The 72,089-nt window shown below is 41.9% G+C and overlaps 1 protein-coding gene across 1 annotated transcript; it reads left to right on the forward strand.

Moving 5' to 3' along the window:
* Positions 1 to 10,864: 10,864 nt before the first annotated feature.
* On the forward strand, positions 10,865 to 58,788 carry LOC140457961 (epiphycan-like). Its single transcript, XM_072551831.1, has 7 exons — positions 10,865 to 11,204; positions 12,449 to 12,664; positions 33,902 to 34,049; positions 47,281 to 47,439; positions 49,535 to 49,737; positions 51,066 to 51,161; positions 57,800 to 58,788. The coding sequence occupies exons 2-7, from the start codon at positions 12,458 to 12,460 to the stop codon at positions 57,965 to 57,967; spliced, it is 981 nt and encodes a 326-aa protein (XP_072407932.1). The 5' UTR covers positions 10,865 to 11,204; positions 12,449 to 12,457; the 3' UTR covers positions 57,968 to 58,788.
* Positions 58,789 to 72,089: the final 13,301 nt, after the last annotated feature.

Raw genomic sequence — 72,089 nt, forward strand, 5'->3', positions numbered from 1 at the left:
TATAGAGTCATAGAGATGTACAGCATGGAAACAAACCCTTTGGTCCAACCCATCCATGCCAACCAGATGTCCCAACCCAATTTAGTCCCACCTGCCAGCACCCGGCCCATATCCCTCTAAACCCTTCCGATTCATATACCCATCCAAACGTCTTTTAAATGTTGCAATTGTACAAGCCTCCACCACTTCCTCTGGCAGCGCATTCCATACACGTCCCACCCTCTGCGTGAAAAAGCTTAAAGATTGGATTAGTGATATAGCTCTGATGGTTTTCAAGTGGGGCAGTTGCATTACTGGTAAGTTAGAATATCACAGTTGTAGTGAGGGAGAACATCTTGGAGGGCTCATCTGTATGGCTATATGGCTAAAGCTCAGGAATAGGAAGCAATACTTTGATGGGATCGTACTACAGGCCTTCCAAGCAGGAACTAGGGAATGTAGATTGTGGGTGGCTGTTTGAGAGTAAATCCTCATCTGGCATATGGGAATCTTTTAAAGGTCAGGTGATTGGAGCTCAGAACCAGAACATACCTGTGAAAATGAAGGATAAGGATGGCAAGATTCAGGAACCTTGGATGACAAGAGAAATTGTGGACTGAGTGAAAAAGGAAAAGGAGGTACACGTAAGGTTTAGGAAACTGAAGACAGGCAGAGCCCTTGAATAATCGAAAGAAAGCAGAAGTGAACTTAAGCAAGGAAGTGGGAGGGATAAAAAGAGCCATGAAATGTTCTTGGCAAACAGGATTCAGGAAAATTCCAAGATGTTGTATACCAATATAAAGAGCAAGAGAGTAGCTATGGAGCAGGTAGTTCCATTCAAAGACAAAGTAGGGAACTTATGCATGGAGTAAGAGGAAGTGGGTAATGTCCTGAATGAATATTTGCACCTGTATTCACAAAGGAGAAGATCATGGTGGATAGTGAGTCGAGGGAGGAGCATGTGATATTCTGTGAATATAAAAATGGAGCTGTTGGGTGTTTTGAAATGCATTAAGACATGTCCCCAGAACCTGATGGGATCTATCCAGAATAAGGAGGGAGGTGAGGGAGGAAATTGCTGAAGCCTTGTACAAAATCTTTGTGTTCTCTTTAATCACTCGAGAGGTCCCAGAGGAGTGGAGAATAACCAATGTTGTTCCTTTGTTTAAGAAAGGCAACAGGAATAACATGGAAATTATAGGCCACTGAGCCTTACATCAGTGGTAGGGTTATTATTGGAAAAGATCTTAGGGACAGGATTTACTTACATTTGGAAAAATATGGACTTATTAGCGATTAGGGCAGCATGGCTTTGTGTGAGAGAAGATCATGTCTTACAAGCTTGACTGAATTTTTTTGAGGAAGTGACAAAGGAGAGTGATGAGGGCAGGGCGGTGGATGTTGTCTATGTGGACTTTAGCAAAGCCTTTGGCCGGGTCCTCTTGGCAACCTGATACAAAAGGCGAAATCACATGAGATTTGCAGTGAGCTGGATACAGAACTGGCTTGATTATGGAAGGCAGACAGTAGGAATAGAAGGGTTTTTTCAGACATGACATCTGTAAAACAAAGAACAGCATGAGGATATTGGAGATTGGAAACAAAATAACAGCAATTGCTGGAGAAACTCAACAGGTAATGCAGCATCTGTAGAGTGAAAACAGGGGAACATTTTGAGTCCAGAGATTCTTCTTCAGCTGGGACATAATTCCCACTGTATTACCAGGAATGCTCACCTCTGAGGCAGAAGGCCAGAGGTTCAATGTCAGGCCAGAGACTCCAGAGGAATAGGAAGAAGAGTTGCACTGGTAGAAGTGTGGTCTTTTGATAAGGATAACAAACATTAATGATCCTATGACAATATTTGAAGAAGGGTTAGCTTGTCTCCTGGTATTAAAACCATTAATTACCCCTCAAGAAAAGTAACTAAAATGGAAAATGTCATGCTTTTCATATTTATTAAACTTCGCTGTGCACAAATTGTTTGTCAGGTTTTCTATTTTACATTGGCTCCACATTCAAAATTTGACAAGAAGACCTTTAGGACATCCTAACATTGTAAGAGGCTATCGTGTGTGTTTTTTAAAAAAAATGTATTCCATTTTTATTTTGTAAATTAAAGTGTCCTGCATTTTGTAATGTTTTACTAATTTATATACTAAATGTTCATAGTTGTGGATTTTTTAAAAAATTATTGTTCGTGACATGATATGAATTATGATTCCTGTTGTCATTTGTACATTCACAATTCAGGACCTGCCTCTGTGATTATTTTTCAATACACTAATTACCTATCTATCTTAATGACAAGTTCCTTGTTTCTTTTGTGTGCAATAAACTCTTGCTTAGCTCGCCAATGTGATAAGTTCATCAGTAAATATTAGAAAGCTGGCTTCTAGGTTAATCCTTCAAGCTTCATTTGTAGCACACATCAAAATTTGTCTACTGTTCGTTAATGGACAGGGAAAGCTGGACACTTTTTGAAAAGCAGCCTAATGGTGCTCCTTCCATTGTCTCATACTATCCCTACATTTAGATGTAAACAGGGTGCATCAGAAAGGTTACAGAGCATTCTTTCAGCTCACTGATGAAGTTTTTATGTTCTTGACACTCTAATAGACTGTTGCAATATAACCCAGATGAAATATGAGAAGAATTTCAGGCATGCTATGTATATCTTGTACTATTTTCTCTTTAGATATAGAGGAAAGCCAGACTGAGTGCCACAGGAATCTGTGCTGGGGTCTCAACTATTTAGAATTTACCTCAATGATTTTGATGAAGAGATCCAATTTTTGACGCTGACTTGATGACTTGTAAATAGATATATGGTAAGTTGGGCAGTTTTTTGCAAAGGAATATACCTATAGATAGATTATGTGGAGCATAAAGTGGGAAAATGAGAACTTGCCCAGTTTGATAGGAAGAATGGAAAAGCACCACTTTATTTAAATGAAGAGAGTTTGGAGAACTCTGCACTCCAAAGAGACTTAAATTACAAAAGGTTAGAATGCAGGTACAGCAAGTGAAGACAAATTGAATGTTGTAATTTATTGCACAAGGATGGAAGATAAAAGTATTGACTATTTTCTACAGTTATAGTGTCATAGATTATATAGCATAGAAACAGATCCTTCGGTCCAACTTGTTTGCACCTAGCAGACATCCCAATCTGACCTAGTCCCATTTGCCAGAATTTGACCTATATCCCTCTAAACCCTTCCTAATCATTTACCTCTCCAGATGACTTTTAAATATCGCAATTGTACCAGCCTCCACCACTTCCTCTGGCAGCTCATTCCATACATGCATCACCCTCTGCATGAAAATGTTACCCCTCAGGACCTTATTAAATATTTCCAACTCATCCTTAAACCTATGCCCTCTAGTACCCATTCCCACCCCTTGGTTATTCACCCTATCCATGCCATTCATGATTTTATAAACCTCTACAAGGTCACCCCTCATCCTCCAATGCTCCAGAGAAAAATATCCAGCCTATTCAGCCTCTCCTTATAGCTCAAACCATACAAACCTGGCAACATCCTTGTAAATCTTCAGCACCTCTCAAGTTTGACAACATCCTTCCAATAGAAGGGCTACCAGAATTGTATGCAGTATTCTAAAAATGGCCTCACCAATGTCCCGTATAGCTTCAACATGACTGGACAGAACATTGGGGACACCCACATCTGGAGTACAATCTACAATTTTGATCTCCTAATTTGAGGAAGGATATTGTCATGAAGGATGATAATATACCTTTATCATTTGAAAAACTGGATTCCAAAGTGGAGGATAAATTGATACATAGTTTTTAGTTCTATGAACGTCTGACCTGTTCATTCTTAAAGGTCAGAAAGCCATTTTGGACATTGAATTCAAAACTTACAAGGAATCATGTTATTTCAGCTAAACAACCACCAAGTCACCTGAGAAATTATTGCTCAGGTAGTTGCTGACTTGGGTCTCATGATCCAAAGAAGGACAGAGAAAAGGGGTCAGAAGCAGAGGTTCATTGCAGTAATGATGCTGTTAGTAGCAATTAGCACCCAAATTTGCAGACAACACAAATCTAAGTGGAAACACAGGTTGTGAGAGGGATACAAACAGCTCGCAGACAGATATTCATCGGTTAAATAGGAAAAAGGTTTGCCATTAGAGTATAATGTGGGAAAATGTGAAATATTTCATTTCAAAAGGACAGAACATTATTTAAATGGAGAAAACCTGAAGAAAGCTGCTATGCAACAGAACTTACAAATTAAACATAGAAAGCTAGCACACCGGTGCAGCAGGTCACCAGGAAGGCTAATGGTTTATTGGCTAGGCGAAAGTGAGGTCTGCAGATCCTGGAGATGGTTACACACTCTCGACTAATGATTTATTGGCCCATGTTTCAAGGGAGATGGAGTCTAATAGTAGTGAAAACTCACTGCAACTGTACAAGGGGCTTGTGAAACCATATCTGGAGCACTGTGAGCAGTTTTGGTCCCCTTATTTAAGGAAATATAGCATTTCTCTGGAGGCAGTTCAGAAAAGGTTAATTCAGATGATTCATGGTATGGAGGGATATTTCATGGGCAAAGGCTAAACTGATTGGGACTCTACTCATTGGAGTTTAGAAGAACGCGAACTGATCTCATTGAAACACGTAAGACTCTTAAGGGACTTGACAAGATAAATGTTGAGAGGATGTTTCCCCTCACGATAGAGTCTAAGATCAGAAGACATGGTCTCAGAATAAAGGAGCACCAATTCAAGACTTGGATGAGGAAGACTTTCTTCTTTCAGGTGGTTTGAGTCTCTGGAACTCCTTTCCACAGAGAGCTGTGGGAGCAGACTCCTTGAGTATATTTAGAATGAGATAGATAGATTCTTGATCAGTTGGTGAATCAAGGATTCCAGGAAAAGGGCAGGAAAGTGATGGGAGGAATATGAGATCGGCAGTGATTCTATTGAATGGAATAGCAGGCTCAAGGAACTAAACAGTCTACTCCTGTTTCTGTTTCTTATGGTCTTATGATCTCCAAGCAGTCAGTAAGAAGAAAACTCCAAAAGCAGAAGGCTATGACAGTGTCAGAGAGGAAGACATCTCAAAAGCCTTTTGAAGGCTTATGTTTAGGGAACCCAAATTAAGTAAAAAATGAGCTGAGTTAGCAGTTCTTTTTAAGTGTCTCAGGGAGCTAAATTAACTGAAGAAAATACCACTGAGTAAATGCATAGAAATTTCCTGAAAGGAAACTGATTACAGCAATGTCAGCAGAGCAAGAAGCTTTAATTTGAAGAAAAGGGTGATTCTTCATTGACATTTTAGTGCATATTAAATTACTGCTGAGATAAAAGGGATGAATCTTTCTGATGTTTGTAATGACATGATTTCATTAGCTTTTGTATAGTGCAATACAGTTTGTGTTTTGACTTTTGTGTAATTCACGTTTGTTACCATCTGTTAAAAATACCCTGACAGCCTCTTACGATTATGTTCAATGGTTGACCTCCATATAAAAGACCACCTAAACCACATTAAAAATCACACAGGTTATCATCCAATAGGCTTATTTGGAAGCACAAGCTTTCGAAGCACTGCTCCTTCATCAGGTGGTTGTTGAGTATAAGGTCGTAAGACATAGAATTTATTGCAAAGGTTTACAGTGTGATGCAACTGAAATTATATATTGAAAAAGACCTGGATCTCATCTTTTAGAATGATCATGTTGGTTTCAGTTCTTTGATATGTAAATCCAAGAATCTTTTCTAGAGCTACATTCTCAAATGAACTTTGACAATAGATGCCATGTCAGCTCAGATAATGTGTGAGGTGTCCTTTGTGAGGCCGTCTGTGCCCCAGCATTCAGACTGATTCTATTTCTAAAAAGGACTTTACAGAATCTTATACGGATTCATAAAATCACTTAAACCACTGAATAAAGAAAAGGGAAAAAAAGGGAAAACTTACAACCCATCGAGGCAATTTAATTTTGGAATATGACTTGTTCAGTGTTACTGTCACGATTAGAGTGGTGCTGGAAAAGCACAGCAGGTCAGGCAGCATCCAAGGAGCAGGAAAATCAACGTTTCGGGCAAAAGCCCTTCATCAGGAATAGAGGCAGGGTGCTTGAAGCGTGGAGAGATAAATGAAAGGGGGATGGGGGTGGGGAGAAAGTAGCATAGAGTACAATAAGTGAATGGGGGTGGGGATGGAGGTGATAGGTCAGAGAGGAGGGTGGAGTGGATAGGTGGAAAGGAAGATAGACAGGTAGGACAGGTCACGAGTTCGGTGCTGAGTTGTAAGGCTGGAGCTGGGGTGAGGTTGGGGAAGGGGAAATGAGGAAACTGATGAAATCCACATTGATGCCATGGGGTTGAAGTGTTCCGAGGTGGAAGATCAGGCGATCATCCTCCAGGCATCGGGCGGTCTGCTTAGAGGCGGCCAGTCTCCCAATGTAAAAGAGACCGTATTGGGAGCAACGGATACAATAAATGATATTGGTGGATATGTAGATGAAATTTTGATGGATGTGGCAGGCTCCTTTGGGGCCTTGGATGGAGGTGAGGGAGGAGGTGTGGGTGCAAGCTTTAGGGAACATCTCTGGGACACCCACTCCAAACAACACCAACACCCTGTGGCCCAACATTTCAACTCCCCCTCCCACTCTGCCGAGGACATGCAGGTCCTGGGACTTCTTCACTGCCGTTCCCTCACCATCTTCCGCCTCGGAACACTTCAACCCCATGGCATCAATGTGGATTTCATCAGTTTCCTCATTTCCCCTTCCCCCACCTCACCCTAGCTCCAGCCTTCCAGCTCAGCACCGCCCTCATGAACTGTCCTACCTGCCTATCATCCTTTCCTCCTATCCACTCCACCCTCCTCTCTGACCTATCACCCCCATTCACTTATTGTACTCTATGTCGATTTTCCTGCTCCTCGGATACTGCCTGACCTGCTGTGCTTTTTTAGCACCACTCTAATCCAGACTCTGGTTTCCAGCATCTGCAGTCATTGTTTTTACCCAGTGTTACTGTCAGCTGAGATTATAACAAGCTACATGACTTAGAAACAGGTTAGAGAGGATTCACTTGACTGGTGGCATAGGGCTTACGAGGAAAGGTCTAACAGGTTGTGCTTGTGTCTGTTGGAGCTTAAAAGAATGAGGTGTTCTTATTGAAGCATATAAACTTCTGAAAAGACTTAACCAAGTGGATACTGAAAGGATGTTTCCCCTTGTGAAAGAGAATAGAACTAAGGGATACAATTTAAAAATAAGGGGTCTCCTATTTAAGACGGAAAAGAGAAGATATTGTTTATTTTGGAAGATTGAGAATCTTTGGAACTGTTTTCTAAAGGGAGTGAATGAAGCAGGGTCATTGAATATTCTTAAGGCAGGGGAAATAGATTCTCAATTAACAAAGTTTATCATGGGTAGTAAGTAAGGAGTTGAGGCCGCAATGGGATGTATCATATTCTGTTGAATGACAGGGTAGGCCCAAGTGACTGAATGGTAAAATCAAGGGTTGCAGATGCCGGAAACCAGAGTCTAGATTAGAGTGGTGCTGGAACCCTGCAGGCACCCTGCCTCTATTCCTGATTAAGGGCTTTTGCCCGAAATGTCGATTTTCCTGCTCCTCGGATGCTGCCTGACCTGCTGTGCTTTTCCAGCACCACTCTAATCTAGGCCCAAGTGACTGAATGGCCTACTCCTGCTCTTAATTTGCATGTCAATATGTACATTCAGATAATTCTAACTAATCATGCCCCAGTGCCTCACTTGGCATCAGAGGTTAGCAACTGTACTGTTGCTGAGATCCATGTCCATAGTGTGAATGCTTGATGTGATCCTGAATAATGCATAAACGAATCTGATAGCATAGGAAAAGGTGATGATGAAATTTCATACCTATGCCAGCTGTCTACTGCTGTAGATTCTCTCAAAACAACAACAGATTTGTTGCCACCTTGATCTGATGGCTTCAAGGCACAGTTTCCATGGTGTGGGAGTGGAATCTCTAACCACCTCCATGGACCAAAAGTGGAAAGTCAGAGTGGCAAAGTAGATATGGGGAGGGAAAACCAAAGCTTAAGGCCTTGGCATCTGAAGGTATGACTAGCAATGGTGAATCAATGAAAACTGGGGCCGGGCAAGAGGTCTGACTTGGAAGAATGTGGAAATTGTGGAGTATTTTTGGCGATTACAGAGATCATCATCATTGGGCAGCACGGTGGCTCAGTGGTTAGCACTGCAGCTTCACAGCACCATGAACCCAGGTTCGATTCCAGCCTTAGGCAACTATCTGTGTGGACTTTGCACATTCTCCCTGTGTCTGCGTGAGTTTCCTCCAGGTGCTCCAGTTTCCTCCCACAGTCCAAAGATGTGCAGGTCAGGTAAATTGGCCATTCTAAATTGCCCATAGTATTAGGTGCATTAGTCAGAGGGGAATGAGTCCATGTGGGTTACTCTTCGGAGGGTCGGTGTGGACTTGTTGGGCCGAAAGGCCTGTTTCCACACTGTAGGGAATCGAATCTAATCTAATCATTAGCAGCTGATTGTGCTCCCAGGTGAAGAGGGAAGAACTGCTCCTCCTTTTTACACAACCTCGCTCTTAACTGGTTACAACAAGGTTAATATGGAAAGAATTCTTTCCTTCATGGATACCTTTTCCCAGTCCAGATGTATTTATGCTTTAAAAGGAGCCAAATTAATGAGGCTTTCTTGAGTTACAAAGAGATTGCATTTATTAACTCGTAAACATTAAAAAAAAATAAAGTGCATCACACCTAGAGAGATTAGAAACATTTAAAAAGAGATACAAATCAATTACTCAGTTCCAAGAAGAGCAGATAGTGCAAATTTCAGCTATTCAGTTGGATGATAATGGTAATGCTGATACTGGTAGAGAAATAGCTGATTTCAAGATTTTTGTTTCGTAAGTTAGCCAACAGACTTTTGACCTGCCTCTTTTTTGATGGTGACTTCAGTGGCTTGCAGCAGTGAGAGAGTTGAGCATTTTTTCACCTACAGTGCAGAGGTGTTTAATTGCTGTCCTCAAGCTGTGACCTTCACAGCACACTAGTCCACACCAACACATCAGTCAGTGACACATAAGGACGAAAGGTTGCAACTGGCTTTTAACCATTTTCTGTGTATTCGTGGAAAAGTAACACCAAAAAAAGGCTTCAGTTGGAACATAATCCACATGAGATGGGTTTCTGCTTTGGAGCATTTGGCCACAGGAGATCGCACTCCAGTTTATTTTGAACTGCATCTCTCCCTTAGGAGTGTTGTTATTCAAAATTGTCTTTGCACTTTTCTTGGTGTGACAGCTTTTGGTTCCTCTCAGGACTGCCAGACAGTCTCTGAGTTTACATCCACAGTCATCTTTTGGCTATATGTCTTCTTTTTTAAAACAAAATTCTGAAATTAATAGTTTCTTTTGCAACTGTATTTCCACAAACCACCCACTGTACCCTTTGGTGTCAATCCTAACAATAACTCCTCTTCATGGTAGACAACCATGCTCAGAATTGTGATTTTATGAACAGTTAACCCTAATGATCTACCTAGACCTTCATTTGGGAGTCCAAATAACACACATACAAAATCTTAGCTGGCATCATTAATCCAGTGACAGCAGCTAAGGAGTAATGATTTAACATTGGACAAATTATAGACCTCTGAAAGTAAACTAATGAAGCTCCTGATTTGACAGTTTAATAATTGCACTATATGTTATATCTTCTCTGTTACCTTGCTGATAGCATTGAGTCATAGAATAAAATCATAGAATCCCATCGAGCCTAGAACTTTACACAGTATTCCAACTCTGATATTATGCAGATTCTCCATTAAATTCCAAATTCATGTTCCGTATCTATTGCCATAAAATCCAATTTTCTATTTTAAATGGTCTTACCTGTTATTGCCTTTATTTTCTGAATGGATAGTCAGATGGATAAGATAGTTCATGCTGATTTCTTGATGAAATTGTTCACTATTGGTTAAAATAATCTCTCTGAAACTCCTGGATATTTACAGCATTGCCTTCTCTTGCATTACTTGGCCTTTTTGCTCTTTACCCCGTCAGCCAGAATATACCATCCTTAGAGTACTTCTGCTTCCCTTGCCTTCAAGCACAAAGAAAGGAAGTTTATTGGCGTTGTCAGCAGGGCTCAGCTAAGTCATTCGGTCATTGTTTCAAGCTCACTTTGTCAAGGGCAGCCTTTGATACCAGTCTCTTGCCTGCTTGGAGCAGCCTGAGATAGAATCCTCTTGCAATAAGTGTTCAGGAGCAGAATATTGGCAGTCCAGTGCATGTCTTGTAAATTTTTGCCCCACTGCGGGCTGTTTTCCTCCCAGAGGCAGGTATTAAAAGAGATGAAAGTAGACAAAGCTGTTACTTTTCCAGGATATCCTCTGAGTGGTGTGTTGGGTAGGGAATGGTGCATGGGGCCAGATTCAAATATGATGGATACCATGGTAAATCTCCCCTGCATCCTCTCTTCCTAATACAGAATCCAGCTGTTATCCAGAATTTTTAAAATCAGAGACCGATTTTCAGCTTAAAGTTAACAGTGAGCTACAACAACATTTGTATGACAAGAACCTTTCTGTCAATGTTTGAATTAATTTGACATAAGGTGGTTAACATCCAGATAATTTTGGAACGTAACAGCTTACATAAGATAATACAACAATAAAATTTGTGTAAATATCTGAATAAAAGTCGCCTTCATAGGATACGGGGTGTCAGATTGAGGTGGTTGCCTTTTAGTTAAACATATCGGAATGAAGATGAGCAGTCATCAGCTAAATCCCATTTGTTCTGGACAGAAGGGTCAAAGTCAATAAAGTTCCCGTTACACAGCTCTTCCAGCTTTACCACAAAAGGACATGCCTGTGTTACACTGCAGATTCTGGGACAGCTTTTTATTTCATGGAACACAATCCATTTGAGAATCTTACGATGCTGTGTGGCTTTTTGTGCCAGGACACTTGCAGACGTAATACAGTAGTATTAAGTTACGCGAGAGTAAACACTTTGTCCCAAACACCACTCAGGAGCAGCAGCAGCAGCAGCAGCAGCCACATACCAGGTCAAGAGCCACCTCATTCAAGGGAAGCTCCTGCATCAGATAAATGAGCCTCCTTCTTGGAGTCCTGAATTCCATCATCACTAATCTACACCTTGTTTCTTTGGACCATTTCAGAGGGTAGCAGCGGAGGGTGAGTATTTGGTCTTTGGATTTTTTTTAAAGCATCTAAAGGCATTCATTCTTTGGCTTTCATCAAGCCAAAATTACAAGCCAAGCAATTAACTGCTCAAGTGTCAGTGTTATTTAACTGTTCTTGGCATCAAATTCTTCATCATCCTGCATGAAGGACAGCAGTAGTGAATCAGTCCAGATAATTCTTTTTGTATGGCAAATGCAAAACTGAAAGTGATGGCATTTGTTCATTATTAACAAAGTTAATGACTTTAATCGTGCTTGACCATTATAAACTAAATTCTATACAAGGACAAAAGGAAGAACAAAGAGCAAACTGTTTGCCCTTTTAAGCTAACAGGGAGAATGCCTGGAGCTTTATTCAGCCATGTAAAATAAGATTGATATGGAGAACTAAACAAAGTAACATTGCTTGCCTGTTTTTGAAACTTTAATTATCTCAACTCTCTTTATTTGCAAAAGGGGTTATGTGAGAGAAATTAATGCTCCTGTAAAAAAACCATGAAGGAAATCACTGATAAGCTTGACCCATTTTATTTACACCAATAAATAGAAACTATTTCTGAATCTGAGGTAACCTCAGGTGTTCATTAAATTAAAAGTTGACTTGACTGCAGTCTTTGAGGTGCTAGTTTGACTCCATTTACAGTCCTTGAGCCACATTGAGTATATTGGCTATTAAGAGTCACAAGGCTTCACTGTAGTTTGTCTGTCTCAATATTTTACCTTTTGGCTTCAGAGTTTATGTGAAGAGGCCTGAAAAGGAAACCTGTGTGAAAGCCATGGGTTGCACAGCAGTCCTCCGCTCCCAAAGGAATTTCATATAGTCATGACTAGAGAAACACCATACACAGACCTGCTTTCATGCAGAAAATTCTGACTGTAAATAGAAATGCAATGAAAAAAAAGCAGCCAGCCTGCACTGGCTGAATATAGTTTGCTATGCATGTGTACAAGAAGGTGTTATTTGAGATGGAAGTAACTTTTTTGAAGAAACAAGCACTTGAATTATATCAGCTTTGTCTGAAGTAGCTTCTTTCCTTCAGTATAATTATATTCTTGCTTTATAAATTGCGCAGAATAAGTACTTCATTGTGAAAAGATTGTAATTAAGCTACAGCAAAATAAAACTGTGATGAAATTTTAGCTGCACAAATTATGAATAGATTTCTTGTAAATTATTGCAATAGAGCATTGCCATTCTCTGAAGTATTAATGGAACGATTTATTTATCTCTTCAAGCATTCAAGAATGAAGACCTTTGCCTCTATAGTACTGTTGGGACTTCTAATGCTGGAAATTGTTCTTGCTGCCCCTACAAAAAATGAAGAGAAAGCAAGGAAATTGAAACAGATACAATTATTACCTAATGATTTTTTAGAAGAACACGGTTATGTGAATCAGGATCCAAGAAATTTCTTTGAGTATGAGGATGGGCTGATTATTGACGAACCACTGGTAATGAATGGTTTTATCTTTTCCAAAGACAAATGATCTGTTACATACTTCTGCTTTTAACTCTGCAAAAATTAAGTTCCTACCATTTTAACTATTTAATATTGAGCTTTGTCACTGTGCTAAATATACCTATCCCATTTTGATACTGGCAATGGCTTCTAGGGAATATTATATAGTTTGCACTATGTCGGTGTTGTTTATTAAATTAGCCTTGGTTCCAGTGGTTAGGTATCTGTAAGGAATTGGTGGTTAAAGTTAATGAATCATTCAGTGTCGGTAGCTAGTTTTGACTGAATATATCACCTTTCCTTTGATAAATGTGTCAAAACAGAATCTTATTAACTTCTGTCTATCTATTGTTGGAGAATTATGATTTTTTTTTCCATTCATGATCATGATGCCATAGAAAAGTAAATACTACAGCATGTGACAGTTCTACTCCTCAACAATCATTTTATTCTATTCAGCTTGTGGAACAAATGTACTTTTGGACAATTATATGATATAATGCATTAGTCTTTAAAAATAATTCTATTAAAATCTAGTTTACTCAGTGTTCTATTTTAGAAACTTTTCCTAATGAACTGAGCAGAGTGGTGAGTCCTGAGCTTGTTGTTCGAACAGTCGCTTCAGTTGAATTTTCCCCAAACCTGATTTCAACAGTTTGGTTCGGGAATGTGACCTTTTTGACCAGCATGATGGGCTCAACACTAATGAACCAAAGATGGCAAAGTTTAATTCACTGCCTACAGACAGCTCAGGAATTACAGACAGTTAGACGTTCCTGCTTCACAGGCTATCAATTAAGCTCACCAGACTGAACGCCTGCAGTTTCAATCAGTAGGTGGAACAAAGCAATAGTTTCCCATTGCCCATGTATCTAAGAAAAAGAATTAGAATGAACCTTCTACTTCTGTAGGTGACTGCATCAGATGTTTGATAAACTTTATAGATTATAGTTGAAAAATATCTTTATGATAAAGTACTTGTTGCTTCCAAGTTGTAAGTTGTTCCAAGTAAAAGAATGTGATATCAAAAGAAGAGTTCATTTGACTGCTTTTGAAATGTAGTTACAAAGTACTGTAAACTGTGTAGCAAACCTGGCCAAGATTACACTCTCATTAGCAAGCACTACAACTTTTGTCTGCATGCAACAATAGTAAGAGATGATACCAACTTGAAGATGAATTTTTTAAAAAGTCCTTACACCCATTATAGCCAAAATGCAAGGAAGTTGCATACATTTAGAACAAAATAAATTGAAATGTTTAAGTATCTCAAGACTCCTCACATAATACATATAACTTGAAGACATTAAAATGCTGTGTGTGACTATTAAACATAAAAAAAAATTGAAATAGGCATTTGATTGAAATCCTGAACCAACAGAGATTAGCATTAAATAAATGTCAGGAAAATTCTCTGGTCATCAAGAAAAACAACTGCCCGCAAATGCAACATGCTATTTCTAGGAACAGCTCAGTTACTCAAGCATATGGGCATATGCTTCTAAAAATCAATAAACCGCTATACCAACGTTCCAACATCTGAGGCTTACCCTGCAACACATTTCATACCAAATGTGGCATTATATTCAATTCATGTTTTGCTAATCAACAAATCCTTCATATATAACAAGATGACCACAAACAAGACTTCTGTAAACAGTCCAAATCCTAAACCCACGCATACCGGGCTAAGAGACATAGCAAAGTCACCAAGGTAACAGGAACTCCTAAACTTTAGAGTATGAACCCAATAAAATGATAACCCACTAAACCTATGTTTTATGTTCAAGAAATTAATTTACAATGATGATCTGCCTTTTGCTAATCTTGTATGTCACCAAACACAATAAATTTCCAGTGCAAAAATATAATAATGTGTGATTACCTGACTGATTGCAAGGTCACTAGAAAATAGTTACATCTATACACTGTCTTTCATGATCTCAGCACGTCACAAAGCACTTTACAGCCAATTAAGTAGAATTGTACAATAATCACAGCACAAGAGGAGGCCATTCAACCCATTTATGTCCCTGCTGAAACTCTGCAGGAGCATAATTTTAAAGTACTTTTCAAATGTAGCTACTTTTGGGATGCAGCAAATATGGAAGCCAATTTTTTAAAAAATGCGATAATGAACAGATAATCTGTTTTGGATGCTGACTGAGGGTTAACTATTGTTCTGGATATCAGAGATAACTCTTATGCTCTTTAAACAGTGCTAAGGGACTTTTGACATTCACCTGAGAGGGCAGATAGAGCATAAGTTAGTGTTTCGTACAAAGATCAACACCACCAACAGGACAGTATGATTTCAGTTTGATGCTGGAGTATCAGTTTTGGTTAATGTACTCCAGCTCCCGAAGTGAAACCTGAAAGCACAACTTTCTTGATGCACAAGCAATATTACTACACCTCTGCCACAACTGACACAATCTTACAAAAGGCATAGAAAAATGCCTCAAAATATCTCCAACATAGCAGCCACCAATCCTAATGAGAACTATTTTTTTCAAAATCAGCAATTATCATTGAAATATTCAACAAATACAACTAACAAATAAAGCAGCCACAAATATGTTCTGGATTTCTCTCTGTTCTACTTTTGGCACACTGCTTCACAGACTAATATCATTTTCTGCCTTTATTATTACAGCAGTTGTTTAATTCTTTATCAGATTAACAAACCCACTTAAACAGATGGAAATTTAACATCAATGCTTTAACCAGTATTAATTCATGTCACAAAACTGAAATGAAACTAATTTAAGACTAAAACAAAAATCCATACAAATGTCTCATTAATTTTACAGGATTTTAAAAATGTTTTATTCTTTATGTAATAACTCACCTTTCAACAAAAGAATGCTGAGACTTTAAAAATGTCTTTTCACAGATTTCCACACCTACAACAGCGTCATTTCTGCCCCTTTGCAACTCCATCCTCCAAGCTCCAGTCTCAAGGTGACCCCTCAACAATGAGCAGAACTAAGCCACTGGAACCCATCAAATGTATCACTTTACTAACTGCTAGATACCCCTCAAAGCTGATGGCAAGCCAATAGAAGATTATTCAAATTGGTTAAAAAATATATCCCAGATTGACTGTATTGTGTAGAGTTGGGAGGCAGTGTGATTTTTATAATAAGGACAGAGTTCACTTATGCTGCCAATTTAAAGGCAATGCTGCAATGCTGATGAGCTATAGAGTGACATCAATCTTGAGTCATGTCTCTGCCTCTGAGTTAGAAGCTCCAGAGTTAATTCCAGCTGAGTACTTGATGTCATGGAAGATGTATTTGAAATGTGACTGAACAGGGTGGTTTCTTGAGTGTAAATCCTTCCAGTACACTAATGGCAGGCAGTAAAAGTAGGAGGGATTCTGGATTAGTGGTGCTGGAAGAGCACAGCAGTTCAGGCAGCATCCAAGTAGCTTCGAAATCGATGTTTCGGGCAAAAGCCCTTCATCAGGAATAAAGGCAGTGAGCCTGAAGCGTGGAGAGATAAGCTAGAGGAGGGTGGGGGTGGGGAGAAAGTAGCATAGATTAGGCCCTGGTCATCTGAACTTGTTACTGAGTGTCAACCCTTGACCTACAGGCTTAAGTGACCTGCTCCAGACATGGAAACAGATAAAAGCACGACTGCCTTATGCAACCAGAAGATTTAAAATTTTATCATTGTATTGAATGGAATTGCTAAAATGAGATTACATTTCAGATACTTATTAACAAAAATTCAGCTTTGTCTCTGTGAAAGCGCCAAACCCTAATCCTAAACCCCACTTCACAGCTCTATATGTTGACTCTTCAGTGTGGTGAACAAATCTTTTAGATGATAAGGCCCCCTTACCTTCCAAGCTGGTTGGAACAAATTCCATGCCACTATTGTCAGGTCTTGGTCAATATTGTACCCCACCCACCACCCTACATCAACTTTGAACTACACTATGTTGTCTTTAATCTAATTGCAATTTGTGAAAAGCCTAACCTTGAATGGAAGCATCATGAATTATTTCCGAACTGCTTGAATGCAAGAGATGAATTGCAATTTTAGAAACTGGTGTCAAATCTTGAATATTACAATTTGATTCTCTAAAAAAAGAGCAATTCTGCCTAAGTTGCAAATCAAAAGCAATTTTATTTTGCTATTAAAGCTATATGGACTTAGGAAGAACAATGCATGCTTTCTCCGTTTGTAGCCTTTTATCAAAGTACTAACCTGAAGCTCTGACAATGGGAGTTTGAACCCTAGTAACAAAATTGCTTATATTTTAGTTTGTTAAGGACTTATGAAGGTTCTGGGTGGAGAATCATTTAAGGGTGACTGAAGCAGCATTCTCTCCCAGAGAAAAGATGAGATTAGAAAAATCATTGTATGAAATAGCAACTAATTAGAATTTTTGATTAATAAAGACAAATTACTTTTTTGACTGTTGTTCAAAATTCAAATTAATCTATGTCGTTACAGAACCTGGGCACTGCAATTTTGTTTTAAAAATTTCAGAATCACACTTTGTCAGAGGAAGGCAGACTCATTCCCAGATGGAAATAAATCAAGAGCACTATGACTCTCCTTTAGAACTGGACTCGACCCATTAACTCTCGAAACTTTAATTCTAGTTTCTCTCTCTTTAGGTGCTGCCAGACCGACTAAGTTTCTCCAGCACTTTCTCCTGTTCAGATATGCAAATGAGCATCCGCATCTAGTGAGGTCAGGAATGCCTGCAGGCATTTAATTTTTATTCTTTCACGGGAATTTGAGTGTTGGAGGCAAGGTCTGGATTACCTGCACATTCTTATCTGCCCTTGTGGAAGTGGTGATGAATCAACTTTAAAAGTAGCACAAGTGACTAGGCCAATCTAACTATTGCTACTTGACATTCAATGGTGTTAGCACTGAATCCCCCACTATCACAACCCTAGAGTTATTATTGACTAGAAACACATCTGGACTCACTACATAAACACAGTGGCCACAAAAGCAAGTCAGAGGCTAGGAGTACTGCAAAGAGTAACTCACTTCCTGACTCCCCAAAGCCTGTTCGCCATCTACAAGGCACAAATCAGGAGTGTGATGGAATACTCCCCACTTGCCTGGATGAGTGCAGCTCCAACAACACTCAAAAAGCTTGATATCATCAAGCACAAAGAAGTCTGCTTGATTGGCACTACATCCACACCCTCCACGACCGGCGTTCAGTAGTAGCAGTTTGTACGATCTATGAGGTGTACGAAGACATTCATCAAAGATTCTCAGACAACACCTTCTAAACAGTCACCATCTTAACATGGGAAATACATAATTGTTCCTTCACTGTTGCTGGGTCAAACTCCCTGAATTCCCTCCCTAATGGCATTGTGGGTCAACCCACAGCAGGTGGATCGCAGCAGTTCAAGAAGGAAGTTCACCACCACCTTCTCCAGGACAACTAGGGATGGGCAATAAATGCTGGCTAGCCAGCGATGTCCACATTCCACAAATGAATTGTAAGAAGTTCAGAGGGCAGTTAAGAATCAACTGTAAGTTGGCCTGAAGTCATCTATAGGTCAGACTGGAGAAGGTTGACAGATATCTTACCTACAAAGAATTTAATGAGGCAAGCAATCTTGCCCTTTCATAGCTTTCATTAATAATAATGGCTTTTCATTTCAGTTTTATTTAGTTAACTAAATTTAGATTCCCCTGCTGCCAGGTGGAATTTTATCTCCTGGCTTTGGATAGGTTCAGGCCTTGCGATAACTAGGCCACTAACATAACCATTTTACTTCCATACCACTCGTTCTGCCATGAGGTATGAAACTTGGTGGAGCTCAATCTCCCACCTCAGAAAGTGGGCAAGTAAGAAGGAATTAAACTGCTTTCAATTAGTGTTTTTCAAACCTTGGGACGCCATCCAAAAGCATTTCACAGCCAGTGTGGTCCTTTTGTGGTGTCGATACTGATGTCATATGGATGACTGCCAATTAAATGTCCTCCTGCCAGGCATACTGCCTTGCCTGTGCTTCAGACATATAAAACTATCTCTGCCTTGTTAGCAAATATCAATGATAACCTGTCAGGGTCAAACTGGTTCAAAATGCCCTGATATAAGCTTGCAGAACATAATCATAAAAAACATACACCATTTAAAACATAATTGTAGTTTGTGAAAGGTGATTATGTTTGGAAATATTTACATCAGAATTTTTAATTAGCCTTTTTAAGGAAAAGATATATAATGTCAGATTTTGCTGAAGAAATAATGATGATTAAATGGCATTAGCTATTATTAATATACAAATCAATTCTTAACTTGTGGAAAAGAAGAACTACCACGTGAATTGCAAATCCCCAAACATAGCTGAAGACCTTTGGTTAACTTCATGAAAACAATTCTTGCTGTTAGTGTCTTTTGATTTAATGAACTTGCTATGTTCATAGATTGATTATCCAAAAACTCATCACAGCAAAGTCTTGTAATTGCAAGTACTCCTTAATAACATGATCATTGTTAATGCAATGTTAATGAACCTCTCTGGCCCAGCAGTACCATGCATTGTTTTTAGAAGTCATGACAGCGTCCAACTTTAAAATAATTTGTTTTCTTACTTTCCTTTCTATCTCTTTTTTCCCCCAAAAGTGAATCATTCATTCACTCCTTCATCTTTCATTACTTGAATATTAGATGCATTCCTCTTTCATCCTCCCTCTGAATCTGTTCCATTTACACCTCTTTTTTTAAAGTAATTTGTCAAGTAAGTACACTGTTTGTCCCACTGCTCCCCAAAATTCAAAATATATGGTGGTCCTTACCATGTTGTTGCAAGATCATGCTTCAAACAACTTTCTTGGTAAAAGATGTTAGAATCTAAATCAAGCATAATAGGTTTAACTAACGGGGTGAAGTTGCAACATGCTCTGCGCTATCCTGTAATATGTTCTATCTGTGTGTTAACAGTTGTGTATTGTGTGCCTCACCATTTGATAGAGTAAGATTTCAAGAATGAAGCATCAACCCAGAACAATTTCTTTTAAAAAGAAATTATGAACATTATATTATGAGTTAACCACTTGGAGGGCAAGCCTTAAATTTACTTTATTAGGAACAAAAAATTACAAAAACAAAAGACATTCTTCAATCCAGGTTGATGCTAGATGAATGAAATCGCTTCCGTTGCAACTGAAAAAATGCCTGCAGCAGGAAAAACTAACACATTAGATAATTTGTAAAACAGGTTCACTCGATGCCAACCTGGTTCAGGGCATCCTGTTTGAGATAGTTTGTCAGGAAAACTTCCAATGTTGTACAGACGTGAAGAAATTATTTCTCTGAGGGTTCTGCAGCTTTGGAACTCTCTGCTTCAGAACGCATTGCAGGCTGGGCAATTGAAATGTTCAAGATGAAGGCAGGTAGATTCTTGTTAGGCAGGGGAATCAAAGATTACCAAGAGTAGGTGGGAATGTGGAATTTGAAACACAAACAGATCGGCCATGAATGATGGAGCATTCGTGGGATCAAATGGTCTACGCCTGCTCCATCCGCATTGGGACTTATTACAAAGATGGACATTTAGCAATCATTTAGATTTCTGTAGCATAACTCTGTACCTCAGGAACTTTAATAAATTGCACGGCAATAATGTATCAATGGATACAAATGTCAAGTAAAGAGATTTTAGCTGAAGCAACCAAACTTGGACAGCAGGTAAGTTTTTAAGAAGTTTCTTTGAGGAAATCAGACAGGTAGTGAGGCAGAGAGGTCTCGAACATAAAGTCTGTTCAGCTGAAACTACAGCAGCAGATGGTGGAGAGATTAAAATCGAGAACATTCAAGACCAAAACAGAAGAGTTTCAAAATTGAGGTATTACTTCACCAGGACACTAAGTGGTCAGCAAGTGCAGTAAACTGCTGATTCACTGTAACCTCTCCTATTAGGTCAGGGTTCAAGTCATCAATACAAAGACACCATCCCCCTAGCCAACCTTTTGCAGCCTTTTCCAGTTTTAAGCTAATATAATCTGATATGTAATGAACTAATTCTTGTTACTCAGGTATGTATCCCTTCTGTTGAAAACTTTATAGTGATTCATCCTTCACCAATTAATAATGGAAAGCCCTGTAGATTAGTATGACAAGACTCTACAAGCAAGGGATGTACCTCCGTAGATCAAAGTCTCTGAGATAATGAATAATTCTGATAGAATGTTCCCTATCTAATGCAAGTTTTAAATTAATTTGTGTGAAGAGGGCATCACTGGTGAGTTACTGCCCATTGCTAATTGCCCTTGAGAAGATGATAGGCAGTGGCCTTTTTGAAACCTTGCAGTCCATCTGGTGGCAGTGTACATCCACAATATTTTGCAAAAAAAGAGTTCAAGGATTTTCATATCAGTCTAAGTCACGATGATGTGTGGTTTGGAGAGAAAATTGCAGAAGGTGCTGCCCCCATGAGCCGCTGCCGATTTGCTTCTACGAGGTAGAGGTCAGGAGTTTGGACAGTGGTTTTGAAGAAAGCTTATGAGCTGTTGCTGATAGTTTGATATACTATCTGGTATATAGTACACATTGTTGCTGCTACACACCAATGGTGGAGAAAATTACTGATTAAGTGTGATTGGGCTGTTTTGTCACAGATGGTGCTGAGTTTCCTGAGCATTGTTGGAGCTCCTCTCATCTAGGCAAAAGGAGAATATTCTTTCACACTCCAAATTTGTGCCTTGTAGATGGTAAATCTGGGGAATCAGGAGATTATCTACTCGCCAGAGAATTCCTAGTCCTTTCCTGTGTGTTTTTTTAACCACAGTATTTAAATGACTGGTCCAGTTCAATTTCTGGTCAATAGTGGTCCCTAGAATGGTGATAACGGAGGATTCAGAGATGACACTGCTTTTTATTGTCAAGGGAGATTCTCTCTAGCTGGAGATGATTTTTGCCTGACAATTGTGTGGCGCAAATGTTACCTGCAACTTAACAGGGCAAGCATGAATGCTGTCCAGGTCTTCCTGTATTTGGAAAAGGACTGTTTCATTATTAGTGTAGTTCTGAACACTGGAATCGTCAGAGAATATCCCCACTTCTGATGATTAGATTCCCTACAGTGTGGAAACAGGCACTTCGGCCCAACAAGTCCACACCGATCCTTCGGAGAGTAACCCACCCAGACCCATTTCCCTCTGACTAATGCACCAAACACTTTTGGCAATTTAGCATGGCCAATTCACCTGACCTGCACATCTTTGGGCTGTGGGAAGAAACCGGAGCACCCGGAGGAATCCCATACAAACACAGGGAGAATGTGCAAACTCCACACAGACAGTTGCCCAAGGCTGGCATTGAACCCGGGACCCTCGTGCTGTGAGGCAGCAGTGCTAACCACTGAGCCACCGGGCTCAGCAGGTATGTAAGGAACAAATTCCCAATCCTTAAAATCTTATGACAGAAGGAATATTAATGATGAAACAGCTGAAATAGTGTTAGAAATTTGTGGAAGCAATCACTATTGGCTAAATGCTGGGGCAGGTGGCAGCCACTACCCCTTCTTTCTACATACTTTCTAGTCAACTTGCTCAGAAATCTCTGGAGCAGATGGAACTTGAACCTGGGTCTCCTGGCTGAAAAGTCGAGACATTACCACTGTGCCACTTAAAAGGGCCTGTTCAGTTAATAGGGTTAGAAGATGAACCACGAATACGTGTTGCCAAGAATACTTGTCTTAAAGACAAGATGTAGAATGTCACATGACAGCAAGTACAACTTGCACTGGCTGTTCAAACAACTAGCCCGGGGTGATGAGTCTGACCCAACAGGATCTAAACTGGATTCATTGATCCTCCATTCAAGACTGATTGAAACAGATTGAGTGGAGCCTAATGCAGTTTCTAATGTTAACCCTTTCAGAACCATTATCTTATACAATGCAGGATTGGGGGTGGACACACTATTTTACTTTCTAATAGATTAAATTTAATTCTTTTCATTGAACTTTCTCAAAATCTATGCTTTTGCAGTTCAGTTCTCTTAGCCTGTCATGGTAAGAAAGCAGCTTCAAACTAGTTATCAGTCTAGTAACCTTCATCTGAACACTTTCTACCTCAATATCACCCATAACATGAGGACAGCCAAAACTGAGCATGGTATTCCAGCAAGGTCTATCCAGGTTCTTATAAAGGGCGAGGATAGCATTTTTTGTTTTTCAGTTGGTTGCCTTGATAACGTGTTTTAAAATTCTCTGTGCTTCTGCCTCATAGCACTCATCAAGAACTTGCATTGAATTATGCACCATGAAACCTGGATCATTCTTTCATTGACGGCCTGAAGTTTATTATATTGCAGTGTGTACATACTGGCCTTCATCCATAATACTACAATCTGCTATATTAAATGGCAACCAACAAATCTCATCCCAGGTCTCTATTATAATTCGATTTGCTTGATGTTTTTCTCTCATTTAACATTTGCACAAATCTTTGCATCCTCCAAACATCCATGTTTTTATCCAGATCATGGGAGGGTGGGGGAAACATGCTTAAGCATGCTTGAGAACCTTCAGCTGCAATCAATCCCCATGTAAAGTATGAATAAACTTCTAAACATGAGATTCAAACTAAAAATCTGTTTATCAATCCCACAAAGCCCTATCTTATTAAGTAGCCTATTGCATGTCATATTGTTCAAAGCATTTTGCAGATGAAGATGTAGATTATCAACCAGTCTATCTATATCCATCAACGTGGAACAGCTTTAAAACGCTCCACTAGATTGAGTGGAGATTCTTTCCTTGGAGTAATATTGCGAGTCCCTTAAGACTTTGTTTCTGTGCAAGCAATTGGAAATCGTAAACCTAATTATTTCCTTCAGGTTTCAGAATGGAAATCAACGTAATGGGTCTGTAATTTCCTTGAGTGACTTACTGTCCTTTTATTTCTGTTGACACTATGCGACTTACTGAAATGCACTTTCAGGGTGCAGGTAGTTGGAAAAAGCGACAGAGACAGGGGCAGAATCTGTATTAGGAGGGCTGATTTTTAGGCTATTGCACAGAATGAGTCAGAGCAGTTAGGTGGCTTCCTGCTGTTAGAGCAAACTCAGGAAGAAGCTCTAACAGCAATGAATTGGAGTTAGGACTCAGAAGAAATTGCAAAAGTGAGAAAGTCACTGGCTCTGCGTTGGGAGTAGCGGTGAAGGGCTCAGAAGATGCCTACTCGCGATAAATCCTCAGTGCAGCTGTGAGAAGGGTAAATGTAAAATCATAGAAGTCTTATAGTGAAGAAGCAGGCCATTTGGCCCATCATATCCACACTGACTCTCCGAAATTCATCCCACCCAGCCCCACCCCAATCCCTGTAATCCTGAATGGCAAATACTCCTCGACTACACATCCCTGAACACTACGGGCAATTTAGCATGGCCAATCCACTTATCCTGCATGTCTTCAGACAGTGGGAGGAAACTGGAGCATCTGAGAAAAACCCATGCAGATACAGGGAGAATGTGTAAACTCTACATAGTTGTCCGAGGTTGGAAGCAAACCGGGTCCTTGGCACTGTGAGGCAGCAGTGCTAACCAGTAAGCCACTCTGCCGCCCTACCCCCCACCCCCCCCAACCCAAAAAGATTTAAGTAATGTATGCTAGCTTCAACTGAGCAAGATAAAAACTGGGAGAAAAAACCCAGAAGCAGCCTTTAGCTTGGTGAAGCTAGCTGTCAGTGAAAGCCTGAAGAGTGCCTATCAGAAAGTAGGGGATTGCTTTCTTGCTTTCATGTCCAGGAGACATGAATCTATGATAGGGAAGTGATCAACCAGAACAGGAACAGTCTATGACAAATAGCTCTTGAAGGGAGTTTCAAGACCTGATCAGCAAAAGTGAAGAATTGTAATCCATTTTGAAGTTCCATGACATTCAATTATGCACTGTGTCTTAATGTCAGTGGGGGGGGTGGGGGGAGGGAGGGTTACTGAAAAATCCATGGAATCTGTCTTGTTACTTATGATGTAGAGGAGCCGATGTTGGACTGGGGTGGGAAAAGTTAAAAATCACACAACACCAGGTTATAGTGCAACAGGTTTATTTGGAAACACTAGCTTTCAGAGCGCTGCACCCTCATCAGGTGGTTGTGGAGGACAAGATCGTAAGACACAGAATTTATAGCAAAAGATTAGTGTGTCATACAGTGATATATTGAACAAACCTGGACTGTTGAGTCTTTCATCTTTTAGATTGCAGGTTTCAGTTCATTAATATTGAAATAGTAATAAGTGTTGAGAAGGTTTTGGCAAGGTGCTCATCCTCATTGATAATGTGTTGCAGGCTGAACATGGCTTAGTTTTGCAACTCACGGGAAGTACTGGACAATGAACAGTACCCTATCTGTTGCAACCCGTGTCTGTCTCCTGAGGGGTCATTACGGTTTCTTGCTGTGGCACATTGGAACTGGCGATCGATGAGTTAAGCATCGTACCCTGTTCTTAGGAGGACATCCTTGAGCACCTTCAGGTGTCCATCATGGTGGTACAATGCTCAATTCATATTAATGAACTGAAACCTACATTCTGAAAGACGAAAGACTTAACAATCCAGGTTTGTTCAATATATCACTGTATGACACTGTAATCCTTTGCGATAAATTCTGTGTCTTATGATTTTATACTCCACAACCACCTGATGAAGGAACAGCGCTCCGAAAGTTAGTGTTTCCAAATAAACCTGTTGGACTATAACTTGGTGTTGCATGTTTTTAAACTTTGTTATTTATTGTTTGTGTGCTTAAGAGTATTTGATCAGAGCATATTCCCCATGTTTATCACTAATATTGGGTGTTATCAATAAGTTAGGAGAAAGTGAGGACTGCAGATGCTGGAGATCAGAGCTTAAAAATGTGTTGCTGGAAAAGTGCAGCAGGTCAGGCAGCATCAAAGGAGTAGGAGAATCAACATTTCAGGCATAAGCCCTTCTTCAGGAATAAGTTGCACACATATTGTAGATCGAATCTAATCTCATGGTTGCATAGTAAATGTTACTGTTGTTTGCTCAAAACTGTTGAAATTTGTGGCTTTTTCTCTTAGCAAAACCCCTGGACGTTACACTTTGCTTTAAAAATAAAAGTTTTCTGGTCTCTAACCAGATGATAGCATCATTTAGTGGTATGGTCCGGTCTGGGGTCATAAAATGATAGCTGGTTTGGTTTGGAATCAGTTCCAGAGAACAGTGGCAGCGGTGCAGAACATCTACAGGATGTATTGCAGCAACTCTTCAAGATTTCTCAGATAGCATCTTCCAAATCCATGACTTTTATCCTCTAGTAGGACAAGGTCAACAGGTACATGGGAACACTCCATCTGCAAGCTCTCATCCAAGTCATACAATATCCTGATTTGGAAATATATTGTCGGTCCTTCAGTGTCACTGGATCGTTTTGGAACTCCCGAACAACATTATGGCTCTACCAACACCCAATAGACTGCAGCTGTTTGGAAGACAGATCATCACCACCTTCTCAAAGATAATTATGGATGGGCAATAAATGCTGGTCAAGTCATCAACAGCCACATCTGATGAACTAAATAAAAAGGACATGGCAAGGTGCCCAAAGAATTCAAAAGAAATGTTTCTATTTCAATATAATAAGAAATGGGATAAGACTAGTGGCAAAATATTCATTATTGGATCAGGTGAAAGCATTGCTGGCAGGACCATTGCCCAACCCTCATTGCCCTAGTTCCATTTCAGAGGGGCAGAGAAAAGTCAACCACATTGCTGTGGGTGTGGAGACACATGTAGGATTGACCAGGGAGGATAGCAGATTTTCATTTATAAGGGGCATTACTGATCAAGGTGGGTTTTCATAACAATCAATGGTGGATTCATAGTAACTGCTACTGAGACTTAATTTTCAATTCCAGATTTATAATTGAATTTAAATTCTACCAGCTGCCATAGTGGGATTTGTACACGTACCCCCAAACAATAGTTCCTGGATTATCACATGACAATAATTTTCTATTCTCTCTATTACCAGTCTAGTGACATTGCCAATATGGCACCATCTATCCCCAAGGTCATTGATATTTTTATACATAATATTGTTTCAAAATTTAAAAGAAGCTATTTAAAAATTTTTTAAAAGTTTAGTATATACTGCTAAAAACAAATAGTACAAAATAAATGTGAGGCATTTTATATGACCTCAAGATATCCCAAAGCAATTTACAATGAATTAAGTGTTTTTAAATTAAAAATTCTAGTGATTGCTATGACTATGATCACACATGAATTTAGAACTCAACTCAGGCTCGAGTTGGTGGATTAAACAGACTAATCTTCAAATACAATGATAATATTAACCATTCAATATTTTCAAACAGATAAATCAATTTTAAAATAATTATTACATTATTAAATTAGTAGTTATTAACTAGTGCAAAATACAAATGAGATCTTAACATAGTGCAAATCTTGAAATGATTCAATAGATTAGGAAAAAAAGGTAAACAAACTGCACTAATTCAGTAGAATTGTAGAATGATGACAGCAAAAATAGAGGCCATTCACTCTGCCCTTTCCATGCCAGATCTCTGCAAGAACAATTCAACTGTGCCACTGTCCCCACCATTTTTCCCGTTACTCGGCAATTTTCTCTTCCTGAAAAAGATGTCCCATTATTTTTTGAAAGCTACATGACTAAACCTGCTTCCTCTTGGACAGTGCATTCCCTAGCCGCTTACTGGGGGAGTAATGTGTCTCTGTTTATTGCTGCCATTTTCTTTAATCAAACACCTTAAATCAGCAATGTCTGGTTCTCAATCTTTCCAGAAATAGGGAGAGTTTCTCCCTATTTATTCTATTCAGACCTCTAAAGACCTTGAACACCTCAATCAAATCTCCTTGCTTCTCTAAGGAGAATAGCTTCAGTTATGCTAACTCCACATAACTGACATTCCTCATCTCTGCAACGATATTCAGGAATTCTTTTATGTAAACTTTCACATCATTCCCAAAGTGTCATGCCCAAAACTGGCTAACCAGAATTCCACATGCATCATTATTGGCTTTCTTAACCTGTTGTGCTACATTAATAATTTGTGCCTCACACCACAGATCAGTTTGCTCCAGCACCCTATCAAAATGAATCACTTCACAATTCTCTACATTTTATCCACCCATTCCATTGGGTGATATCCGAGTGAGAGGTTTCACAAACTGGATTAAATTACAAATAAGTTGTTGAAGAACATTATTTCTTTAATATTAATTAGGAGCAATAGTAGTCTACCCAACTCCTCGGGCCTGCTCCAAGTAAATAAGATAATAGCTGTTCTGATTACTCTACATTCTGGCAACCCTGTGATAACCTTTCATTCCCTTGCTTATCAAGATGGTTGATGAATGTCATTCACTGCTACCAATTCTTTGCCTTTTCTTTGTCCTGAGCCTATTACTAGTAGCCTGGGGATTGGTTAGCTTGGTTGACTAGATGGCTGGTTTGCAACATAGAGTGGCACCAACAGTGTGGGTTAAATTTCTGCATCAACCGAAGTTACCAAGAAGACAGGAGCAAGTCTTGCCTTCTCAATCTTTCCCCTTGTCTGAAACATGGTGACCCACAGATGAAACTTACCATCAGTTATCTCTCTCTAATGCGAGTGTAGCCCTATTGTCCAGTAGGAATGTGGTGATTTTTATTAGTGGTAGAGGATATATCCCTGCAGAGGTCTGTACTTAATTAACTAGCAGGATTATTGCATGATAGCAATAAGTATAACTACATTCATGTATTATTACTCAGGCCTTATCAAAGTGATACAGATACATCTGCTCTCTCTGAAAGCTGAATATAACTGTTTATCTCCATCCACAGACTGTATGAAATCATTAGAGCTAATGTAACATGACCATCAACCCTTTCAGTATCACTCTATTCTACAACTGTCATAGGCATTTTACGTGTAAGCCAGTCTCCTTCCTATCAGAAGGATGTTGTGAAACTTGAAAAGGTTCAGAAAAGATTTACAAGGATGTTCCAAGTTTGAAGGATTTGAGCTATTGAGAAAGGTTGATTATGCTGTTTAGCATGGAGAATTTGGACCGAAGAGTCTGTTTCCACACTGTACATCTCTATGACACTATGACTATGTTACAGCTGTTTTCCCTATGTTAAAGCTGAGGGGTGACCTTATAGAGGTTTATAAAATCATGAGGGGCATGGTTAGGAGACATAGACAAGGTCTTTTTCCCTGCGGTGGGGGTGTCCAGAACTAGAAGCCATAGGTTTAGGGTGAGAGGGGAAAGATATAAAAGGGATCTAAGGGGTAACTTTTTCACGCAGAAAGTGGTGCATGTCTGGAATAAGCTGCCAGAGAAAGTGGTGGAGGCTGGTACAATTATAGCAATTAAAGGATGGGTATATAAATAGGAAGGGTTTTAGAGGGATATGGGCCAAGTGTAGGAAAATGAGACTAGATTAGGATATCTGGTCAGCATAGATGAGTTAGATTGAAGAGTTTGTTTCTGTGCTGTACATCTCTATGACTCTATGTCTCTAAGTCAGAAGTGGCCTGCATAGAAAATTTGTCTTTTGCACTGGCTCTTTTTAGCAATGAATGAAATAGCCAAAATGTAATTCAAAATTAAATACCAACAAAATGTTTTACTGAAAATATTTAACAAAAGCAATGTGCACTTTAGTATGACTGTGATAAATCATAGCTTCAACTGCAATTCATGCTATAATTCATACATCATATCTCAACTAAACTCTGTCTACTTATCCAATTTTTTCCACTAATTAAGAAATGTGAAAGGAATATGATTAGCAGCTTGCTATGATTAGTTAAGTTCCTGTCCAAGCACCTATCAGATCAGATTTCATGTAGGCACTTACAGAGGGATTTTGATGTAGCTGCCATTTTGGTTGGAGGTTATCAGCTCATATAAAATTAACTTAATTAATGCTTTTTTCTGGTAAAACTAGAATAAAATCCTCAAAAGAATCACATTAAAACTGGTCAAAACGTGAAGACTATTACAGCCCAGGAAGATGTCATGCAACACACTGTCCATTGATGTTGGCAGGACCCAAAGCATTTGCTGTAGTTAACACTTACAACCTGTTTCTTGACATGGAATGCATGTTCCTAATATAGGAAATAGAGTAGTGTCATTATTATGCTCACAGTGATCCATCTGCACATTCATAGTTACACCCATTACCAAAGTTCTCTCTAAGCATGAGACTGAGCAGCCATTCAGAGGATATGCGCATGCTGGTCAGTGTTCAAATACATTGACACCGATTCAGGAAGTTGCTGCCTTGCCTGGACCTCAGAGTTCCAAGCAGCAGCATGGAAAATGAAGGGAGGCAGGATGTGTGTGTTTTTAAACATGTATTCCTTACTCTGTTCATTGAAATGTAACAATGAGAGAACGAGTGGCTGGAAAAGTCAATTTTTAACAGCTATCACACTTAAATAGTAGCAAACAAGGCTGGGCAGGGTTTGCTATGTCTTATGTGTGATACCAGAGAGAATGAATAGTTTCAAGAAGTGAGGTTTATGGCAACAGAAAAACTATTAAATTTACGGAGGAGGTAAGTGGACATGTGTTGCACTTTCTGCAATAGTACAGAAAGTCTCATGGAGGTGTTAGGAGCGGAGGATAAGTGGCCCAGGTTGATCTGCAGGGAATGCAGACAAGGGAGAGAGGTGAATTTGTGGTTAGTGGTGGAATCCCACTAGGGGTAGTGGAAATGATAGCTTATGGTCCTACAATGTGGAAGCTGACCATTGAGCCCACACCAATCCTCCAAAGAGCTTCCCACCCAGACCCAGCCCCCTTCCTCTCCATGTAACCCTGTTCTAAGTTCTAAAACCATTCCTCCCAAATGTACTTGCCTTTCCCTGGCCCAGCTTAATAGTTTGCTGTAGGTGAATTTAAAAGCTATGTTCCAACTGCGTACATTCTCACACAGTGTTTCACTTCACTGTGATGTTGTCCAGTAATATAACCTCTTAAACTCAGACTGGAGAATTAAATTGGTTGAAGAATGGCATGGGATTATCAACTTGGCATGTCTGACTAAAGATGGTCACAAATGATTCAAATTTGTCTTTGTACTGATGTGCTGGGTGCTGACCCCACCCCTCATCATTAGAGTTGGGAATATCTGTGGGTCTCCTTAATCCTCCAGTTAGCTGTTTAATTATCCACTAGAAATTGCAAGTGGATGTGGCAGAACTGCAGAGCCTGGATCTGTCTATTAATTGGGGATTGATTATCTCTGTCTTTCACATGCTGATTCTGTTGTTTATAACTGGCAGTTCAGTGTTTTAGGTTCATCAGACTACAACCTCATTTTTCTTTTAAATGTGACCAGTGCTATTGCTGGCGTGCCCTTCTGTGTTCTTCATGATTGAAGTATTTCAAATTTTAAAAGAATTAGTTAGGATAGATTCAGTAAAACTATTTCCTCTTGTAGGAATACCTAGCACAAAAGGACAAAATCTTCAAGTTAGAGATGGGCTATTCACTATTTTTCTCACAAATATCATTAAATACTTGAGTTGCTTCTCAAGGACAATCTGAACTTTCAAAACTGAATCTGATTGAATTTTCTTTGACAAAGATATCCAGAGAAATTGAGTTAAGTTGTGAATGGAGCTCAGATGCAAATCAGCCTTGATTCTAATTGAATGAGGGAGGTTTGATGAGACTAAATGATTTCTATCAGGTGGCAATGTCTTAAGGTTCAATGTGACAGTCTATGAATGATGCATACATATGATTAAATTTAACCTTTATGGAAAGATTTGCACATTAAGAAATATTTTAACGCATGTTCTGAGATTTAACTTTTTTGGCCTCTGTAATGTTCCAAAAATTATGTAAGTGTTGATTCTACAGCACAGCAGAGTAGCTCCAAACCTTGGCTGGGAAATGAATCATTATGAAAATTGCATCTCTGCATTAGTCAGATCTGCTTGATAACCAAATAGTTTTCTCTGTATTCATTGTCTGGTCTCATTCATTATCAAATGGGTATGATCGTCAGAGAGCTGTTGGTCCTCTTGGAGTTACACATGGACAAACTAAGTCAGCAAATTTAGGAAATGAGTTTAGAAAATAAGGTGGGGGCAGCAATTGTTGCAATTCACATGATAGACAAGAAGCACTTCAATGCTCCTGGTTCCAATATATTATTGGGAATTGAAGGGCAGAGACTGTTGCCCATCTAAAAATTCCATTGTCATCTCTGGCATCCATATCCAAATCTCAGGATGGTGCACTCGAGCCAGATGAGTAACCCTTTCACCTAGGAAATTGTCCCTTCTACACATTTTTTGAAAATTAGGTTATGGGAGGTGAGCATCACTAGCTAGACTGGCATATGTTACCCATCTTGAGAAGTGTTGGTGAGCTGCCATTTTTAATCTTCGTAGTTCATGAGGAGATGTAGGTGTACTCACAGTGTTTAGATTAGAGTGGTGCTGGAAAAGCACAGCAGGTCAGGCAGCATCTGAGGAGCAGGAAAATCGACATTTCGGGCAAAAGCCCTTTATCAGGAATAGAGGCAGGGTGCCTGCAGAGTGGAGAGATAAATGAGAGGGGAGTGGGGTTGGGGAGAAAGTAGCATCGAGTACAATAGGTGAATGGGGGTGGGGATGGAGGTGATAGGTCAGAGAGGAGGGTGGAGTGGATAGGTGGAAAGGATGATAGGCAGGTCAGACAGATCATGAGGGCGGTGCTGAGCTGGAAGGCTGGAAGTGGGGTGAGGTGGGGGAAGGGAAAATGAGGAAACTCGTGGAATCCACATTGATACCATGGGGTTGAAGTGTTATTGGTGGACGTGCAGGTGAAACTTTGATGGATGTGGAAGGCTTTGGGGCCTTGGATGGAGATGAGGGAGGACACCAATATCATTTATTGTATCCGTTGCTCCCGATGCGGTCTCCTCTACATTGGGGAGACTGGACGCCTCCTAGCAGAGCGCTTTAGGGAACACCTCCAGGACACCCGCACCAATCAATCCCACAGCCTGTGGCCCAACATTTCGACTCCCCCTTCCACTCTGCCGAGGACATGGAGGTCCTGGACCTCCTTCACCGCCGCTCCCTCACCACCCCATGCCTGGAGGAAGAACACCTCATCTTCCGCCTCGGAACACTTCAACCCCAGGGCATCAATATGGATTTCACCAGTTTCCTCATTTCCCCTTCCCCCACCTCACCCCAGCTCCAGCCTTCCAGCTCAGTACTTCCCTCATGACCTGTCCTACCTGCCTATCTTCCTTTCCACCTATCCACTCCACCCTCCTCTCTGACCTATCACCTTCATCCCCACCTCCATTCACCCATTGTACTCTTTGCTACCGTCCGCCATCCTCCTCTCTGACCTATCACCTCCATCCCCACCCCCATTCACCTATTGTACTCTATGCTACTTTCTCCCCAGCCCCCTCTCATTTATCTCTCCACTCTGCAGGCACCCTGCCTCTATTCCTGATGAAGGGCTTTTGCCCGAAACATCGATTTTCCTGCTCCTCGGATGCTGCCTGACCTGCTGTGCTTTTTCAGCACTACTCTAATCTAGACTCTGGTTTCCAGCATCTGCAGTCCTCGTTTGTACCCACAGTGTTGTTAGGTTATTGCTATTACAATGAGGACCAATAAAGAGAGTTCTAAGTATTTGAACAAGTTGCATTGGAAATGGAAATACAATAGATTTAATTTTTGTTCTGGTCTGCCTATAAACAAAGGTCCACTTTGAAGTGACATTTTTCAAATGCATTTTGTTATATTCACAAATCTAATATTTGCAGTCTACCAAAAGATGTTACTACAACAATTTCTGGAAATGACAATATCTGATGAAAGGGTATAAAAATTCATAGAAAATAAGAAAAAAAAATTGCAGATTTTCCCAAGAATATTGTCCAATCGTTAATGCTTAAATAGAATTTTGACACATTGGCAAGTGTGATAGAAATTGACTTATTTCGTTAGCTGTAAAGCACTTTCTAATGTGCGGCAGCTGTCAGAATTGCTACTCAAATATTTGTCTTTCAAATTTTCAAACTTTTCAAACCAAGAAGGACATCAGCCTTCTGTGCCCTCATGTGGTAGGAGACAGCATACAGACTAACTCAACATTGCCTCAGTTGTAATTACATAAAATATATATAAATATAAAAATCTAGCCTAACATGAAATGTCCTTTATTAAAAAGAAAACTGATGGAACATAACTTTTTGGTCCTAGATCGAGAGCGGCAGTCCAACACCTCCTAGGAGCAGTCAGCTTGTTACCTATGACAGTGACTATGAGGAAGAAGAATTTGTTCCCCATGAACCTTTGGATCCTGGTGCTCCCAGTGTACCGGGTCTCCTTGGCCCTGAGTCGAAAGAAGGTTTGTAGCAGGAGCTATTCAGAATCTAGGTCTGTTTGCACTGAATGGAATTTTGGATGATGGCCACAATTTACATTCTCAGTATTTTACAAATGTGTAAATATATAAAATCATTTCAAACTAGTATAGTTTATAATAATTCTTTTGCTTCTCGAGTCATGATTTTTGAATGATGGTTTTATTTACAAAAAATGACAAGGGCCCTTTTGTAGTTTGCCTTTCATTGTAATTTTGGTGGCACAAATATTTTCTCTGTGTGTTCCACCACAACGCGTAACTTCCTGCTGCCTATGGTTTGACCACAACAGACAAAAAGTATTCAATAGAGTTTAAATTCAATCAAAAATTCTATATCCTGTGTACATTTCTGCCATTGCGTGTCATTGCAAATGAAATTCAAACCTAACATCCACATTGCATTCAGAATTAATCCTTGGAGATTTACATTCCTTGAGCCTGCAATACAAATGTTTTAAAGTGGTGATCAGTATGAAAATCTGTCACAATTATGAAATGAAATCATTGATATTCTCCGGTACTTCCAGATTTCCATTGTTTTGTTTAAACAAATTAAACTTTTATTAATATGACAAAATGTAAAATACAGTAAAATTGTGTTTATGTTACCCAAATTAATAATCCAGTGGCTCTGATTGCCTTGAAGGCTTGGCCAATCTAAAATAGGCACATAGGAAAACGGATCAGAAGGAGGCTATTTGGTCCCTTAACCTCTCCTCATAGGGCAATTCATCCATTCCAGGATTCAGTCTGATGAACCTCTGCTATACTCCCTCAATGGCAAATACATGCATCCTCAGATAAGGAGACTAAAACTGGACACAATTCTTCTGGTTTGATCCCACCAAAGATCAATACAATTGCAGCAAGACTTCTTTACTCATCGTCTCAAGTGCTCTTGCAAAATAGACGAAAATACCACCTGGTAAAAACAATGACTGCAGATGCTGGAAACCAAATTCTGGATTAGTGGTGCTGGAAGAGTGCAGCAGTTCAGGCAGCTTCCAACGAGCAGCGAAATCGACGTTTCAGGCAAAAGCCCTTCATCAGGAATAAAGGCAGTGAGCCTGAAGCGTGGAGAGATAAGCTAGAGGAGGGTGGGGGTGGGGAGAGAATAGCATAGAGTACAATGGGCGAGTGGGGGAGGAGATGAAGGTGATAGGTCAGGGAGGGGAGGGTGGAGTGGATAGGTGGAAAAGGAACTAGGCAGATCAGACCAGTCCGGACAAGTCAAGAGGACAGTGCTGAACTGGAAGTTTGAAACTAGGATGAGGTGGGAGAAGGGGAAATGAGGAAGCTGTTGAAGTCCACATTGATGCCCTGGGGTTGAAGTGTTCCGAGGCGGAAGATGAGGCGTTCTTCCTCCAGGCGTCTGGTGGAGAGGGAGCGGCGGTGAAGGAGGCCCAGGACCTCCATGACCTCGGCAGAGTGGGAGGGGGAGTTGAAATGTTGGGCCACGGGGTGGTTTGGTTGATTGGTGTGGGTGTCTCGGAGATGTTCCCTAAAGCGATCTGTTAGGAGGCGCCCAGTCTCCCCAATGTAGAGGAGACCGCATCGGGAGCAACGGATACAATAAATGATATTAGTGGATGTGCAGGTAAAACTTTGATGGATGTGGAAGGCTCCTTTAGGGCCTTGGATAGAGGTGAGGGAGGAGGTGTGGACACAGGTTTTACAGTTCCTGTGGTGGTAGGGGAAAGTGCCAGAATGGGAGGGTGGGTCGTAGGGGGGTGTGGACCTGACCAGGTAGTCACGGAGGGAACGGTCTTTGCGGAAGGTGGAACGGTGGCTTCATCATTGCTTGCTGCACCTGCATGTTAGCTTTCAGTGGCTCATGAACAAGAACACACAGGTCCCTTTGACTATTAACACTTTCTTACTATTTATGGATTTCTGTTTTCTTAGCAAAGTGGATAACTTCGCAGTTTTCAATATAATATTCTATCTGCCTTGGTTCAGCCTATTCAACTCACAACTCACATTCCTACTTATTTTTGTGTCAGGAAATCTTGAAAATATTAAATGTAGTCTCCACATCCAAATCATTGATATAGGTTATGAATAGCTGGAGCTCCAGCGTTGATCCTTCTGGCACCTCACTCTCACTGGTACCATAAGAAAATCCCATTTAATCGTACAATATTCTGTTTTCTTTCCATTATCCAATTCTCAGTTACCTCCAATGCCATGTGCTCTAATTTTGTGCTCTAACTTCCTGTGTGGAACCTTATTGAAAAACGTCTTAAAATCCAAATACAGCATATCCACTGATTCTTCCTTATTTATTCTGAGTTATATCCCCAAAAAACTCTAACAGCCTTGTCAATTATAATTTGTAAATCCAGGTTAACTCTGCCCAATTCTCCTCATATTTTTTGAAATGTCCAGTTAACACATCCTTTACAATAGATTATTCACCCAACTATTTTCACTTCTCCTTGCTGTCCTAAATAGTGGGTTTGTATTTATTAACTTCCAATCTGCAGGAACTATTTCAGGATCAATAGAATTTTGGGAGATAACCACAACGCATCCATTATGCCTACATCCCCATCTTTCAATTCTCTGGATGGCATGTAGATCATCAGGTCCAGGGGATTTATCTGATTTCAGTTCCAAGAATTTCTGCAAACTTCACTTATACTAATACTAAATGTTTCATTTTGTCATTCCCAGGAAAAATCTACAAGGATGTTGCCAGGGTTGGAGGGATTGAACTGTAGGGAGAAGTTGAATAGGCTGTGGATAATTTCCCTGGAGTGTTGGAGGCTGAGGGATGATCTTAGAGATTTATAAAATCATGAAGGGCATGGATAGGGTGAATAGCAAAAATCCAGAAAGAGGACATAGGTTTACAGTGAGAGAGGAATGATTTAAAAGGGACCTAAGGGATAACCCTTTTACACAAAGGAAGGCATTTTATGGAATGAACTGCCAGAGTAATTGGTGGCCGCTGGTACAATTACAACATTTAAAAGATATCTGGATGGTTATATGAATAGGAAGGGTTAAAGGGATATGGTACAAATGCTGGGAAATGGGACTAGATTAATGTAGGATATCTGGTTGACATAAACGAGTTGGACCACCGGGTCTGTCTCCATGCTGGACAGCTCTATACTCCATTGGTTATTTAGTATTTCTGGGAGATTTTTTGTACCTTCCTTCATAAAGTATTTGTTTATATTCTCTACCATTTCCTAACTCCTCATTATAAACTGCCCTGCTTTGCCTGGAAAGGGTCTTAGAGTCATAGAATCATAGAGATGTACAGCACATAAACAGACCCTTCGGTCCAACTCATCCATGCAGACCAGATATCCCAACCCAATGTAGTCCCACATGCCAGCACCCGGCCCATATCCCTCCAAGCCCTTCCCATATACCCATCCAGATGCCTTTTAAATGTTGCAATTGTACTAGCCTCCACCACTTCCTCTGGCAGCGAATTACATATGCCCTCTGCATGAAAAGGTTGCCCCTTAGGTCTCTTTTATATCTTTCCCCTCTCACCCTAAACCTATGCCCTCTAGTTCTGGACTCCCCACCTTTGGGAAGAGACTTTGTCTATTTATCCTATTCATGCCTGTCATGATTTTATAAACCTCTATAAGGTCAGCACTCAAGCCTCCGACGCTCCAGAGAAAACAGCCCCAGCCTTTTCAACCTCTCCCAATACCTCAAATCCTCCAACCCTGGCAACATCCTTGTATATCTTTCTGAACCCTTTCAAGTTTCACAACATCTTTCAGATAGGAAGGAGACCAGAATTGCACGCAATATTCCAAAAGTGGCCTAACCAATGTCCTGTACAGCCGCAACATGATGTCCCAACTCCTGTACTCAATACTCCAACCAATAAAGGAAAGCATACCAAACGCCTTCTTCACTATACTATCTACCTGCGACTCCACTTTCAAGGAGCTATGAACCTGCACTCCAAGGTCTCTTTGTTCAGCAACACTGCCTAGGACCTTACCATTAAGTCTTGCTAAGATTTGCATTCTCAAAATGCAGCACCTTGCATTTACCTAAATTCAACTCCATCTGCCACTTCTCAGCCCATTGGCCCATCTGGTCAAGATCCCATTGTAATCCGAGGTAACCTTCTTCGCTGTCCACTACACCTCCAAGTTTGGTGTCATCTGCAAACTTACTAACTATACCACTTATGCTCACATCCAAATCATTTATATAAATGATGAAAAGTAGTGAACTCAGCACCGATCCTTGTGGCAGTCCACTGGTCACAGACCTCCAGTCTGAAAATCGACACTCCACCACCACTATTTGTTTTCTACCTTTGAGCCAGTTCTGTATCCAAATCCAAATTCCATGAGGTGTAATCTTGTCTCCCATGGGGAAACTTGTTGAACGCCTTACTGATTTATTTGTATTTGTCTTTGCTAATCTACTCCTTATTACGTACCTTTGGAAACTTCATTTTGTACTGGTTTATTTTTATATAATATTTCATGTTTCTTTATCAGACTTTTGTTTCTCCCCTGCTGAATATGAAGATACTCCCAATCCTCAGACTAAGACTATAAGACCACAAGAATTAGGAACAGGCCATTTGTCCATTGAGCCTGCTCTGCCATTCAATAAAATCATGGCTGACCTGGCACTCTTCATATCTATTTTCCTGACCTTTCCCCATCACCTTGATGCCCCTACTGATCAAGAATCTATCTATCTACCTCATCCTTAAACATACAGAAGAACTTTACACCATAGCTCCCTGTGGCAAGGAGTTCCAAAGACTCAGAACCTTGAGAGAAGAGATTCCTCCTCATCTCAGTCTTACAGTGACACCCCTTTATTCTAAGACTATGCTCTCTAGTCCTAGACTTTCCCACAATGGGAAACATCCTCTCAGCATTTACCCTGTCAAGCCAGAGTCATACAGCCATAGAGTTATACAGCATGCATACAGACCCAACAGTCCAACTCATCCATGCAGACCAAGTTTCCCAAACTAAACTAGTCCCATTTGCATGTTTTTGGCCCATATCCATCTAAACCTTTCCTATGGGCCTGTCCCAATGTCTTTTAAATATTTTAATGGTACCTGCACCTACCACTTCCTCAGGCAGTACCTTCCACATACAAGCCACCCTCTGTGTGAAAAAAGGCCTCTTAAAAATCCTATATATTTCAATGAGAAATATGCTTCTAAACTCCTGTAAGTAGAGTAGACATGCTACATTTTTGTCACTTTATAAGCCTCTTCATTTGATCCAGTATAATCATTAGCTTCTCTTGTTAGCAATAGTTGGATCACCTTTACTGGTGTGTTTTTCTACTCATAGGAATGCAACTTTGTTATAAACTGTGCGGTAATCCTTCCCCTGACTTAAATGACTTCCTGCACCACAATTCAAATTGCTCATCCTGCCTGCAGAAACTATTGTTGTCCATGTAGGCTGCAAGAACCTCAAACCTTTTGGATTTAAGTGATTTGTGCTGTAAATAAAGTACAATAGTGATGTGTATACCACCTGTAGAATGTTTCTACTACTTAATATGTGTTTTCACATTGATTATGTGGATCTCTTGATCACCTGAAATATTCGATCAACTGGTATGCTCCTGGTCCCATAGGTGCCAGTTAATAAAAAGTTTGCTGTATCTACAAAATGCATTGCAGAAATTCATCAAAGATCCTTAGACATCTTGAAAAACCACAACTACTTCCAGCTAGAAGGACAGGAACAGCAGATACATGGGAACACTGCCAACTGCAAATTCGTCTCCAAATTACTCAACATCCTGATTTGGAGAAACATCGCCATTTCTTTAATGTCACTTAGTCAAAATCCTGGAATTCCCTCCTTAAGGGCATTGTGGATCTTCCTACAGCACATTGACTGCAGCAGTTCAAGAAGGAAGCTCACCGCCATTTTTTCAGGGGAATGATCAATAAAATGCTGGCACAGCCAGCGATGTCCATGTCCACGAGTAAATTTTTTAAAAAATTTCCTCCTTCACTCAAAACATTTGACTCCCTTGTTAGTCAAGAATTTATCTACCTCTGCCTTAAAATATTCAATGATCATAGATTTCATCACCTCAGTATTCCTAGCCGCTGAAGTGCTTTTGTAGCTACAGTATTTATATGGAGAGTTCAGCTGAGTTTCTGGTCAACAGTGATCCCTAGGATGTTGAGAATGGGGGATTCAGTGGTGATAAAACCAATGAATGTCAAGGGGTGATTGTCCCTTACTAGGAGATAGTCATTGCTTGGCATTTTCATGACACGAATGTTGCTTGCCACTTGTCAGCCCAAGCCTGGATTTTATCCTGATCTTGAAGCATTTGAACATGGACTGCCTCGGTATCTGAGGCATCGTGAATAGTGCTGAACATTGTACAATCATTGGCGAACATCCCCACTTCTGACCTTATGATGGAGGGGAGCTCATTTATGAAATAGCTGAAGATGGTTGGGCTTAAGACACCATGCTGGGGAACTCCAGAAGAGATGCCCTGCATGTGAGATAACTCCATCAACCATAACCATCTTCCTATGAGGTCTTGAGTTGAGTGGCCTTGGCAGAACCCAAACTGGACACCACTGAGCAGGGCTGCTTAATAGCATTTTTGATGACACTTTCCAATACTTTACTGATGATTGAGAGTAGAATGATTGGGTGGTAATTGGCTGAGATGGATTTCTCCTGCCTTTGGAGTGTATTAAGTTTGTTGAAGACTGGCACATGTGATGCTTGGAACCACTAGAGGAGACTGAGATTGATCATCGATTTGACACTTCTGGTTGAAGATTGCTGCAAATACATCAATCTTATATTTTGCACTTATGTTTTGGGCTCTTCCAATATTGATAGTTTGGAGAAGAGAGGGGAAAGTATAGAATTTCAACTATATTAATTTAGAGTTCAGCAGGATTATCAAAGATGTTGTTCTGTTGAGCTCACAAGCACCAGCATTAACATTGTTAGCACTAGCACATTTTACACATTGAAAATCATTTGTTGTGAATCCAGTGTGAATCCATAGTTGTTACTAAAATAATTCAGTCGCCTCAATTACATTAGATTAAGAAGTGAGATTACATAAACTGGATTTGTATGCCCTCGAACAGAAGTGGTCAAGGGGCCATTTGGTTCAGGATTTTAGGATTTTTAAAGGTGTGTTGAGGGCAGATAAAGAGAAATGCTATTGGCAGTGAAGCTACATAATTGACAAAGTCTTAAAACCAGAGCCAGGCAATTCTGAAGAAACTAAAGGCCTGTTCTAAAAAAGAAACACTGGACTCAAATGTTAATGCTGCTTTCTCTCCACAGACCCTGCCAGACCTGCTGAGTTCCTCCAACAAATTTTATTTTAATTCAAGAGAATCACGCTTCCACAAAAGTAATCAATTCTAGGTCAATTAATAATGTTAAATCTGTTATAAATAGATATTTGCTCTCTAAGGGAATAAAGTACATGGATCCACGGCCAGTAGATATGATTGATTGATTTATTTATTGTCATGTGTACCAAAGTACCATGAAAGGCTTTGTTTAAGACCAGTGAAGGCAGATCATAGTAAGCAAGAATGTACAGATCAAAAAGACTGAGAAAGAGGCACACAGGTTACATTGTACAGAGTGTGCGTTAGGTGAGATCAATGTTAGCAAGATCAGCATTATTTGAGGCTTGAAAGTCCACTCATCAGTCCAATAACAGCCGGAAAGAAGCTGTTCCTGAACCTGTTGGTGTGTGTGTGTGTTCAGGCTTCTGTATCTTCTGCCTGATGAGAGAGGTTGTAAGATATCATTACCAGGATGCGATGGGTCTTTAATGATGTTGGCAACCTTTCCAAGGCAGCAGCCTGTGTAAATGGAGTCCATGAATGGAAGGTTGGCTACTGTGTTAATCTGAGCTGTGCACACTGCCTTCTGTAGTTTCTTATGGTCCTGGGCAGAGCAGTTGCCATACCAGGCCATTATGTACCCAGACAGTATACTTTCAATGGTGCATCTGTAGATGTTGGTGAGGGTCCTGATGGATATGCCAAATTTCCTGAGGTGGCTGAGGAAGAAGAGACATTGTTGTGTCTTCTTGACTGTTGCATCTGCATGGGAAATCTGGACAGTTTGTTGGTTATCATTACTCCAAGGAGCTTGAGGCTCTCCACCCTCTCAACCTCAGTTCTGTTGATGTAGATGAGGGCATGTTCTCATCCTTTCATCCTGAAGTCAATGATCAGTTATTCAGTTTTGCTGATGTTGAGAGAGATGTTGTTCTCATTGCGCCACACAACCAAGCCCTCAATTTCCCTTCTGTATTTTGACTCATCATTGTTAGATATCCATCATACTACAGTGGTGTCATAAGTTTATCAGTAAATTATCCAGTTTACATAATCTCACTTCTTAATTTGAAGTAATTGAGGCGACTGAATTATTATAGTAACAACTATTGATTCACACTGGATTCACAACAAATGATTTTCAATGTGTAAAAGGTGCTAGTGCTAACAATGCTAATGCTGGTGCTTGTGAGCTCAACAGAACAACATCTTTGATAGTCCTATTGAACTATAAATGGCGTTTGATTGTAATTTGGCAACATAGTCATGGGTGACCAGGGAGTACAGTGGGGGGCCGAGGACGCATCCTTGGAGGCCTCCAGTGTTGAGTGCTATTGTGGAGTTAAGATACAGGTCAGGTGTAATCCCATTGAATGACAGTAGATTTGAGAAGCTTCAATAGACAATAGACAATAGATGCAGGAGTAGGCCATTCTGCCCTTCGAGCCTGCACCGCCATTCAATATGATCATGGCTGATCATTCCTAATCAGTATCCTGTTCCAGCCTTATCTCCATACCCCTTGACTCCACTATCTTTAAGAGCTCTATCCAATTCTTTCTTAAATGAATCCAGAGACTGGGCCTCCACTGCCCTCTGGGGCAGAGCATTCCACACAGCCACCACTCTCTGGGTGAAGTAGTTTCTCCTCATCTCTGTCCTAAATGGTCTACCCCGTATTTTTAAGTTGTGTCCTCTGGTTCGGCACTCCCCCATCAACGGAAATATGTTCCCTCCTGCCAGAGTGTCCAGTCCTTTCATAATCCTATACGTTTCAATCAGATCCCCTCTCAGTCTTCTAAATTCAAGGGTATACAAGCCCAGTCGCTTCAGTCTTTCCGTGTAAGGCAATCCTGCCATTCCAGGAATTGACCTCGTAAACCTACGCTGCACTCCCTCAATAGCCAGAATGTCTTTCCTCAAATTTGGAGACCAGAACTGTACACAGTACTCCAGGTGTGGTCTCACCAGGGCCCTGTACAGCTGCAGAAGCACCTCTTTGCTTCTATACTCAATCCCTCTTGTTATGAAGGCCAGCATGCTATTAGCCTTCTTCACGACCTGCTGTACCTGCATGCTTGCCTTCATTGACTGGTGGACAAGAACACCCAGATCTCTCTGAACAGCCCCTTTACTTAATTTGATACCATTGAGGTAGTAATCTGCCATCCTGTTCTTGCCACCAAAGTGGATAACCAGACATTTATCCACATTAAACTGCATCTGCCATGCATCTGCCCACTCACCTAACTTGTCCAGGTCACCCTGTAATCCCCTAACATCCTCATCACATTTCACCCTACCACCTAGCTTTGTGTCATCAGCAAATTTGCTAATGTTATTGCTGATACCATCTTCTATATCATTTACATATATTGTAAAAAGCTGTGGTCCCAGCACGGATCCCTGCGGTACCCCACTGGTCACTGCCTGCCATGCGGAAATGGAGCCGTTAATCACTACCCTTTGTTTCCTATTAGCCAACCAATTCTCTATCCAATCTAGTACTTTGCCCCCAATCCCGTGCGCCCTAATTTTACTCACTAACCTCTTGTGTGGGACTTTATCAAAAGCTTTCTGAAAATCCAGGTACACTACATCCACTGGATCTCCCTCGTCCATCTTCCGAGTTACATCCTCAAAAAATTCAAGAAGATTAGTCAAGCATGATTTCCCCTTCATAAATCCATGCTGACTCTGTCCTATCCTGTTACTATTATCCAGATGTGCCGTAATTTCATCCTTTATAATAGACTCCAGCATCTTTCCCACCACTGAGGTCAGACTAACTGGTCTATAATTTCCTGCTTTCTCCCGCCCACCCTTCTTAAAAAGTGGCACAACATTAGCCGCCCTCCAATCCTCAGGAACCGACCCCGATTCTATTGAACTCTAGAAAATAATCACCAGCGCATCCACGATTTCCCGAGCCACCTCCTTCAGTACCCTGGGATGCAGGCCATCAGGTCCCGGAGACTTATCAACCTTCAGACCTAACAGTCTCTCCAACACCAAATCCTGGCAAATAGAAATTCCCTTAAGTTCAGGTCCTTCAGCCACTGTTACCTCAGGGAGATTGCTTGTGTCTTCCCCAGTGAACACAGATCTGAAGTACCCATTTAATTCCTCTGCCATTTCTTCGTTCCCAGTAATATATTCCCCTGCTTCTGTCTTCAAGGGCCCAATTTTTGTCCTAACCATTTTTTTGCCTTGGACATACCTAAAAAAGCTTTTACTATCCTCCTTTATATTCTTGGCCAGTTTACCTTCGTACCTCATTTTTTCTCTGCGTATTTCCTTCTTACTAATCCTCTGTTGTTCTTTAAAAGCTTCCCAGTCCTCCGTTTTCCCGCTTATCTTCGCTAAGTTATACTTTTTCTCTTTTAACCTTATATGTTTCTTTACTTCCCTCGTCAGCCACGGCCGCCCATGTCTCCTCCTGGGATCTTTCTTCCTTTTAGGAATGAACTGATCCTGCATCTTCTGCATTATACACAGAAATATCCGCCATTGTTCCTCCACGGTCTTCCCTGTTAAGGTATTGAACCACTGAACTTTGGCCAGTTGCTCCCTCATAGCTCCATATTTCCCTTTATTCAACTGAAATATTGTCACTTCAGATTGTACCCACTCCCTCTCAAATTGCAGATTGAAGCTTATTGTATTATGGTCACTACTTCCCAATGGCTCCTTCACTTCAAGGTCACTGACCAATTCTGGTTCGTTACACAATACCAGATCCAGAATCGCCTTATCCCTGGTCAGCTCCAGCACCAGCTGCTCTAAAAATCCATCTCTGAGGCACTCCACAAAGTCTCTTTCTTGAGGCCCGATACCATCCTGATTCTCCCAGTCTACCTGCATGTTAAAATCCCCATAACAACTGTAGTAACATCTTTGCGACAAGCCAATTTCAGCTCCTGATTCAACTTACTTCCAACATCCAGACTACTGTTTGGGGGCCTGTAGATGACTCCCATGAGGGTCTTTTTACCCTTAGTGTTTCGAAGCTCTATCCACACTGACTCTACATCCCCTGACTCTAGGTCCGCCCGCGCAAGGGACTGAATATCCTCCCTTACCAACAAGGCCACCCCACCCCCTCTGCCCGTCAGTCTATCCTTACGATAGCACGTGTAGCCTTGAATATTCATTTCCCAGGCCCTGTCCCCATGAAGCCACGTCTCAGTTATCCCCACAATATCGTATCTGCCAATTTCCAAAAGAGCCTCAAGCTCATCCACCTTGTGTCTAATGCTTCTTGCATTCATATATAGAATTTTTAATTTGTTACTGCTCTCACCCTTCCCCTCAACCCTTATTTCACTCAACTTTACAGCATGATGCCTTTTCCAGTTTTCTGCCTCCTTGATACAGTTGTCTTTCTTGACTTCTCTTGTTCTAACTACCCCTTCAATTTCCTTTTTAAACATCCAGCTTGTCCCCTCCCCCCCGCTACTTAGTTTAAATGTAGCGGTGTTGCAGCAGAAAACCTGCTTGCCAGAATGCCGATCCCTGTTCTATTGAGGTGCAAGCCGTCTCTCTTGTAGAATTTATGGTTACCATAAAATATACCCCAGTGATCCAAGAACTTGAAACCTTGCTTCCTGCACCAGTTCCCCAACCACACGTTCAAGTCCATTATCTCCCGGTTTCTGGCCACACTAGCCCGAGGAACTGGAAGCAAACTGGAGATAACCACCTTGGACGTCCTGCTTTTTAGCCTTCTTCCTAGTTCTGCGAAGTCTCGCTGTAGTATGTTCCTCCTCTTCTTCCCGACATCATTTGTGCCGACGTGTACCACCACCTCGGGCTCTTCACCCTCGTCCTTGAGGATGTCCTGCACTCTGTCCGCGATGTCTTTCACTCTAGCACCAGGAAAGCAACACACCATCCTTAAATCCCGTCTGCTGCCACAAAAACCCCGGTCAGTTCCTCTCACGATGGAGTCCCTTATTACCACGGCTCTATGCGATGTCCGACTCTTCCGCTCTGCTTCTGCGGCAACTTTTGATTGACAAACATGGCCGCCTTGCGAACTGGTAGTGTCATCAGACTCTACTGTTTCCAAAAGCTTCAACTTGTTCCTGACAGGTACTTCTCCCGGCGTCTCTTGCACCTGTCTCCTCTCTGCTTTCCTCATCGTCTGCACTCTTCTGCTCTCTTCTGGCATGATTGGTGTAATAACATCACTGAAGGTCTTGTCCAGAAAGATCTCGTTCTCTCGGATGAGCCTAAGGTCTTCGAGTTCTTTCGTCAGTGCTGCAATATGCTCGGTCAATTGCTGAATGTGCGCACACTTTCCACACATATACGAGCCAGACGCACCAGAGTCGTTGACTTGCCACATCAAACACGTAGCGCACTGAACCAGCTGAGCAGTCATGTCTTCACCCTCTTCAACTGTGGCGTAATCTCTTTACTCAACCTCCTTATCAAGATTCCTGAGCTGAAGCCTCACTCTTCGATCTAAACTTCCTTAGACCCTCTTCCTATGGCAACTCTGTGGACTCTTAATTAAGGTTAGAGGAGGAGGGAGGGAGGGAGACCCTACTTTGTAGGACCTGGGGTTTAGAACACACCCACTCTAATAACAATCACTTACCTACCCGACCAGCTTTGCGCTCCGTCTGAACTTCCGCCCAGCTCCCGCCGCCCACTGCCGAGAAAAGACCGTTGGCGTCGAGGTAAGTTCTTTATATAACAATCACTTACCTACCCGACCAGCTTTGCGCTCCGTCTGAACTTCCGCCCAGCTCCCGCCGCTCTCTGCTGCGAAAAGACCTACTTACTGTTCCTATCAGGGAATACTATTTATTGAACAATATTATTGTTCAAGCGTCAAGAGTATAACTTCAACGGCAATATTTATTTTCTGGTTTTATCTCTCAGGTCTTCCAACCTGCCTTCTCTGTACCTGCCTGAGTGGATCTGTTTACTGTGATGATACAGATATCAAAAACATACCTGCTCTCCCCAAGGATACCACTCACTTTTATGGACGGTTCAACAAGCTCACCAACATAAAGAAAGGAGATTTTGCTGGGCTAAGTATGACAATGTGAACGTTCAGCCTTATTATTATAGAAAGGAAAGACAATGTTAATTTCTTTGTATGGAATATGTGTTCTTGTTCTATTTTGGAAATCTTGCGCGACCATCAGATTGCTTTGCTTGGTTGCAGTATAATGAGAGTAAAAATGTGAATGTAAACAAAGTAAAGTTTTGAGTGCAGGAGTCCATAACATTTGCTATGACTGATGTAAATGGAGTTAAGGTACAGATCAGGTGATAATATCCACAGTCCACAAGGAATCCTGTTAGAGAGAGACAAGTGACTACATAGCTTGGGGAGCATCACTACATATTAAGCATGGGGCAAGAAAGGAGGCAGCCACATGAATAACATGGAAATTGAATGTGGCGATCCTGGTATTGGACTGGGATGGACAAAGTTTAAAATCACACAACACCAGCTTACAGTCTAACAGGTTTATTTGAAAGTACAAGCTTTTGGAGCGCTGCTCCTTCGTCAGGTAGCTAGAAGATTGAAGACACACCATGAATGTTATGCAGCATTACATTTTAGCCATTTGACCAATTGAGCTGGCTGACTACCACAGCTCAGCCATGGTCCAACTGAACTGTGACTACATGTTTTCAAGATATTGAAAGGTACGGTTACAGCATATACAGAGAATCTTCTTTTGTCATTGGAGAAGCTACTTAAGGGGCATAATCTTAAAATTACAGCCATGCATCTCAAGAGAGAAACTAGGAAACACTTCAGTGCACAACAGTTGGTAGAAATACGCAGTTCCTTCCACACAATAAAACAATAGCTTGTGGATCACTTAATAATGTTAAATTGGTTGTTAATAGATTTGGGTGTAGAGTTAATATCCAGATCAGGTGTAATTCCATTAAATAACAGAACTTGAAGGCTTGAAGAGCAATCTGGCCTGAGTGCATGGGTTTCAGGGATTAAATGGCAGGCTTCTGTTGTTATGATCCTAAATGAACATTATGGAGGCAGCATAGTCTTAATATTTGAGCCAGGCCATTCATTGGTTGTAACAACTCAGGAAGCCTTACTGTAAGGGATTTATTGATTATTGTTGAACACTAAAATAGAGCCATTACTTGTGGCATACAAAAGCTAGTCCCAGTCTGAAACAGATGATTCTGCAGATCCATCCCTGAGTCTGCTTTGTAATGCTCTAGGGTGATGAGTTCCACTGGGCAGGCCATTGCCTGTTACCAAGGGAACGCAGACTCAGCGGGAAATTGATATGTAGAGGCCAGTGGAAAAGCTGTTAAAGTTGGGGATAGGGAGAGACAGTGGCAGGGGTTCTCAACTGAAAATGTCAGAACTCAGATTGATACAGTTTTGTGTATCGCTGCTGGAGACAGTGTTACAGAATATTCTTGTCACTTTTCTTAGACCCACAGAATCATCAAAGTTAAGGAGGTATGCAGGGTTGTAATGTGGAACAAGGAAGCAGGGTTGGATGTGGCATGGAAGGAGAAAATTCAGGAAGCAAAGAGAAAGGTCAGGAGCTCTACAACAGGGAGAAAGAGTTACATAAATGTCCATACTTGCATGGTAACTCTGATTGCATATAATATTGCAAATGTGTAATCTATTCCTTATTGGAAGCGCATTATCTTAGGTAAAAACAATGACTGCAGATGCTGGAAACCAAATTCTGGAGTAGAGTGGTGCTGGAAAAGCACAGCAGTTCAGGCAGCATCCAAGGATCAGGAAAATCGATGTTTCGGGCAAAAGCCTTTCATCAGGAATACAGGATGATGAAGGGCTTTTGCCTGAAATGTCGATTTTCCCGCTCCTCGGATGCAGCCTGAACTGCTGTGCTTTTCCAGCACCACTCTACTCCAGCGCATTATCTCAGTATTACGCTGAGTTCAAATTTCACATTACAAATTGCTTACTTCGATCAGGCAACTGTTAGGACCATATGGATATTAACAGGGGGCTATTATGTTTATCATTTGTTTCCAAGTATATTAATTGTGAGTAATGATCATCTTAGATCACTGAAAGTCAATTGATGCAACAAGTAATAGAATTATTATGGTATTATTTGTTCCTAAATATATTAATTGCAAATAATTATCATCCTAGATCACCTAAAGAGGATTGATGTGACAGGTAATAGGATTTCTTCAATTGATGAAGATGCTTTAAGGCAGTTGCCTGAACTGGTTGATCTGATGGTTGCTTCAAATGAACTTGTGCAGCTTCCAGAGCTACCCAAAACTATGGTCAGCATTGATGCCAGTTACAATAAACTGAACAGCAGTGGGATAAAAACTGAAGCATTCAAAGTAAGACCCCTAATTATACAATTTAGTACATGTTTTTTACAAATGTCTTGCATGGTCAACTTTCAAATATGGATGCACGGTCTAATTAGTTTGAGAGTTGATTGAGCTTCTTTAATACAGCAGATCATTGGTCCTTTAATATTGCAGATATGTTTCTTTAAAAATCTTTTTCGTCTATACACACTTCTTTACACGGTGTGGTTATTTTTTCATGTGTTTTTCATACTATTTGTGTTAATTTTCCCATTTATGAGTGTCATTATAAAGTAATTTACCTATTAAACTATGTTGTAGTTATTACCCAATCACAAATACATTTTGGAGTAGCTTTCGAGCAGTTTGTGACAGGTTAGTGCATTCCTTGTTTTGTTTTCCCCATATAGAAAGGAGAAGAAGCAAGCAGAAGTACTAGGGCAATTTTTTCAATCACTTAAGTTTTTGCTTCATGGTAAATATTTGCTCTCAAATCCTCTTCATATAGATATGGTCCTGACCCTGTCTTAATGAGGGTAATTCAGAATCTGGGAAATAGCATAAAGTAAATATATAAATTTAGCTGCCCATAATATAGCTGCCCTGAAGGGGCTCTTAGGGTGAAGCAGTATCTGTAGACCAAGAAACCCCAATTCAAGTCCCACTTGCTCCAGGAATAAGAGCTTTGGATAGGTTGATTAAAAATACCTATATCTATCGTGATCAAACTCAACAGAAATAAAATTTGGATTGTTGTTATTTTAATCAACATGTTATGACACACCTTGAGGGCAGGGGGATAGAACTCAAACCTTCTGGATCAAAGGAAAGGGCACTACAACTAATGTCTATACCCCTAGGTTTGTACATATTTTTAGTTAACTGTTCAGACATGTTATGACACACATCTGCAGCAGAGGAGACTTCAGACTACAGCTTTTTGCATAGTGCTGGTTAAAGGATTATCTTGATTTTGCTTTTGTTATTCTATTCATATAATTTAATGTTACATACCAAAATGCTAGTGGGCTCTTGTCTGCCTAGCTGTAACTTGTACTTTGTGGCTGCAATCCAATTCAGGGCAGTCTAAAGAAAATTCTCCAATTACATTAACCTTCAACTTCATGAATTTTAAAGTAAAATTGCTGTTTGGTGAAAACTCCACTCGGGTAAAAGCTGAAGCTTTCATAATCTTGCATTTAGGAATTGGTTAGATGTTCTTTGCTCCCAGTATCAATCTCAAACATAGATGACAGTCTCTGCAATTTTCCCATCACATTGTTTTCATTGGTAATGTTCAATAATTGGTGATTCTTTGTTTTCTCATTGTTCCTTCTTTTCTTTTGAATTCACAGGACTTGAATAACCTTGAATACCTATATCTAGCTGGCAATTCACTGAATTATGTTCCACTTCCTCTGCCTGAGAGCCTTCGTTCCATTAACCTACAGGTATAACACACACCACTCAAGTTGCATATATATTATGCTAAACCTGATAACCTAATATTGCCATATCATCCAAAAATAACACAGCTAGGGACCAGGTGTCAAATTCAAATATCAGCTTAGGAAATTTAGCAAAACATAGGAAGATGCCAATAGACTAGTAATCAAGAGACCATAGACATGAGTTCAAAGTTCAAATCTCACCATGGCAGCTGGTGAAATATAAATTCAATTAACAAAAGTCTTGAGGAGAAAGCTAGTATCAGTAATGGCAACCATAAAACTATCATCAATTGTCATTACAAAAAAACTGACACACTTATTCCATTCAGGAAAGAAAGCTGCCATCTTTTCCTGGTCTGACCTACATGTGACTCTAGACTCTTATAATATGGTTGACTCTTAACTGTCCTCTAAAATGGCTGGCAAACATTTTCAGTTCAATGGCAATTAGAGAAGGGAAATACATACTGACTTTACCAGTGATGCCCTCATCCCATGAAAGAATAAAGAAAAAAAAGTTATATTGCTCAGTGTGAATCAAGAGAGCAGTCCATAAACAGAGAAAGAAAGAGAGAAAATACTGCTCAGTTAAATACTGTTCCATTTTCCTCGTTTATTTTAAATCTCAGTGCCCAATAATTCTCCTAGCGTACCACATCAATAATAGGATAGATGCCCATCACTTCAAACTTCCATACATATACCGACATATTCCAAAATTCAGAACAATTTGAGTAAAGAAACATTCATCTCAGTCCTAAACAAGTAAACCACAGAAGATCCTAAGGAGTCTTGACAGGATGGATTCTGAGAGGATATTTTCCTTTACTGGAGAGAATCATGTGACAATTTTAAAACAGAAATTAGGTCAATTGTTTTCTCTCAAAAGACTGTTAATCAGTGAAATTCTCTTCCCCAGAGAGCAATGCAGGCTGGACCTTTGAAGTAAAGTCAGATGGGTTTTGACAAACAATGAGTCATGGGTTCTTGAGGGGAGACAGAAAAATGGAATTATGACTATAACCAGATCAACTACAATCTTATTAAATGTCACAGCAGGATTGAAGGGCTGAAAGGCCTTTATCCTGCTTCTAAATCTTACATTCCTATGATCTGCCTCTTATCTTGAGACTCTGTTCCTCTTTTCTAGATTTATCAGTTATGGGAAACAACTTTTCAGTATCTACCCTATGTTATAATCTTAAGAGCAGTCAGTAACTTTTTTTTAAAAATCAAATGCTCAGTTATTAACAGAAAGAGTTACACCACTTGATGTCATATTTCAAACAAACAAACTTTTACAGTATTGGGAAGTAAACACTACTAACTTGATGCTTTATTTCATAAAGCATATGGGTGGCACAATGGCACAGTGGTTAGCACTGCTGCCTCACAGCACCAGAGACCCGGGTTCAATTCCCGCCTCAGGCAACTGACTGTGTGGAGTTTGCACATTCTCCCCGTGTCTGCGTGGGTTTCCTCCGGGTGCTCTGGTTTCCTCCCACAGTCCAAAGATGTGCACGTCAGGTGAATTGACCATGCTAAATTGCCCATAGTGTTAGGTAAAGGGGTAAATATACGGGAATGGGTGGGTTACACTTCGGCGGGTCGGTGTGGACTTGTTAGGCCGAAGGGCCTGTTTCCACACTGTAAGTAATCTAATCTAATAACATTTATTCTATGTGCCCAGAAATCTCAACAGGTTACCTTCCATTCAAATTTTATTTTCACCCAAGAGTTCTCCTATACAGTACAGGATCTTGAGCAATTCTCTACTTTTCCTGAATCCAAACCAAGGTGTGCCATAGCTCTCACTTTGTACACAACCAGTCCAACACCGGCATCTCAAAATCATGACTTTAATTCTCCTCAGTGTTCCTACTATTCTCCAATGACATAAGATTACTTGGGGTCCTTCCATGATGACCCTTTAATCTCCTTAAGTACGACATGATTGTGGAGACCTCAGCTTAAGCACAGGCTTTCATTTACATAGCTTAGTGCTTTATAGCTCCTAGGTAATTTCTCTCTCTGGCTATTCCTGTGGTGTTCTAGTCCTTAACATAAACCGCCTGTTTCAAACATGTTACAAAGCTGAGTAATGGTTTGGTGAGAAAACATACAGATAAACACAAGATGATATGTAAGCTCCCAGTATTCTTACCCCACAGCAATGTGTCATATTTGTAATGTCCCAGATAAAGACTTCAATAACTCACTTCAATTATCAACTGATCCTTTATCTAAAAATTATATGGATACTTTAAGATTGTCCCTTGTTTACTAATTGCTTTTCAACCTTCCTTTGACCTGGGAAATTACATGAACAATTTGGATGACAAATAAAGACATCTGGCCTCCATCAAGAAGCTTAGAGAGGAACCACTTCTAACTTTGATTTTATTGAATAGACACAGGTCACTATTTAAATGGCATTTGCTTCAGTCTGTTTGCCACTCTTTCTTTAGGGGTTTCCATTCAAGTCAGAGGGCATTCCAACAGGAAATCAGAGTTAAATGAATAGGGAATATGGCTGGGGGCAGAGATTAAAGTTTTAGCAATGGGGAACAGGCAGACTTAGGGGAGGGTATGACACAAAAGGATTTAAATGTAAGGTAGAGATATAACAGCACCATGACATTTTGAAGGGGCCTGATAGTGTAGAAATGGAAAGATTTTTCCACTGGTCAAGGACTTTAAAACAAAGGAAAAATGTCTCCTGGATGGTATGTTGCCTCCTGGGTGCCAGAGTCAGGGATGTTTTGGATCGAGACTGCAGGATTCTTAAGGGGGAGGGAGAGCAGCCAGACGTCATGGTATACATCGGTACCAATGACATAGCTAGGAAAAGGGATGAGGACCTGAAAAGTGAATATAGGGAGTTAAGTTGAAAGCTAAAAGGCAGGACAAGCAGACTAGTAATCTCAGGATTGCTACCAGTGCCATGAGCTAACTAGGTTTGAAACAGAGAGCAAGTTCAGATGAACATGTGGCTGCAAGGCTCGTGTAGGACAGAGGGCTTCAGATATGTGGACCATTGGGATAACTTCTGGGAAAGTTAGGACTTGTACAAGAAGGATGGGTTGCACTTGAACTGGAGGGGCACCAATACCCTGGGTGGGAGGTTTGCTAGAGCTCTTTGGGAGGGTTTAAACTAGTTTGGCGGAGGGGGGAGTGGGAACCAGAGCTATGGACCTGAGGATGGAGTAGCTAGTGAACAGCCAGACACAGTGTGCAGTGAGTCTGTGAGGAGGGACAGACAGTTGATAGGGTAAAGTTGCAGTCAGTGTGATGGGTTGAAGTGTGTCGATTTTAACACAAGAAGTATCGAGAATAAGGGTGATGAATTCAGAGCATGGATCAGTACTTGGAACTATGAAGTTGTGGCCATTACAGAGACTTGAATATCACAGGGGCAAGAATGATTGTTGAATGTTCCAATTTTGGATGTTTCAAAAGGAATAGTGGGGAAGATAAAAGAGGTGGGGGAGTGGCATTGCTAATCAGGGATAGTATCACAGCTGCAGTATGGGAGGTTGTCGAGGAGGTTTGTCTACAGAGTCAGTATGAGGGGAAGCCAGAGACCCAGGAAAAGAATAGTCAGTTTATTGGGAGTTATCTACAGACCCCCTCAGTCTGTATTTGGGAGGAAGATTTTGGAAAGGTGCAGAGGTAACAGGAGTGTTGTCATGGGTGACTTTAACTTCCCTAATATTGATTGGAACCTCTTTAGTTCAATTAGTTTGGAAGGAGCAGTTTTTGTCAGGTGTGTCCAGGAAGGATTCTTGATTCAATATGTTGATAGGCCGATTCGAGGGGAGGTCATATTGGATTGGTACTTGGCAATGAACCAGGACATGTGTCAGATCTCTCAGTGGGAGAGCATTTCAGTGATAGTGATCACAACTTCATGACTGTTACTATACTCATGGAGAGGGACAGGAGCTGACAGCATGGGAAAGTATTTAATTGGAGGAGGGGGAATTACAATACTGTCAGGCAGGAATTGAGTTGCATAAATTGGGAACAGATGTTCTCAGGAAAATGCACAACAGAAATGTGGAGATTGTTTAGGTTTGTCCCACTGAGGCAAGGAAGGGATGAGAGGTTGAAAGAACCTTGGGTGACAAGGGATGTAGAGGATGTCTAGTCAAGAGGAAGAAGGAAGCTTACTTAAGGTTGAGCAGGCAAGGATCAGACAGTGCTCTAGACGGTTACAAGGTAGCCAGGAAGGAACTGAAGAATGGACTTAGAAGGGCTGGAAGGGGTATGAAAAAGCTTTGGTGGGTAGAATTAAGGAAAACCCCAAGGAATTCTACACTTATTTGAGGAACAAGAGGATGGTCAGAGTTAGGGGAGGGCCAATCAGGGATAGAGGAGGGAACTTGTGCCTGGAGTCAGAGAAAGCAGAGGAGGTCCTTAATGAATACTTTGCTTCAGCATTGAGAGGGACCTTGACGTTTCTGAGGACAACATGTAACAGGCTGATATGCTTGAACAGGTTGATGTCAAGAAGGAAGATGTGCTGAAAACTTTGAAAAACATAAAGACAGACATGTCCCCTGAGCCAGACACAATATACCCAAGGTTGCAACATGAAGTGAGGGAAGTGATTGCTGCACCTTTGGCAATGATCTTTGCATCCTCACTGTCTGCTGGAGTACTACCAGGTGATTGGGTGGTGGCAAATGTTATTCCCTTGTTCAAGAAAGGGAATAGGGATAACCCTGGGAATTATAGACCAGTCAGAGATAGGATTTATGATTACTTGGAAAACCACAGTTTGATTAGAGATAGTCAGCATGCCTTGTGAGGGGCAGGTCATGCCTCACAAACCTTTTTGAATTCTTTGAGGATGTGAAAAAAACATTGATGAGATTAGAGCTGTGGATGTGGTGTACATAGATTTTAGTAAGGTGCTTGATAAAGTTCTCCATGGTAGGCTCATTCAGAAATTAAGGAGGCATGGGATACAGGGAAATTCTGTTGTCTGGATACAGAATTGGCTGGTCCATGGAAGACAGAGAGTGGTTGTAGATGGAAAGCATTTGGTCTGGATTTCAGTGACCAGTGGTGTTCCATAAGGATCTGTTCTCAGACCTCTGCTCTTTGTGATTTTTATAAATGACTTGGATGAGAAAGTGGAAGGGTGGGTTAGTAAGTTTGTCAATGACACAAAGGTTGGTGGAGCTGTGGATAGTGTGGAGGGCTGTTGTAAGTTGCAATGGGACATTGACAGAATGCAAAATAGAGCTGATAAATGGCAGATGGCGTTCAACTGAGAAAAGTGTGAAGTGATTCATTTTGGAAGGTTGAATTTGAGTGCAGAATACAGGGTTAAAGGCAGGATTTTTGGCAGTGTGGAGGAACAGAGGGATCTTGGGGTCTATGTCTATCAATCCCTCAAAGTTGCCATCCAAGTTAATAGGGTCGTTAAGAAGGCGTATGGTGTGTTGGCTTTCATTTGCAGGGGGATTGAGTTTAAGAGCCACAAGGTTACGCTACAGCTCTATACAGCCGTGGTTAGACCACACTGGAATATTGTATTTACTTCTGGTTGCCTAATTATAGGTAGGATGTGAAAGCTTTAGAGAGGGTGCAGAGGAGATTTACCAGGATGCTGCCTGGAATGAAGTGCATGTCTTATGAAAAAAGGTTGAGGGAGTTAAGGCTATTCCCGTTGGAGTGAAGAAGGCGACTTGAGGTGACAAGACGATGAGAGGCATAGATAGAATGAGTAGTCAGAGAATTAGTCTTCTGGCTTAGGTATAAATGGCTATCACAAGAGGGCCTAATTTTAAGATGATTGGAGGAAGATTTAGGGGAGATGTCAAAGATTGGTTCTTTACACAGAGAGGTGTGGATGCATGTAATGCACTGCCACTTGTAGAAGTATCGTCAGATACATTCGGGACACTTAAGCAACTCTTGGATAGGCATATGGATGATAGTAAAATGAAGGGTATGTAGGTTAGTTTGATCTTAAGAGTAGGATAAATGATTGGTACAACAGTGAAGGCCAAAGGGCCTGCTGTACTGCTTTATGTTCTAAGTCTCAGGATAACAGGACATCGGTTAAGAGTGAGAGAAGGAGAAATTATTTCACTCAAAGGATTGTGAAATTTCCACCCCAGAGAGATCTGAAATCTTCATCATTGAATAAATTTAAAGCTAGAAGAGTCAAGCTTTTGGTCCCTTGGGAGATCAAGGGATATGAGGAGTGAAATAACTCCACAGTGGCTAGTATCCCAGCAGCAAGTCACCCTTTATTTACATGTGCACAGTAATTAACTCTCAGCCAGCTCCTTCAGAGCCAGCTCTCAGAGTGAGCGGAACCTCTGACACTCCTGTTTATATCTGTCAGCCAAGGCTCCCTGTTTGGATCAGATTAACAGCCTCAGTTGGTGAACTCGTATTCTATGAGGTCCACCTGACTGACCTCATTACAACCACTATAGAGCAGATGGAAAATGGAATTGAAGCCCAAGATCAGCAGCTGATCATGTTGAATACAGGGGCCAGAAAATTGCAACTTTTTACATTTTTCACCGTACTCCTGTATTATTTTTACTTGAGTACACGTGACAATAAAACCTTATTCTATTAAACTAAAGTGCCATTTTTTCTCATCTTTTCAGAACAACAATGTTCAGCAGATTAATGACGACACTTTCTGTAACTCAAAGGACATACACTATGTTCGCAAGGCCCTGGAGCTCATTCGACTGGATGGAAATCCCATTAATCTTAGCAAAACACCTAGTGCCTATATCTGTCTCCCACACGTGCCCTATGGCAATTATTAAAGATCTCCATTTCTATTCCCAGTGTACACAAAAGAAATCACAGTGGGCCAAAGCCTTTTACTATTGTGCTTAGGATTTTCAACAGCAAATAATTCCTTTTCAATGAATCTGTTTAAATGCTACATCCATGGTATTTCTCTTGTTCTAATGAGTGATTGAATCATTTCTGTAAAGGAAGAACATATTCAACTATTTGAAATGCTAGGTAATAAAGCAAGAGAAAGGAAAAGTTGTAAATGTTTAATAAGGAAACCTACTTTGAAATCCAATCTGTATTGACTCTGCCAAATAAAATAAATATGATCTGGTTAAAAAAACATTTTGTTATTCGTTAAGCAATATATGTGCTCCATCAATGCATTTTTAACTTACCTTCATGTTATAAGCCTGATGCTATAAAAAGAAAAATTTATTTTGCCTTTTCATTTCTTTGAAGCATTTAACATTATTGTTAGATTTATAATGAACCCCATCTGCCTTGTAAACATTATTCCTAATTGTACTTGCAGCATGAATAAATGTCTCATTAATGTTATTTTTAAAGCCTCTTAATATGAAAAATATTGAATTTTGTTGTATCCTACAGGAAAAAATATAAAACTTAGTTGTAACTACACAATGGTAACACAATAATCATCAGGATGAACCTTTTGGTGTTAAGTAAGGTGGGACAAGCAAGCTGAAACAACAGCAAAACGTATTTGCGGTAATAATTTCTTTGATTTGAATTTTTAAAACCAACCACTGATGTGGAATCTAGCTTATGATGTTAAGTTAATTCATTTATTTATGTAAATTAAAATTTAAAACATTTTGTTTAACTATTAGGTCTCATTTAACTGCTTTCTTGATCTCTAGAATACACTGCAATTTGAGCCAGAGCAGCAAAACTGCAATGGACAAATAGTATTTGAGGCAGGTGGGTGCATGGTTATTGATGTATATTTTGTTCCACAAATCCAGACGACAAAAGTTTCAGTACAATGGTAGATGCTTTATTATCGGATAGCTGGTGAGAAATTCTCAATGTCCCCAGAAGCAGTCGTGTGTCTACTTGTGGTGACACTTCTCCACAATTCTCTGCTTTACACACAAAGACAGTATTTTTTATAGGAAGTAAACAAAAGGTCTATCAGTCACATAGTCAATTGCCGTTACATAGTTTAAAATCAGCAATTATAAACTTACAAAGCCGGTGAATGTGGATGTCCTATGATAACTAGTGGATGGATTGCATGGACTGATTATTGTGCTCTTCATGATCATGTGTTGATGGGAAGAGAGTAAAACAGAAGGGTTATGCCTGTTCTTAATGAGGGATTCACATACCTATGCTAATATGAAGGGGAACCAAGATAATGGAAGCAGGAGACAGTTTAAAAGGGTTGTGGCCAAGGCTATCAGTCATTTCTGGGAAGGACAAATACCTTTGCCTGAGGCTGCAGAGGAATCCACATGTGTGCCTCTAAGATTCAGTCAGCCTCCTCCCTACTGAGATGTTCTGTCTATTCTGTAAGAGGACAGACATACAATTGATACTGCGGTGAGTCTCTTTGGTAGTGGAATGTTTAACCCTTGGGCCCCCAGTATGCCTTGAAAGAGAAGTAAATCATAAAACTGATCCCTTTGTGGTTTTCTAACTTCCTCATTCCCTCCTATTGATCATTCAATGATCAACCAGGTCCACTCAGAGCATATAGCGAAAACATTCAGACAACAGTGGCCATAAGCACCGAAGCATTAGAATGCAGGATATTTCGAAGAGTATTATAATTCTGATATGTACTAGCAGGCCTCCCAGTCCTCCGAGGATGCCCTCCAGTGACCACCCTTCCATGCCATTGCTAAATCCCTTGTCAATTGGGTTGGACAGTCTGGATTTCCTGTGTGATGTGTTTAGAAAGGTCAGTGATGTTAGTGGACTCATCAGGGATATAGGTGCAGCACTCTGCCCCAATAATAGCACAGGTACCACCCTCTTTGGCCAGCAGGAAGTCCAGGGCCAAACGATTCTGGAGGGCCACAGTCCTAACTGCAAGCAATTCTGCGTTAATTTCAGGTAAAACACTAGCCATATCATTCGCAACCCTTTTCTATATGGTCCTAAGCTAAGTTCTTTGGCATGCAAATAGACAGCTGTCAGGGGAGAGAATATTCCCACCCAGGTGAGGAACCCATCGAGGGATCTTTAGGGTCTCGGGGGTGAGGGTAAGTGGCTGTAAATGCGGGGTACAACATACCCCATGTAACATGACCCCCTACGACTGGAGGGAAGCCAGGGTAGGCTTTTAACCAGCAAATAAAGTATGTGCCATTGTAAGCTGTCAAGGTGGAAACTGCGGCCCCCATCCCCGCAGCCTGGGAACAGGGTTATTACAGAAGTGGCCTGAGGTTCTGTTTAAATTCTGAATAGGTTTGACCCAGGGGATGACAAAGGAGCATTCACTCGTTCCCACGAGTACCTTTAGAGGGCTTCCCTTCCCACCTGAAACAAATGGTGAGTCGATGGTGTTGTTGAGAACAACAAGGGAGGGTGGCCATTGCGATTGTAATTAGGGTGATACCAGTCCCTGAATGAGGTCAGGTTATACACTGCCAACTGCCAATCCCATGCATCATCGGTGTTAGCAAGATCACTGGAAAGGTTTCGATGCAGTATCAATTCAGCCACTTCGTGCTTGCAGAAAGGTATGGGCCACAAAGGGATTCCCCCCTCTGCAACCCCCAAGAGGGGTGGCATGTGGGCACATAATCAATAGCGGGTGTCTCTCCCCGTTGCACGGGCTGTCTGATAGGTTGGTGCAAAAAGGTATTATGCTTACGGGTATCAGTTTAAAATCCATCTGTTCTCAAGGCCCCATTTCCCAAAGTCACCAAAATCACAAGTATGGAAAACATCTTTGCCCTCAGTTGGTGTTGGCTTCCATGCTGATTCTTTTGCAGTTGGTTCTTTGTATCCACTGGGGCTGCCCTTGTACTTTCACAGCCGTGTGAGTGGTCAGCAGCACCTGGAATGGACAGAAGTAGGTATTGGAGGTACTGGAGATTAGAGTGGTGCTGGAAAAGCACAACAGGTTAGGCAGCATCTGAGGAGCAGGAAAATGGGTCCAGGTCTTTGTGTTTGTTGATATCAACAAACACATCGACCTGGACCCAATATACCGGCCACTGCAGCGGACAGCTGGAACTGACAACCAGAAGTGACAGAGACAAATCACTATAAATGCCAGAGGAAACAACACAGAAGCGCTTCACAAGAGGCTCCCAAGCTCTGAGGATGTCCCCTAGACAGGGGATGAAACGCCTGCAACACAGATTCCCAGCTCGGTGAACAGAACCACAACAACGAGCACCCGAGCTACAAATCGTCTCACAAACTTTGAGCAGGAAAATCAACATTTTGGGCAAAAGCCCTTCATCAGGAAATCTGGAATGGTCCTTTCCATCTTGGTCCCAGCTTCTTTCGTTCCCAGTCCCCTGGCTCAGCAGCGGGGTAACCCCCTTCAAGCAGATCGTCACTCTCTCGGTAAGCCTGGCATACCTGCGAATCTAAACTTTGGAGAGATTTGGTTAGCCCCTGCAGATATGCCCTCACCTCCTCTCCCAGGGTGTTCATATCTAGTCTCTCAGGGATGGGGGCATGGGGTGGGGGGTTCGGACTATCCCAGGTCCCCATGAGCTTCCCTTAAATCACCTCAGCAGGAGATTGACCAGTTTTGCTTGAAGGGGTAACCCGCACGTGGAACAGGGCCAAGGGTAGGACCTTTCACCAACTTCGGCTTGTTTCCTGTTTTAGCTTTGCCAGTTTATTTTTTAGGGTACCATTTGTTTGTTCCACCACTCCAGCCGCTTTTAGGTAGAGAGTGCAGTGGAATTGTTGTTTTATTGCTAGCTCCCTGCAGATCCCCTAGTTAATTTTAGCCGCGAAGTGTAGCCCATTGTCTCTGGGAGCCCATAGCGGGGAATTATTTCCCTCAACAATATTTTACCACTGTTGCAGCCATGTTGTCCCTTGTTGGGATTGCCTCAATCCATCAATTGAAGACATTTACTATTACCAAACAATATTTATAACATTGTACGCTGGGTAATTCTATGAAATCTAGTTGTAGACAATTGACAGGCCCACCAGATAAGGCGGTAGTCCCAGAACCGCAAGGATTCCCTTTTCCAGCATTTGTCTTTTTGCAGATCAAGCATGCTTTGGCTCGTTTTTCAGCCATTGCTTTGGGCATCAGGGTGCCACCAGGTTTGCAGCAAAGTGCTGACCATTCCCTCCCTGCCTAGGTGTGTACAGTTATGTACATAATTCACCAAGATTGGTAAAAGCAAAGGAGAGACACAAACCTGTCCCACAGTTTGGTATGAACATCAAGGGTACATCCCATCTGTGACCCACAGTCTGTGTTCCTCTGCAGGCATGTCCCCCTGTAATTGATGTATCTCACCCAAGTCTGGAATACCTGTCCTCATACTTTTGTAACAAGGTGTTGCTATGAGCCCAACAGAACCAGGAAGGTGGGGTGTAAGGCTGCCTGCTTGGCGGAGGCATCTACTTGAGCTTTGCCCTTGGGGATTCTGTCAGCGGCACCAGTGTGAGCTGAACATTTGATCACTGCTAGGCTGGACGGTAACTGTGAGGCCTGCAAAAGATTATGCACAGAAACAGCATTACCCTGTGGAGGTTAAAGATCCCCTATGCTCCCATAAGATGCCATAGTCATGGGCAACGCCAAAAGCATAGTGAGAGTCTGTATAAATATTAGCCGAACTCCCTTCCACCAGGATGCAAGCCCGAATGAGGACAAACAATTCCGCCTTCTGTGCTGAGAGTGAAGTCTCAAAGCCTGCACGTTCAACCACTTCAGAATCTGTAGCAATCACATATCTGGAGCATCACTGACCTGTGGGTGAAATAAAGGAGCTGCCATCCACATAAAAAGTGAAGTCCGCATGTTCAAAGTGGCAGGTCTATGGTATTCCAATCCCAATGAAGTTCATCAGTACTGGCTGAAGGTGCGTTGTGATCGTGGGGCAGCTGAACAAACTCAGTTATTGTATGACCTTTAGAGCATGGCTTAGGGTCGTTCTGGCCGTCCCAGTAATAAATAAGGGCTCTCCTCATCTGTGTCCTGGTGTTTTCAAACCAATCCATGTTATATATCTGTGACACTCGAGGTATCCTCTTTGAATCTGTCATTTAAATCATCAGCTTCCATGCTTCTCAGCATCAAACAGCATCATAGGACTGAATCCATAGACACCAGCCATATATTCTCTACTCATCCAGGGACATAAGTATCTGATACTTTGCCAAACTCTCATCACTGTTTTGGCACCTCTCCCATTCATTTGCAGCCACTTAGGTCACATATACTGGTATTGCAGAGGACACTGGCAATTAGCATTGCAAGGGTGCCGTTAGGAATCTTTGGATGCTGGGGCAGGCACCCAGCTCACAGATTGGGCCAGTCTACATCTCAGAGCTGTTTGCTTGCCTCTCTTAGCGCTCACTCACTTAGCACCTGTATGCATGCTCTTGCCACCCAGTGCTTTGCCTTGACTTATCATGCCACACTATGCACACTATGCACTGGCACTGCAGCCAGAACCAACGGCTGTCAGTACTACTGTTTTAATGTGGTCTTTAGCACAGATACAAATCAAGGTACTGACATGTTTGTAATGAGAAATCTTTCAGGAGGATAACTGCTGTATAACACTGAGATGCCAATCTAAGACATAAAGCATGTGCCAGCTACACATTGACTCAACCAAATGACCATGTCATATTGGCCTAGATCTCAGTCCAATCTAGGAGGCCCATTGTTGTTAGCAAGTCTGTCTACTCATTTTTGGGGTCTAGCCACAATCAGTCATCAGCTTGGATTGCTCAGTCAAGGAATATATCCATCTACAGTACACAGAGTGGACAATGGTCAGTTCAATAGGGCAAGCACTAGTAGTTCAGGGGAGTCAGGGCTGCAGTATTGGGAGAGTAGACACACTTTCAAAGGTGAAAGGGCAACTCAAGCTGTATGCAGGACAGTATTCGCGGACATGATAGACTTCATCCGGGGAGGACTTATTGCCAGTGACCACCATTGTGGACTCCACAGGAGGAGAGCATAGAGGGCCAGTATGGATATAATTAGAGTTAATGTTGAGACTCAGGAGACAAGGTGGAAGTTGGAGGCAAAGGTCAATATGGTGGGTCTCCACATTGGACAGAAAGTGGAAATGGACTGTTGGGATAGCATGACGTATAACTGGACATGGAGACTCTTGGAGGTTACCTGGTGACCAGATAGAATCCAGTTGCTGATGGTGTCCACCACAAGCTCCATTCCCTGCTATCATTGGCCAAGCTGAAGGACTGAAATGTAACTGGAAAATGGCTGGCACAATGTCCAGGGTAGACAAATTAGTGTCACTTTGATGGAAAAATTGTGGGATCCTATTCTGTAAAATGACAAGTCACTGAAAGTCACAAATAAAGCAGGCACTTGCAAACCCCAGTTACATTTAATTTGCAATCTTTTCATTTCCCATTTCCTATGCATGCAAAGTGAATGTGCTTAGGGTGAAATGTTGATCAAAGGCAATTTGTACCATTCCATTGGTCCTTGCAAATTGAATGTTAGAATCTAATGATGTTAAGGTTAGCAGTAATGACTTAAAAGGAAGTGGAGTGCATTATTTCCCCCTCCAACTCTATTTTGATTTAATCCCTGCCCTCCCCTTCACTGTTTGATCACACAGCATTGCCCTTTGATGTGAAGGGCACTGCTTGTCACTGGCCACTCGGGTGTTTCCTTTCTTCCTGGTGGTGGAAATTTGAATAAAGATTCGTGCACCTTGTGTCTCTCACCTGCACACAAAAAAAATGACTTAAAAGGAGGCCAATGCTGGCCAAAAGTGAACTGTTAGTCCTGCAATTTCCAAGGGTACAGACCATGGTTTTAATCTATCATGTAATTTTAACAATGAAAAGTTGAATAATTGATGTGGATCTGAGATGGAAAAGGTATCAGCACAGCAGCTGTCCCTTTCTGATGTAACAGGTTAGTCACTCAGTCAGCACGGCAACTGCACATGTTAAGATTGAAGCTGAATGAATAATGGCGACATGCCCCTTGTTACTGGGGTGCACTGTGCCTCACAGTGTGCATGGAGAAGACTGTTCAGCCCTTATCTGCAGGTGTGCCACAAATGACTCTTCTGAGATTTGTCTTTTGCCCCTTGTGTTCTCAATGTAGGTCATTTCCACTGAGGGTTCTGTGTCCTAGTAATGGTGGGATGTTTGTCATAGCAGCTGCCTTCCTAAGAAGGTGAAGTGGATGCGGGAAGTGTTGGGCTGATGGTAAATCCATGCGCAGCAACATGCTAGCATGTAGGACAACAGGTAGATAGGCAGCTCAAGGAGAGGTCACAGCCGCAGGGCCCCTCAGGATGCATGGGGTCTGCAGGTCACACAGTGGTCTTTCAACCCCAACTCCATTTTTCTGGGGATTCGTGAAGTTCAGACTCAACATAACTTGGATTCCATTTGCAAAGAATGTGTGTCATACTAAAAGATAAACCATAAACCATATGGAATCTTCTGAAACTGCTGTTCCTTTTACAATATTTATGAAAATGCTAAAAAAGGTGACTGCCAAAAGTAAAATGACTTGATCCATGGATTCAGATGACCACATTGTCTTAAAACAAACAAAATTTCAGAATAAGAAGCATACTTTGAACCCATCAAGAGAACATTTCTTGACCTGATTTGATTTTTTTTTCAGTAACAAACTCCAAGGTGAATATTTGAACACAAGGATATAGTTGTGGAAAATCTACATAATACAATATTTGGAAAGTCTACCTCCTAAAGCAATCATGTTGACAGAAGCTTTTACAGAAGCTTTAAGTGTTGGCTGAAAGGCACAATACCGTTACTACAGAGATAACAGCAAAAAGGACAACAATAATGCAGCAAAAGTTTGAGAATATCCAGGTGTGAGCTGACATGTGGCAGGTAACATGCACAACCCACACAAAAACCATTGGCCATTTTCAACAATACAGAATCTCACCATCCCAGCCTGACATGACTCAAGTCAAGCCACCATAGTCTTACTCGACCATACAGCTGCTCTCTCATCAGACAGATGCTCAGGTAATGATTTAACCTAACAGCCTCCATACCTTAGACGAGGGGGAAGGTTGAGAAGGTGAGTCATGGTAACCTTAGTCAGTGTGGGAATTAAACCCACACTGTCAGCATCATAGTGTTTTGCAAGCCAACTGTCCAGCTAAATGAGCAAAACTGATCCCCAAAGACATTACTACTATGGAATCTCCCATTATTGATAGACTGGAAGTTACCATTGACCAGAAACAGGGTTGGACTGGCTATATAAATACATTGGCTGCAAGAGAAGATCAGAGGCTAGGAATGTTGCAGCAAATAATTCACCTCCAGTTTTGAAGAAAGGTCATTAGACCCAAACGCTAACTTTGTTTTCTCTTCATAGATGCTGCCATATTTGCTGAGTTTCTCTAGCAATTTCTGGTTTTGCAATTCACCTCCTGTCTCCTCAAGCTTATCCACCATCTACAAGGCACAAGTCAGGACTGTGATAGAATGCCCCCCATTTGCCTGGATGAATACAGCTCCAGCGTCGGTCAAGAAACTCATTATCGTCCATGACAAAGCTGCCCAATTGATGGGTACCATATCCATAAACATTCACTCCCTCCACCATCAATGTTAAGTAGCAACAGTACGTAGAGAGCAGAAATTCATCAAAACTCCTTAGACAGCAGCCTCCAAACCCACAATCCAAGGGCAGTAGATACATGGGAAAACCACCACCAAAAGTTCTCTTGTAAGACACTCACCATCATGACTTGAAAGTATATCACAGTTCCTTCAGTGTAGTTGGATCAAAATCCTGGAATTATCTCCCTAACAGCATTGAGGGTGTACCCACGTAGTGGTTCATGAAGGCAGCTCATCACCATCTTCTGAAGGGCTACAAAGGATGGACAATAATTGCTAGCCCTGATGGTGATGCCCAATCTCATGAATGAATTTTTTTAAAAGCCAACATGAGAATACTTGGTTTCAGAATGTCATTCATTTATCACTGTCCTGAGACTCCTGCATGACAAAATGACTGCTGTTGTGCTGAGTGGAGAAGCTGAAAATGACACATTTTACAGGCAGACCATGGACAATCAGGGTTGTGTCATTACCCCAACTTGTGACCTACCTAATTACCATCATTCACCTTATCTGAGCTGACCTACCACTCAGCATAAATATTTGATATAATCTGGACAGAAAGCTCCTCAACATTGATCGCCATCAGCAGAAACAAAACTCCCCACAATGGTCTTTCAGGACTTTCAGTTTGCGGATAACTGCAATATGATGGCTCACTCTGCACAAGACATGAAAAGGATGCTCAACGTTTTGAACAATTCATATATGATAATTGGCTTGTCCTTGAATATTGTCAAGACAATCTATTGCTTCTTGGTCTTTTGGCTTGGAATATGTGTAGTCCCTGAGGACCAGAGGAAGAGATTCTGCTCGAGTGCTTCAGGTTTGACGCAGCAGACGTGTGCTGGCAGAGAAGATACCACGGGGGTCATGTTGCGAGTCGTCGGTGCTGCTGGAGATCATCGCTGGATCGTGATAGGACGTTGGAGATTCTTTTGGTTCTATTGACCTGCTCTTGGTGGATCTTTATGCTGGCTACGGCCTAATGCCAATTCAGGTACCAGCCAACCTCAGAGCTATGGCCTCAGCAGCTGCTCGCAGCCCAGGCCAGGGCATTCACAACACAGGGTGACTGTGAAGAAGATGGAGGAATGTACATCAGTCGATCGGACTGTGTTTGTCAAGAAGATTTTGCTGGAGTGCTGTGGGTTTGATGCAGCGGACGTGTATTGTCTGCAGGATTTCCCTGGGGCAGGCTATTTTGACGTGAAGAATTGCGAGCAGCTCCTGAAGTTCTTCAAGGAGAAGGAAGGGGAACCTCTGTTCTCCATCTTGTCGGCGGTCCCATTGTGTGTGCTTCATGCGCCAAGAAGTTGGGTTGTTACAATCCATATGTACAACCCCCACGTCCCAGCAGCGGATGTCCAGACCTTCCTGAGAAGATACGTCCAGGTCGAGGGAGAAAGCACCGATGTGGTCAATCCTTTTGGGATCTGGACCAGCAAGCGGCAGGTCCGGGTAACCCTGAGGGTCAATGCCAGTGAGAACATCCTCCACCCACCCTCCAGCTTTGCAACCGGAGGAAACAGAGATTACCTGATGTATGCAGGACAGCCGAAAGTGTGCCGAACCTGCGGGAGGCCAGGCCACATGGCAGCGGATTGTAAGGCGACCGTCTGTCAAAACTGCAAGCAGGAAGGCCACCCGACCAAGGAATGTAAAGAGGCCAAGAACTGTAACCTGTGAGGAGAGGCGGGCCACATGTACAAGGCCTGCCCAAGACGAGGGGCCACCACCTACGCACAGATGGCCAGAGGTGGCAACACAAGCCGTGGACCGACTAAGACCAGCAAGGTACCACAAAACAGCACGGGAACGGTGTCTGGTGGCACCCAGAAGGAAAGGCAGGCTGGAGTGGAGCAGACAGCAGACAGCGGGGAGGTGCAGCAGCCGATCCAAGCTCCTTCAAGACAGACGGAGGAAATGTAACAGGAGGGAACAAAGGACGCAGAGGATTAGATTACTGTCAAAAGCAGGAAGAGGAAACATCGCCAGGCCACCAAAGCCACCCAGCAAAGGGGGAAACGACACCTACACGATGAGGATACAGGCAGCTCTTCCGATGGTGAGGACGGGCGCAAGGAGGGATATCACCAGAGGAAGAGACAGAGCGCTGTGGGGAAAAAGGAGGGCAGCGCCGCCCAAACAGGAAAAGACGATCTCTCTGACAGGACGGGTAAAGGCCTCCCCCGACCTGGTGAGAACCACAAAGTACCCACCGCCCCACAGCTCCAGGTAACTAGGAGCAGTGGTCCTTTGACAGCCCTGCTGTCAGACAGAGAACTGGACTGTGCGGACCCTGGGCCCCACCCAAAGACACCAGAGCGTGGAAATGGCCCCAGTGTGGAGCCGGACAGCTACCTCAGCCCTGGGAGGGTCCAGCAGCTTGCCGTCACCACGGGAATGCACACAGCTACCCCAGAGGGGCAAGACCAGCAGCAAATGGACATTGGTAACCTCGTAAACTGTTAAAATGGGGATAAAAATTGGAAGCATCAATGTGCGTAGCATCAAATCGGCTACGCGATGTGTTTCTACGATGGCCTTCCTGGCCAACGTTAAAGCCGACGTCCTGTTTCTGCAGGAGTCTGGGATACCGCACCTCAGCAGCTACAGGAGATGGTAGAGATTGTGGGCCCATGGGCCGTCAGTTTGGTCGAGGGGCAATGATAGTCGCGCCTCTGGCCTGGGTGTCCTGATGCGAGGAGGCAACTTCACCATCTCTGAGGTTAAGGAGGTGGTGGGCAGGCGCCTCCTCGTCACCGACGTCATGTACAGGAATGCTCCCCTGAGACTGATCAATGTGTACGCCCCAGTGGGTAAGAGTGAACGGTTGGCCGTCCTGCAGCAGCTTCCATTATTGCTGGCTATGTCCAGACCAGTCTTTCTGGCCGGAGACCTCAACTATATCATTTATGCAGATGGACGATCCGGCGGGGAGGGGGACAGTAAACTGGATGCCACGTCCAGAGCCCTGATGGAAATGATAAAAGATGCCAAGCTGCACGACTTCTTCAGCACCCCTGCAGACAGAGCGCAGCGTAGATAACCCTGGTCACGGGCAGATGGGTCAATCCGCTCAAGGATAGATGACCTGTTTGTGTCCTGAACGCTCTCGGTCAGATCCACTGATGTCAAGCCAGTGTTCTTCTCTGACCACTGCCTCCTACTGGCTGACTGTCACCTACAGAACGAGCAGCGGGCTGGTAAGGGAACGTGGAAGCTGAACACAAAACTGTTAACCCCGGGAAACATTGAGGAGCTCAAGACGGACTACACGGGTTGGAGAACCGTGAAGCCCCTCTTTGAGTCCCCAGTGGACTGGTGGGAAACAGTAAAAGGGAACATCAAGAGGTTCTTCATCCTCAAAGGTGTTCAGGAGGCGAGAGAGAGGCAGGGAAAACTGTCCCAGCTCCAGGAAAGTATGCAGAACCTGGTCCTGCTGCTGACGTTGGGGGTGGATGTCACGGAGGACCTCAAGGAGGTGAAAGGCCAGCAAGCCTCGCTCTTTGCCTCGGAGGCCTCCAAGATAATCTTCCGGTCCCGGGTCCGCTCCGTGGAGCAGGACGAGACGTGCTCATGTTTCTTCTTCCAGAAGGTGCACAAAGAGAGCTCTGTGCTCAGAAGCCTGAAGGAAGAAGATGGCTCGATAACATCATCTCAGGCTGACGTCATGAGGATCAGTAAATCCTTCTATGCCAGTCTGTATGACACGAAGCCAACCAACAGCGCGGCCTCCCAGTCGTTCCTGTCCTCTATCACGGAGGTCTTAGACGACAGAACACGCGAGAGGCTAGACCAGCCGCTATCTCTGGACAAGCTGACAAAGGCCCTCGAGTCCTTCGAAAAGAATAAAACTCCCAGAAGGGACGGCTTACCGGTCGAGCTCTATTCTGCTCTGTGGGACTTGATTGGCCAGGACCTGCTGGAGGTGTATGTCAGTATGCTTCTGGCAGGTACCATGAGTGAATCCATGAGGAAAGGCAACATCACCATCATCTACAAGCGGAAGGGGGAGAGCGCGGAACTCAGAAATTGGGAGACCAATCTCACTATTGAATGCGGATTACAAACTTTTATCAAAGGTTATCGCCAACCAGGTCAGGTCTGCTCTGGGGTCGGTGATTCACCCTGACCAAACCTGTGAGGCAGGAAGATCGCTGAGAGTCTCGCACTCCTCAGGGATACGATTGCCTATGTGCAGGACAGCGGGGTGGACACCTGCCTCATCAGCCTGGACCAGGAGAAAGCCTTTGACAGGATATCACACACGTATATGAGAGATGTTCTCTCCAAAATGGGCTTTGGGGAGGGAATCTGGATCAGACTGCTCCACACCAGTGCTGTCTCAATCAATGGGTGGGAATCAGATAGCTTCCCAGTCAGATCTGGAATCAGGCAGGGCTGCCCTCTCGCTCCTGCCTTGTTTGTGTGCTGCATAGAGCCATTTGCTGAGTCCATCAGGAAGGATGCGAGCCTGAGAGGGGTGACTATTCCTGGCAGCGGGGGCCTGCAGGTTAAGGCCTCCCTGTACATGGATGACGTCGCTGCTTTCTGTTTGGATCTGTCCATGCACAGACTCAGGTGCATCTGTGACCAGTTCGAACGGGCTTTGGGGACCAAGGTAAACCGAGGCAAGAGCGAAGCCATGCTCTTCAGGAACTAGGCCAACCAATCCTCGATCCCCTTCACCGTCAGGACCGACTACCTGAAGGTGCTGGGTATTTGGTTCGGGGGGGCTGGGACGCGTGGCAAGTCTTGGGAGGAGCGTATCAGCAAAGTGAGGCAGAAACTGGGCAGATGGAAGCTATGGTCGCTCTTCCATCGCGGGGGAAAAAACCTGGTCATCAGGTGTGAGGCACTGTCATTGCTGTTATACGTGGCACAGGTCTGGCCTATTCCCAGAACCTGTGCTGCTGCAGTCACCCGGGCCATCTTCCAGTTTACATGGAGATCAAAAATGGACTGGGCCCAAAGGGACTTGATGTATAAAGATGTGGGCCACGGGAGAAAAAACACACCCAATGCCACCCTCACCCTGATGGCCACCTTTGTGTGTGGCTGCGTCAAGCTGTGCGCAGATCCCCAGTACGCAAACACCAAGTGTCACTACGTACTGAGGTTCTACCTGTCCCCAGTGTTGCAAAGGATGGGCCTGGCCTCGCTGCCGCAGAACACTCCGAGTAGTTGGACCATTCCATATCACCTGTCCTTCGTGGAGAAGTTTATGAAGAAAAACACCTTTGACCACAAGTCCATCAGGAAGTGGTCAGCATGTGGTGTCCTTGAGACCCTTCGGGAAAAGGAGAGGGCAGATCCTATCAAGCGATTCCCTGAGCAGACTGT

Source organism: Chiloscyllium punctatum, chromosome 32 (genome assembly GCF_047496795.1).
Source record: "Chiloscyllium punctatum isolate Juve2018m chromosome 32, sChiPun1.3, whole genome shotgun sequence".
NCBI lineage: Eukaryota > Metazoa > Chordata > Chondrichthyes > Orectolobiformes > Hemiscylliidae > Chiloscyllium > Chiloscyllium punctatum.

Excerpts from the sequence above, each read along its gene's own strand:
- LOC140457961 (XM_072551831.1), top strand. The coding sequence starts at position 12,458 with ATGAAGACCTTTGCCTCTATAGTACTGTTGGGACTTCTAATGCTGGAA. Across the intron at positions 12,665-33,901 it reads TGATTATTGACGAACCACTG|ATCGAGAGCGGCAGTCCAAC; the intron begins GTAATGAATGGT and ends TTTTGGTCCTAG. Across the intron at positions 51,162-57,799 it reads TTCGTTCCATTAACCTACAG|AACAACAATGTTCAGCAGAT; the intron begins GTATAACACACA and ends TCATCTTTTCAG.